The 72089-nt window shown below is 43.1% G+C and overlaps 3 protein-coding genes across 4 annotated transcripts; all 3 read right to left on the reverse strand.

Annotated features, from left to right (window-relative positions):
* Positions 1-5543: 5543 nt before the first annotated feature.
* wee1 (WEE1 G2 checkpoint kinase) lies at positions 5544-21150 on the reverse strand. The gene is made up of 10 exons (XM_083663075.1): positions 20584-21150; positions 17220-17443; positions 16487-16547; positions 13766-13944; positions 10845-11113; positions 10103-10189; positions 9893-9978; positions 9621-9791; positions 8332-8477; positions 5544-7662 (listed from the first exon to the last, which is right to left on the reverse strand). The coding sequence occupies exons 1-10, from the start codon at positions 21112-21114 to the stop codon at positions 7458-7460; spliced, it is 1959 nt and encodes a 652-aa protein (XP_083519201.1). The 5' UTR covers positions 21115-21150; the 3' UTR covers positions 5544-7457.
* Positions 21151-22344: 1194 nt separating this feature from the next.
* On the reverse strand, positions 22345-43724 carry znf143b (zinc finger protein 143b). Of its 2 annotated transcripts, none has more exons than XM_083662855.1 (15): positions 43667-43724; positions 41723-41838; positions 40553-40825; positions 39788-39868; positions 38448-38644; positions 37047-37115; positions 36833-36949; positions 35619-35694; positions 33822-33947; positions 32963-33142; positions 28537-28764; positions 27977-28125; positions 27419-27571; positions 24603-24728; positions 22345-22675 (listed from the first exon to the last, which is right to left on the reverse strand). In XM_083662855.1, the coding sequence occupies exons 2-15, from the start codon at positions 41826-41828 to the stop codon at positions 22592-22594; spliced, it is 1965 nt and encodes a 654-aa protein (XP_083518981.1). In that variant the 5' UTR covers positions 41829-41838; positions 43667-43724; the 3' UTR covers positions 22345-22591. The 2 variants fall into 2 exon arrangements, with proteins under 2 accessions (XP_083518981.1, XP_083518980.1); XM_083662854.1 differs by having other exon boundaries at positions 27395-27571.
* Positions 43725-48084: 4360 nt separating this feature from the next.
* Positions 48085-56098, reverse strand: rlig1 (RNA 5'-phosphate and 3'-OH ligase 1). Its single transcript, XM_083662967.1, has 7 exons — positions 55844-56098; positions 55385-55502; positions 54001-54096; positions 52970-53086; positions 52436-52633; positions 51728-51897; positions 48085-48712 (listed from the first exon to the last, which is right to left on the reverse strand). The coding sequence occupies exons 1-7, from the start codon at positions 55931-55933 to the stop codon at positions 48524-48526; spliced, it is 978 nt and encodes a 325-aa protein (XP_083519093.1). The 5' UTR covers positions 55934-56098; the 3' UTR covers positions 48085-48523.
* Positions 56099-72089: the final 15991 nt, after the last annotated feature.

Consider the following 72089-nt stretch of genomic DNA (forward strand, 5'->3'; position numbering starts at 1 on the left):
AGTGTTGGTAGTAGTGGGACTGGTAGTAGCAGCAGTAGTTATAATTGACGATTGTACAGTACTTAGAAAGGCGGAAAAAACACCTTTTTCAAGGTCAGTATTGAGATTTTGTCAATTTCTCCACAATGGCACCGTGAAAATGACTAATTTCATGAGAGTGTATACCCAGGGGTGTAGTGTACACACAACTGTCAGTCATGGTGTGGGATTATGGAGTTATGCGATTGTACAGTACTTAGAAAGTCGGAAAAAACACTAAATCTGTGTGGTCTAGACTGGAGTCGAATCGTGCTTTTATTTTGAAAAACTAGTCCCGGAAATGCCTGTTTTCCCACCTTGTTGAGAGCATCAACATGATAGTACCAAGCGAAACTCCTGCTACGATCGTTCCATAAGGTTGGACTTTTGTGACATATTCAACAGTCATTCAATACGCTGTTTGTTGTAATGTCGATCTAGTATGGTAAAGTAAATGTGAGAAAGGATCGCTGAATTGTGACACTCCACTTTTTAGCCCGCTCCGAACACCGGTGAAGCAGCAGTACCGTTACAGCATGAATAGACGCGCATCAAAAGCCAAGTGGCGTCTGGCTTGACTGTGGTTTCGCAAACGATGGCTCAGTTGACCGCAGTTCTCCAAGCTAGTAGCCAGCTTAGACAAGCTAATGACCAGCCGATCCAATAGCTGATCCAGTGGGTTGCCAGCCCCTCCAAGCTAGTAGCTAGCCTAGACAAGCTAATGACCAGCCGATCCAATGGGTTGTTAGCCTCTCCAAGCTAATGACCAGCCGATCCAATAGCTGATTCAGTGGGTTGCCAGCCTCTCCAAGCTAGTAGCTAGCCTCTCCAAGCTAATGACCAGCCGATCCAATAGCCGATCCAGTGGACTGCTAGGTAAGACAAATCAATAGTCGGCTTCTCATTTCTCACTGACGGTCTCTCAGTTGCCGGTGCTGACAGATCATTGGCCAGATCCATAGCTGGCTTCGGCAAAGATATAGCCTCCGACGGCTTCTCAGTAGTCTTAAATTTGTCCCTTATGCTGCCCCATATTTTACTGCCCTCCGCAGGTCAAACTAATTCAATCACACTTCATATTCTCTGATACAGTCCTGATTCATGCATAAACTGCAACACTGCTTTAATTATCAACTGGTGGCTCTTATTATGACCAAAGAAAGCTTTAATGGAAAAGGAAGCTACTCCTAGACTTGTCAAACTTTTAAACAAAATTTCCCTTTCTTTTTTATACTTAACACATTCCAGGAAAACTGCTTAACTGTTTCTTGCAATCCACACTCACATAATCCACTATGATGTTTTCCCACAATGTACAAACACTGATTCAACCCACAGTGTCCGATCCTCAGTCTGCAAATCTTAACACTATCCCTTCTGGATCCATAATAATAAAAACTTGTTTTTTTAACCTGAGCTTGTAATGAAAATAAATGTCTCCCCTTCACCTCCTTTTCCCATAACCCCTGCCACTCTCCTTTCACTCCACCCTTGATTTTCTCTCTGAGTTCTACTCTTCCCAGGGAAATATTTACATCTATATCATCCCTTTTCAGGCTTTCTTTGGCTACAGAGTCTGCTGATTCATTTCCCTCTATTCCCACGTGTCCCGGAACCCAGCAAAACTTTACAACACAATCATTCTTCTCAATTCTATATAATAATAACAAAATTTCATTCACTAGATCAGGTCGAGCTTTTGACTTCCCTGCTCTTAAAGCAAACAGAGCAGCAGCGGAATCAGAACATATAATTACCTGCCTTGGTTTTACTTCCTCTACCCACCATAAAGCCCACATTATAGCCCCCAACTCTGTTACAAAGACAGAACTTCCATTTGTGATTCTTTGACCCGATTTTATTCCCAATTTAGGAATACACATCCCAAATCCCGCTTTCCCACTTTCTGGATCCATAGACCCGTCCGTAAAGATTTCCAGAAATCCCACTTCCTTAAGATACTCCTCTATTTTTACTAATATCTCACTTTTATCTTTCTCTTTCAAAAAACTAAACTCGATATCCCAGTCAGCCATTACCCAATAAGGAACTGATCCCCACCGTAAATGTTCTGCAATTCTTACCTGTTCTAAACTCAATTTCCTGGCCCACTGATTTATATTTTGAAAGAAATTTTTGTATTTGGCCTTGCCCCCTGTAACTGCCTCTTGCAAGAGACACCTAGCTGGGAATGTCTGAATGCTACCATTTAGTTTTGCCCAGTACTGCAACCCTAACTTTACCCGTCTCAGACACAAGGGCATTTCTCCCATTTCCACCAGCAGAGCAGGAATTGGAGAAGTCTTAAAAGCCCCACAGCACAGTCTCAATGCCTTAGCCTGAAGAACATCTAACTTACCTAACAATGACTTTGCTGCAGAACCATAGACAAAACACCCATAATCCATCCCAGACCTGATCATTGCCTGATATATTAGGTGCATGGTCTCCCTCTCTGCCCCCCATTCACACCCAGCCAAACTTCTCAGAACAATGACACGCTGTCAGACAGACGCGTCCATGGACATGGTGCGTGTCTGTCTGCCTGGCATGATTTTACGCGCTGCAGCACCACTCAGCGAGAGAAATTGAACATGATGCAGTGTGTGTGTGTGTGTGTGTGTGTGTGTGTGTGTGTGTGTGTGTGTGTGTGTGTGTGTGCATTTGTGTGTGAGAGACACACTGGAAAAGTCATGAATCTTGAATCTTAATTCTAAAACAATTTAATGGCAAAAATCCAAGAGTCAAGTCAAATTTGGTGCGAAAAACAGGTCTGACTTTTTTTGTCAATAGTTCATGGGAAATAATTTGTATAGACACCAATTCTCTGAATCTGAATCTCTTCAAATATAGTTTCCTACTACAGCATGTTATGTTTTCAATAAACTAGATGCTGTAAATAAATGTAAAGTTGTGTTTGCTCTGCTGTACGCCCCTGTCCCTACCTAAACCCTAAATAAAGAAAATTACATGAAAGTTGTACTGAAAGGAAAATATTGAACTGAACAGGTGAATCCACTTTTTTTCTTGTAGCTCGATGGCAGGTCGTTAGCCCAACTTTCCTCACCTGGGGCTAACCCGCTAATAGAGAAGCAGGCTATTTAATACTCTGACTAACCTGACTTCACTCTCCCTCTTCTCCCATTGAATGAGGTGATTCATAGTAGATCAGGTGGCTGCTCCCAGGTCTCAGGGTTCCTGCTGCTGCATTTACTTTTTGCATTCATACTCACGCGCTCACCACACTTCACTCATCCATACACATTGCAGACATGACTGATGCCTAACATTTATCCATACTGATACTTTTGTTTGAGTTTACATTTCAATAAATTACTTTTTTTGCATTTGAACCCATGTGTGGACTCCCTCTTTGTCACTCACTACACCTGGTTTGTGACAAGCCTAGGATACATGCAAAACATTATATATTTAATAAAGCGTACTCATTGTACTACTGGAATGAATACTGCAAAACCTCACGTCATAGTACTCCTTGTACTGGATAATGGAATCCCCACCATAAATGGGAGCTTGGCTGTGTGTCAGTGTGTCCCACTGTGATTGTCCTACTGTGACATCATCCATGATGTCATAAATCCCACTGTGACATCATCAGTGATGTCATAAATCCCTGATCCCACTGTGGGGCTCTGTGTGTCTGTCCCACTGACATCATCCATGTCATAAATCCCACTGTGACATAATCAGTGATGTCATAAATCCCACTGTGACATCATCCGTGATGTCATAAATCCCACTGTGACATCAGTGATGTCATATATCCCTGATCCCACTGTGACATCAGTGATGTCATAAATCCCACTGATGACATCAGTGATGTCATAAATCTGACATCATCAGTGAAGCTGGTCTCATTGGCCGCGCAGCGGCCGAGCTGCGAATGCGAGCTGCAGGACTAGGAATCAAGCGTGCAAGATTCCTAGTATTGTAAAATGCTCAGATCTCAAGTCACTTGGTGTATTCAGCTTATTTCTAAAGAAAAGAAAAGCTGCCAGTTCGATGCTAATTATCTTATATTTCCAATTAAATGTTTTCTTAAAGCAAGTACCGTATACTTTTCTTGATATTAGTTGTGCTTTTTTGACAGTCAAATTGCCATGAATTTTCAAAATGTGAAATTGCATTTCAAACAAGTTTAATTATTTTCAATAGCTTGAAGACTGGAGAGATATGACTAAATTAGTTGAGAGTAGGGCTGGGTTAAAAAAATAGATTCTCCGATTTTTAATCGATTTTCATTTTAATCCTCGATTATCGATTCATATGTCCAGAGATCGATTTTTTTTTTATTGAATTTTTTTTTAATAAACAGGCTAAAATATTATGCTGTGTGTGGTAGTTGAAACATAGTTTCAAGTTGACGTTTAATTATGTTTGTAGTTGAAACAAAAACATAAATACTGTAGGCTACATGAATGGAAATGTTTGATCATTATTAATATCTACTTTTAGAAATTATATAGGCTGAAATCAAATCACTGTGCATAATTGTGAAAGTGTCTTTATTGACAGATGAAAAGGCTGTTATTTACCCTTTGTCACCACCTGGTGAGTAAATATATGTGTAACTAAAACCATTAAAATTGACAACAATCTGCAACTTTTTTTCCCCATGTATCTACTTGGCTGGTCGGGAACCCCTGTGTTACATAACTGGACAGTCATGTAATTCAGGGTACAGCTCAAAAACCACGTTTTGGTATCACTAACCAAATCAATATTGAAAATTGATCGAATCCGAATCGAATCGAATCGAAATTAATCGATTCGCAACCTTGTGAATCAGAATCGAATCGATTCTTGAAATTTGAACCAATACCCAGCTCTAGTTGAGAGTGGGTAACAAGGTTTTTTTTAAAGTCGAACTGTACCTGTTTGTCACGTGCATAATGAGTCCATTTCAGACTGAAAACTCAGTTTTATCAATGAAATCTTGAAAAACGAACTTTTGATGTGAAAAAGTGTGAAAAACTAAAGAAATTAGATTGTTGTGATTTGTTTTGCATACATTATTAAATAGGTGCACTGCATACCCGTCGAACTGTACCTGTTCGTCACGTGCATAATGAGTCCATTTCAGACTGAAAACTCAGTTTTATCAATGAAATCTTGAAAAACGAACTTTTGATGTGAAAAAGTGTGAAAAACTAAAGAAATTAGATTGTTGTGATTTGTTTTGCATACATTATTAAATAGGTGCACTGCATACCCAGGTATTTGAACTAAAAGAAAAGAAAAGTAATTCTTGGGTTCAGCTCGACTTTAAGCCTTGGACTGAACCTTAGCTCAGATATTGTGAACTGACAGAATTATGGACAGTGGAAAAAGGTGACAGTTACCAGGGCAGACATAACAACCACTCAGAAATCATGGTGGTTAATAAAGAAAGATTTCTGTGGTGTGACAAACTTGGGATGATAAAGGTGACTAATTTGCATCCCTGCAGAATTATTTGAGAAGGCATGTTCCCTCTGTGGCATATAATGAGACTGGAAAAGACAAAATGTAGAGGTGCATTTATTAAAATAACATTTTGTACAGGTTAGATTACCAGAACAATTTTCTAACAGTAAACATGAACAGAAAAACAAAATAAGAACATGAGAATCCTTTGAACAGGGATTGTTCTTCTAATGCTACAGGCAGGGTTGGCACTGGCAGCTCAAATAAACATGGCAAAATGAACAAGACTACGGTATGTACCATTTCTAACCTTACAAAGGCTAGATCATTGGATTTGGTACTTCAACAAAACAAATTTATTGTCTCAAATGGGATGATCCATTTTCCACTTCCCACAAATAGATCTGATCTGACAGGGAAGAACAAAACAAAACAAAACGTGAAAATAAGAGCCAACGATTCAACCTGAAAACCCATCAAACTCTGATACAGACCAAATATCAATAGCAGCAGTTCCACTAGTTGCCTCCAAAGTGCTCCATTACAAACAGCAATCGTGTTCTGCACGTGGGAGAAGTTAGCCCTGAAGCCTGTCAGAAAGCCACAATGCAGAACAGAGGAATCACAATACAACTCTTCAAACATGTTTCATTGCATTTTTTTTATTTTGGTTTTTAAGGATGTTGGTTGTTATGGTTAGGGTTAGGCTAGTAAAAAAGAAATGGTTGGGGGTTGGAAATGTTCAGCAGGATGTCCTTCGGCTTCTGGCTTAGTGGGTAAGGTGCATGGCTTCCCATCCGAGGACTGGGGTTCAATTTACTTATTTGAAAACATTTAATTATGTTCCAAAGATTGGCTACTAGGGTTATGCAATGGCAAGTACAACAATTTGGTTAGGGTTAGGGTCAGAGATGGGGACTTGGACTTCAGACACACTTAAGTCACACAGAGTGACTTGAGACTTGACTTGGCCTTGAGCTTTGGGACTTTGTGTGTATTATTAACATTAACTAATAATAATATCAAGTGTCAACTAATCAATGCTGATACTTGTATGCTAATAAAGGAGTGGGGATAATACAGTGACTTGGAATTGAAACTTGACTTGGACTTGCAACTAATGACTTGTGAACATCTCTGGTCAGGGTTTGGCCGTGGTAAAATAAGAAAACCCTAACCTTAACCAATTTTCTTTTACCAGCCCAACCCAGTAACCATAACAACCAACATCATTAAAACAAAAACAAAAATGCAATGAAACATGTTTGTAGAGTTGTATGGCGATTTCTTCTGTTCTGCGTCATGGCTTTCTGACAGAAAGGCTTCAGGGCGAACTTCTCCCCATGTGCGTCAGTTCTCAGACCATCTTGTACCCGGCATCAGGCGTTCGACAGGCAGTAAGGTGCGCATGGCTACGCATAGTACATGTACATACTGTAACCCATACGCATATGTACAGCATAGTACATTCACACTGAAGAGAGCTTTGCTGCGGCTTCGCCGCCAATAAGTCTTTGTCCAAGGAAGTGCGGGAAGACAAATGGAGAGAACGAATGTCTGACGTCTATACAACTTTGAGGAATGACGTCTATACAACTTTGAGGAATGACGTCTATACAACTTTGAGGAATGACGTCTATACAACTTTGAGGAATGACGTCTATACAACTTTGAGGAATGACGTCTATACAACTTTGAGGAATGACGTCTATGCAAATGTGAGGAATGACAGAGTGTAAAGGTACACTAACTACCTTTTGGGAACAACAGTTTTTTTCCGAGAAGTCCATCAGCAACAGGGCTGAACTATGTTGACAACCTGAGTCCATCGAGATGAGTCCGAGTTCAGAGTGTGGCAACAATCTACAGCTTCCACAACTGACTGGGTTCTCTTCAACAGTGTGCATCAATTTTCTTCCAAAAAAACCCCCATCTAGACTGGTTCAACTGGTCTGATCCAAGGTCCACGATCCAGCCGATCTTCTGACCTCCTGTCAGGGCAGCTTATAGTCTCAGTAAATGGTCAGGCTGACCGAGCGGTTCATCTTCTTGCCGATGAGCCTGGAGCTTCTGGGTTTGGACGGAAGGCTGGTGGACTGAAGGGTGGACCGTGTCAGGATCCTGGTGGTGGACAAAACCTTTTCCTCAGTTGCAGCATCCTTCTCCTCAGTTGAAGCGGTCACCAGCTCTAGGGGTTTCTTCAGCTCCCTGTTTTCCCTGGGGAGAAGACAGAAAGGGAGTGGGGGTCAGTTTCCATGAAATCCATTCATCCATCAGATTGCAATCTGATTGCAGAAATGGTTGTCCTCTCAATCCACATAAAGTTGGTGTATGCAGATTGAGAGGACACATTGCATTTACACTTGTGTTCAATGTGTACACAATGCATCCCTGACCACCTCCGGAGGTGGTTTGGCCGATCAGATTGCAATCCTTCTTCAATGCGTTTTGGGGGTGTTTACACCTGGCATTTCAAGTGATAAAACACAATCTGATTGCAATCTGATCACAGAAAACGCATGTTAGCGCCAGGTGTAAATGGCCTCTATGATGTCATCAAGCAGCGCACTAGTTGGCGAAAAGGTGAAATGTTGTTCATCTTTCTATCAAATCTAGGTCAATTTCAGAGTTGAAAGTAGTGTCCTGTCTTATCTGAGGTGAAATGCAAATGAACTAGTCCTCTGGTCAAATGTTTCATCTCCTCTTTAAAGTCACAATGAAATGAAAACTGACCTTTTCACATGGTTAGTGAATTTTCTATGTCAAAACTTGTACAAAAGTGTAATTTTCCTGTATTTGTACATCAAAGTGCCATTACAAAATTCAGACTAAAGAGAGTGTCTACAGGTGTACTGTAGTTTGTGCTGTTGGCGTTGTGTAACTTACTTCTGGAGCAGGGAGATCTCGAACTTGGCAGCCTTCAGCTCCACTCTGAGCTGGTCTGCACTCATCCTGGCAGCGGTCAGGAGGACCGGATGTTTGAGGAGGTCAGAGGTCGAAGGCCGCCTGGACGGGTCAGGGTGGATCATCAGCTGAAGAAGATTCAAACAAAGTTAGTAGCAGAAAACAGTGGATGTGATCAGAAAGACCAACAAGCAGGAAAAGGTATGTCCCATTAGAAATGAAGACAGGCTCTCTGCAGATTTCTGCAAGTTAAAGTGAAGATTTCTTAAGCCACAAAAACAATGCTGATTTATTTTGCACATGATCTGATCTCACACATATCCAAAAGCTGTAAACGGTTTTGCAGGACTTCATTTAGTTTGACAGTTACTGAGAGCTGATTTGGGTTAAGTTGTGGGACAGCGATGTCATTCATGCACAAATGACATCACTGGTCCACAGATCAACTCAAATCAACTCTCAATAACTGTCAAATTAAATGAATCAGAGCCAGACTATCAGATAATATAAGAAGATTATAGAGCCAGACTATCAGATAATATAAGCAGATTATGGCGATTAGATGTCCTTTATCATTCATTCATCCATCCGTTTTGCCACAAACGCTCCTTACAGGACACGTCACTGCACACTCTACTCCCTCTGGTAAACTGCCCTTCACTTGAAACCAGATGCTTGTTTAGGCCTCACTCCCCCCTACCTGACACACCTACTTCAACCCTGATGACGGGAAGCAGAATATGGAGAGCTTTATTTCCATTCAAAGACACTATCACACCTGCAGAATGATGCCTCACATGATGCTCTCTGACCCACCCCGGCCTCTCTTTCTCCCGTTCTCCACAGCTCTGTCCACCCTCTGGTCATAGCCTGGCTCTTAACCCCTCCTGACTACCCCTCTCTTACTGTGCTGCTATGTGTGCTAGCATAATGTGCAGGCATGCTATCTGTACTACTGCATGTGTTCTCTACTGTGTTGTGATTGTCTGTTCATGTGTTTTGTGGCCACATGTGTCTCTGATGCTCTCGTGTTTGTAGCATTGTGTCTCTCTGTGTCTAACCTGTTAGCCAGACTCTTAAATACCAGGGATGCAAACTCACGGAGAGTGAAAAAGGTGACATACCAGGGCTGATACAAAACCACTCAAAATCATTCAGTTAAGTGCCCTATTTTGGGATCAAAAGAGTGACTGTCAGGGTGTCACCTAAAGGTGACTAGTTTGCATCCCTGAAACACTAACATTGACATGAGTCGTGAGCTCTAATAATACCTTGAGGAGACTGAGAAACTGTGGAGAAAGCACTTGTGGGATGACGGGGAGTTTCCCCTGGCGAATCTCGTGCCACTTGTCTCCGTTGGTTGGCAGAGCCTCGGCCCCCGAGGCACTGACCACAGTCAGAGCCAGAGCGAAGATGTCCGCCTTACTCAAGTCGCTGTAGTTCTTTGAAGAAAATTTGTACAATAATGGGGTGTTAATAAAAAAAAAATCACTTCATTTGTCCAAAAATATATATATATTTTTAATTAAATAAGATGACTAACCTCTTGTAAAACTTCATTGGCCAGGTATCTGCTGTCACCCTCCTCTACGTGTGGGTTGCTCGCTCTTGTCACATGACCAAGGTCACCTAGAGAGGAAAAGGAATACAGTCACATGTTAAGCATGTAGCTGACAGTCTTACAGTGAGGCCAACAATAGAACATCACTAGAACACAACAGAAAGGACAAGATTGGCTGTAGTAACGGCTCACCTATTTTGTAGGAAACGCTGGTGGTCAGCTCTTCATCGTCATCATCCTCAGCACATTCATCAGACTTCCGTGAAATAAAGATGTTGCCTAGGAGGATGAAGTCAACATTTAATTAGTCTCTAACCAGGAAAGATGCACATCGTACACATACACTGTGTGTAGATACAAAAACTAAACACACTAAACCCATAGAATTTCTTGTAACTAGGGACGTCAATCGATAACCGTTTAACCGACCGTTTAAACGTTAACCGATTAATGCTATGCTATCAGTTTATCGACAATTTTTTTTTAAACTTTACCCCACGTAATAAAAAAAAGGTTTGTTGCATAAAAGAAAAATAAGCTTTACAATCTACTTCTTAAATAACTCTTGCAGGCGACGTGCTGTGTAATTGTGTTTTGTAGCAGTTAATCTTTGCATAGTCTGCAAATGGCTCTTGCTTTGAATGCGTCTAATGTGCGCATATCGTATCCGTCATCTGGCGGTGCAGCTCTGTACCCTGAGACAGTCCATCCATCGCCTGTTGTGAAACAATTTCCCTGAACTGGCGTGTGTTGTACACAACAAACGTTTTTTTTATTACTTGAGGTAAAGTAAACTTTTTTTAACTGATTCAATGGTTGACATCCCTATCTTTTACCAAACATCCCTTTATTACAGCTACTGTTTTATTCTTGTTAGTTTAACTTTGACAATTCTGCTTTTTTTTTTACTATTATGATATGGCCAAGCACTCACTTGGCTTTATGTCCATGTGCACCAGGGATTTGGAGTGGATGTACTTGAGGCCTCGTGTGACCTGCAGCAGAAGGTTCTTGAGCTCCAGCTCTGCCAGGTAGTGCAGCCGCCTGTGGTTGTCGGCGATGATGTCGGACAGCGTGCCGCCGTTGCAGTACTCGTTCTGGATGAGCATGTGGTCGTCCTCGGCCCACGCATTGTAGTACTTCACCACGTGGGCATCGTGGCCCAGCACCGCGTGAGCGTACACCTCCCGTAAGGCGTTCTGCCTGTGAAGGGTGAGGGGGGGGGGACAGATCATTTTAATTAAGGCATGTCTGAAGCAAGGCACCAAACAACTTGTATTGACCACTGACCAGTCTGTACTAAAACACAGTGGAGAGCATGATGGCTGATATTGACAGCATGTAGAAGAGAGAAGTTAGAGATATGTGAGAAAAACACGCAGCTCAGGGCCATCCAACTTTGGGGGCATGCAACCCTACGTCACGCTCCGCTGGCCAATCTAGACGCCACACACACACACGCACGCACGCACACACACACAGCTCTGCTTCACTCATCTCTTCCATCTGTTCTAGGGCTGCGAAAACTACCGTAATCGATAAAAATAAATTATTAAATTTGTTGGCAACGAATTGCATTATCGATTAGTTTACTACGTTGTGACTTGCGTCTTGTCTGTCGCGCCGCTGCCTACTTCCTGTGTCGCGGACACAGAGACGCGGACTCGGAGACGAGTGCAGGCAGCACCATGGCGCCATCGCGGCGGAGACGGCAAAAACGTTTAAACTAGACTTGATCTAAAGTATGGGAGCACTTTAGTAAATGTAACATTATTCCGCCGAAAAACTCTGCTAGTGCATACGATGGCAAAACAGAATCGATAGTAGTAGTAGTATTTAAAAAAAATAATGGTACAGCTGGATCTTCTAAATCTAAGGCTGGCTTTACACGGGGAAACTTTCAGGCAACTAGTTGCAGGTTGCAAGTTGCATGAAACATCATTTTCATGCAACTTGACATTTACACAAACAATTCAGAAATAATCAAGTCTCATGCGACACTAGGGATGCAACGGTATGAGTTTTTGACGGTATGATAACCTTGGACAAAAATACCACGGTTTCACGGTATCGCGGTATTGCGGACCTTTATGTGTAAAAAATGCCAATGAACAAAATTTATTTTATTTTTAACAGTTTGCTGAATTGTGGACTGAGAAAAAATGTTAATGTAACCTCCAACTGTAATGACAGTTAACTGGCAAGTATGTGTTAATATAGTTTGTTATTATACTATGTTAATATAGTACTGTTCTTACTTATAAATGTAAACAATTTAATCTAATTAATTTGATGTGAAACTAAAACATCATAATAATATCAAATACACGCTTCTCTTTTGTAATGGGTGAACACTGGACACAATTATTGTTTCCTCACACACACACACACACACACACACACACACACACACACACACACACACACACACACACACACAGCCTCTGTCCCTGTTTCTGTCTCTCTCTCTCTCTCTCTCTCTCTCTCACTCACACACACAAAGTTTGTGCATAATTTTCCACTGACAGGTTGGAGGAGTCTTTCGTCATTATCTAATGTTACTTCTCTTCAGTGCAATACGTTTTGATAACGACCTGCTGTACAGCGACGTTCGCTCAGTCAACTAACGTTAACGTTAGTTAGTGGAGAAAGATAGCTGGTGTTAGCTATCTAATTAGCCATGTTAGCTGCCTCAGTAGGTAACGTTAGCATAGAGAGAGCATTTATCAGACGTTTGTTAGCTACTCCTCAAACCTGCGGGTGGAAATAGTTTATGTCCAATGCGATGTATGTTGAAGCAAGACAACGTTTTAATGTAGCTTGAATTTGACAAATAACGACGGGTCGTGCTCACGCAGATCTAAGCCCTGGCCATCCTAGGCTCAATGCGAGACTCATCAGTCATTCTGATGAGTCTCGCGTTAAGGCTATGGCCATCTGTGATTTTACAATAGCCGAAATATTCCCATACAGCCGACGTCGTCTTTTTAGATGGAGGGAAAGTTCAGGGGGGTCCTTCCTTGCGTTCTCCTGCTTTATCACACACACGGTTGTAAACACAGTCAAGGACAGCTCCTCACTACTGTGCGTCTAGGTAGGCATGCAGCAAGGGGGAGGGGCCGCGTAAGCTGCACTCTGCAAGCAACCGGCACGTTGTTTTGGGTTAACAGCTGATACCGTGGAGAAGGTATGACGGCAAATCTTAGTGGTTTTGATACCGTGACTTTTTCAAACCGGGGTATACCTTCAAACCGGAAACCGCTGCATCCCTATGCGACACGGTAGTTTGTTTCACTAAAACAAGCTAGTTGTAATGTTTCATCTGTCATATTGTTTTTCCTTTTCTCTCTACAGTAGATTACTGTATCAAGTGGGGAGTGTCATTCATTCATAGTAACTTCCTTTTCTAGCTGGACATAATAGCAATTTGGACGTGTTGTATCAGGTTTTCTTCTGCCACTGGCTGGCTACTGTCTTTCATTAGGGCTGTCCCGGAGAATAGGAAGAGAGCCATCAGTGCATTATAGCCTATTTATCAGCGTTTTGATTGGCTGTTGCATGAAATTGTTTCACAGAGTTGAGAGTTTTGCAACTGTTGCCGCTGAGTTTCAGACAAGTTTCAAGTGTGTTGCAGAGGGCTTTAGAGCATGCATTGCAATTTAGTTTCACCTCAGTTTCAACCAACTCAAGTTGCGTGAACGTTTCACCGTGTAAAGCCAGCCTTAAGATATTGAATGTTAAACTTCAGATAATACCCCCCCCCCCCAAATTGAGATGAATCATTTTGTAAGATAAAAACTCATAAAGATAATCATTGAAAATGGTGAAGCAGTCCCTTGCAAGTGTATCACTTACTCATCAACCGATCCCACCAGAGGCTTATTGGATCTCTTGATGGCGTAGATGCAGCCGTCCAGTCTTTTCACACACTTGAACACGGCACCAAACTCCCCGCAGCCGATCTTCTCCAGCTCGACGAAATCGGAGGCGTATCTGCTGGACATCATGTTGCATTCCATCATCATGGCGATCCTCTGAAGACAGACAGTGAGACAAGACAATTTTCCCACTGAAAATAAACCCACAAGTAGTTCTGCCAATCACAGGGAAAGTGGAAGACGAATGCAGAAACTGTGGGTACATTAGTGCTGAAAAGAAGCAGGGACTCTTCCGCAGTGCAGTTAGATTGCTTCATTTGCACATAATGATGTTAAGTCTTGTGCCAGTAGAAGAACTTGTTTGCATGTGCCGTCAGCAAGTTTGTAACCAGTATATTGCACAATGTTGTGATTGACTTGCCTGTATATAGTATATTATACACTTAATTAGGGATGCACGATAATTATCGGACCGATAAATTATCGGCCAATATGGCCATTGTGCGTTATTATTTATTATTCCGATAATGGCCTTTTTCCGATAAATTATCCGATAATAATCCTGTTTATTTTTTGCCTCGGAAGCGGAGATTTTTGTTGTCGCACATTCGTGACATCACAGCTGCGACGCAAACATGGCTGCTGCCAGTGTGTAGTGTGTTGCTGTTTTTCAGTTTCACAATGATCAGAAAGCTACTGTAATTTGCAATCCATGTCCCACACAGGTTCCCAGGGGAGGGGAAACCTCTAAGCTGGCATTACGTTAAACCAAAGCTGGCGATGATGCAGCGGATATGTTTGTTGTCTTTGTTAGCGAGTGTTAACGTTAGCATTAGCTCAGTCGTAGCGGGCCTACCCTGCAGGCTCGTCCGCTTGGCAAACTGTGACATTTACAGTCTGTGGCTTGTAATCAAACAGCCCCACAAAATGACTTAATACACAGAGCTTGCGTAAACTTATAGAAACTAATGGAATCCCCTTTACCCGAAATGAAACATCCAGGGATTGTGTATTTAACTCCAAAAAACCACTCGCTAACGTTAAGCTAACCGCGCTAGTTAGCGTTAGCTGCGGGACAGATCCAATAATGAAAACAAAGGAGCAGTCGCGCACATTAGGCTACATAAAAAGCATCAGTCAGTCAACATTACATAGTGCCTTTTATTTAATCTGGTGGCAGCATTCTTCAGTAAAAAGTGAAATGACACAGATGGTTTTATTGGTTTATAGTGCCTGCCCATGGACTGTATATATGCCTGCCCCATTCATTGGGCCCAGGCTACAATTCACTGAGAACTGGAACCAATGCAAAATTTGAACAGATCAGTATGACAATAAGAGTCTAAACTACTATGCCTTTTGTCATTGTGTTTTATCTGCAGACTAAGCAGCTTGGCTTTCCGTTCTATAAAAGCCTTTATTTTTGTATTGACTATAATTGAGTGATACACTTTATTAAACAATCATATTATATCAGAAGTTTTCTTTGTTTTGCGTTCACAGTGATGTTAGTTAGATTTGGTTAGGTCAGAGCTATGCTCACTACATCCATACATCTACCCTAACCCTTTTTTAACCCCAGGTGTGCATAAAATACAGGTTAAAAACAAACAAAAAAAATTATATCTATTTTTATTATAATAATTATCGGTTATATCGTATCGGTTATCGGCCAAGACGAATATATTTATCGGTTATCGTATCGGCTCTAAAAATCCATATCGTGCATCCCTAATGAATGTTCTTATTTTTATTGTGCGTTTCAATTGTAAACACTTTCTGCAAACTATATTTCTTCATAGACCAATCAAGTTTGACACAACACTTTTCCCCCAGAAGTAACAAGTATCTGGTGAACCTCTGTCTCTCCCTCCCCACCTTTCCTGTCTGCCTAACTGTCCTATCTAAATAAAGGAACCTGTCTCTCCCTCCCCACCTTTCCTGTCTGCCTAACTGTCCTATCTAAATAAAGGAACCTGTCTCTCCCTCCCCACCTTTCCTGTCTGCCTAACTGTCCTATCTAAATAAAGGAACCTGTCTCTCCCTCCCCACCTTTCCTGTCTGCCTAACTGTCCTATCTAAATAAAGGAACCTGTCTCTCCCTCCCCACCTTTCCTGTCTGCCTAACTGTCCTATCTAAATAAAGGAACCTGTCTCTCCCTCCCCACCTTTCCTGTCTGCCTAACTGTCCTATCTAAATAAAGGAACCTGTCTCTCCCTCCCCACCTTTCCTGTCTGCCTAACTGTCCTATCTAAATAAAGGCAAAAATGCCCCCGCCCCCAACAAACAAACAAACAAACAAGATAAACAGGATTGTGAAGACCTGCAGGGAAGATAGCTGGGCGTCAACAAAAGCCATTAGAGGACCTCTACAGCTCAGCTGTACAGAGGAAAGCCCTGCTGAGACACACCCCCTCCACCCAGCAGTTTGAGCTGCTCCCCTCAGGGCGGCGCTATAGAGTACCGCTGGCAAGGAAAAAGATCTACAAGGGCTCCTTTAATCCTAATGCAATCAATGTAGTCAATAAACGACAGTAATGCAAACAGGGGAGTGTAGGCTGTGTAGGCTGTGCACACGAGTATTTATGCACTATTGACTGAGTTATGTGATGTCTTGATGTTCCTATTTTTGTAAGTTGAGACCACTGCCAAGTGTCCTGCCTTGGCTGGACAATAAAGTTTATTCTATTAAATTACCTTGCATGGTGGAAGGATTTCCTCCTCCCCCTCGCTGGCATCCATGTCCTCCCCACAGGAGCTGAAAAGAAAAGACAATAGAGGATGTTGGTTTACATTCTGCCCACCAGATGGCAGCACTGGGCTCCTCACAAGCACGTGGCAGACTTCACCAGTAACCACCAGGTCTTGGTTCCTTGCCAAACCCCCTTGCCGCTTTAGCCATGCTTCTAGTCAACGGATTTAACGACACCGATACCACAACAATGCTTTCAATCTGTGTTCATCAGGAACAGAAACAGGTATAGGTACAAAAGACCGCTCTGTACTATGTGTTATTGTGCACTCACTTTGTTCTGTTCCACCATAATGTAATTTATTTGAAAACTTCCGTTATAATTATACACTCATGGGTTAGTTGGTAAAAAACCACAAGGCAAAATTTGGTCAGTAGCTTGTCTACTTTCCCAGACACTTTGGAACAGGGCTCCCCTGAAAAAGAGATCTTGTAATCTCAATGGGACTCGCCTGGTTAAATAAAGCTTTAATGATCAAATAAACAAATAAATAAATAAATAAAGTGTGATCTGGAGGTCCTATTTTACAAAGTTGGTTGCTAAAGTAAAAAATAAATTAGTGGCACGTGTTTTTTTTTGATCAACCCCTCTGTGGCACAAATAGAAAAGGCCCTCTCCTGCCCTAGAACACAACTACATTGGGGTCGACTTAAACGGAAACATTTTGAGAGACATACTCGTTCCAGTGTGAGCGCTTCCTGTTGCTCCTCTGCTGTGTGGCCGACTGGATGAGGATGGACTCTGGGGTGAAGATGTTGAAGTTGACCTGGTTGACCGGGGTCTGCTGTCTGCTGCCCGTGCTGTCTGTGACTGCTTTTCCTGACGCTTCCACATTCTTGAACAGGGCGCCTCTCCTGTTAGCGGATCCCAGGCCGGGGCCTCTGGCTCTGGACAGCAAACTCTGCAAAAAGATGGATCCGATTATCAACCCATTGATTTATGTTCAAACACTATATTGAGTATGTTAAGGAAAAGAACCTTGAGGTGAACCATCTCGTTTTCAAGGGGGTCATTAACACAAATATACAGAAAAGACAATACATAAAACAATGGAAATGCACTCACATAAGAAGCTCATACAGGTACCATGATGGAAATAAGTGTTTACACTTTTTCATGTCATCTGTTGGATGTTGTTATTCCTTATCCAAAATAAAATCAATCAATCACTCTCCCAGGCCTAGCCACTCCCCTACCCAATAATCCCCAAAAGATAGCATAATACACAGTACAAAAAAATACATACTGTAAATGTACACATTAGGGGTGTCACTGTGCACACGGATAACCGGATACTAAATCATATCAGTTTAGAAAAATCAATAACAGAGTACACGTCTTTTTTCACCTTTTAAATGAAGTTTTGACAATGATTTTACTGTGTTTTGGACTTGCAGTCATTCGTTTCTCATCAAAAAATAAACTGTTTAGAGGTGATAATGCTGCCTGTAAGCTACAGATGATAACTTTAACGTTACACTAAAGTGTTCACACACTGGAAAATACGTTTGACCAATGAAATCCTTTGTTTACAGCTGTCATACCTCCATGAGCTTGCGGGTAGCTGCTAAAATAAGGGGACCCCTGGCTCAAGTGCTGCTGTATCCTAAATTAGGATATGATTAATGGGTTAATCACCAATTAATTAATCAGTAGAAGTCAGCACAGTCAAATAAAGTAAAGGTTTAAAAATGCTTGGGGGGGGGGGGGGGGACTATTTAGTGTGGAGGTGATTTCAAAATCCAACCCATGACTAACAATATATGATGGAATGTTTTGAAATTGAAATATCTTAGAGTGAAGTAGAGTTTTGCTGAAAAAGGCACTGATGCTGTGTGGTACTGTATAAGGAGGGGGGGAAACTACTGTACATGTCCAGACACAAAACTCAGCCAATGAGTCATTTGGCTGGCTGGCTATGAGTGAGTTATGCAACAGGCTATTTAAATGGACTACTATATTTAACTGAAGTAGGCTACACGCGTTTTTCAAATTAAAGGGACAAACTGTTATGTAAAGGCTGAAAAAGGCACTGATGCTGTATGGTACAGTATAAGTTCCACATGGCTGGCTATGAGTGAGTTATGCAACAGGCTATTTAAATGGGTCACTGGGGTGTTATTTAACTGAAGTAGGCTACAAGCGTTTTTCAAATTAAAGGGACAAACTGTTATGTAAAGGCTGAAAAAGGCAGTGATGCTGTATGGTACAGTATAAGTTCCACATGGCTGGCTATGAGTGAGTTATGCAACAGGCTATTTAAATGGGTCACTGGGGCGTTATTTAACTGAAGTAGGCTACAAGCGTTTTTCAAATTAAAGGGACAAACTGTTATGTAAAGGCTGAAAAATGCAGTGATGCTGTATGGTACAGTATAGGGGGGGGGAAACTACTGCGTTATGCAATAGGCTATTTAAATGCCATTGGCTGGCTGGCTATGAGTACGTTATGCAATAGGCTATTTAAATGGGTCACTGGGGTGGGGCGTTATTTACTCAAGTAGGCTACACGCGTTTTTCAAATTAAAGGGACAAACTGTTATGTAAAGGCTGAAAAAGGCAGTGATGCTGTATGGTACAGTATAGGGGGGGGGAAACTACTGCGTTATGCAATAGGCTATTTAAATGCTGGTTTGTCAGCATTGTTCCTGTCCCAAATCCAATGGCTCACAATATTTATATTGTTTATATTATTTGAAATTATAAGGAATTTATAGCTAGCGGATTGTCTTTTAGCAGACGCGTTGGAGAAAAGCGTATGAATAGTAGTGAGAATAGAATAGAACTGAGAATAGTAGTCGTACTAGGCTAATAGTGGATACAATAGTAATTTTACTCTAGTCCTTGCTTTAGTGGAGTCTTTCTTTGAAAGGTGTAATGTTAACAGCAGCAGATATCTATCGAAGTAGAACATGTGGTCCGACTCCATTCCATACAATAGTAGTGTAAACACATCACATTAAATGCCCTATTTTGAGATCAAACAGGTGACTGTCACCTAAAGGTGACTAGTTTCCATCCCTGCTTTCAATAAACTTGCCTCTTGCTTTGACCAATTGGGAAAACGTCAATGGATTTGTGCTTAGCTCAGCTAGTACTCATTTTCCTGTAAAGGAAATTAATGGGTGAATCACCAAGTAATTAATGAGTAGAAGGCAGCAGAGTTAAATAAAGTAAAGGTTTAAAAATGATTTGGGGGGAGGGGACTATTTAGTGTGGAGGTGATTTCAAAATCCAACCAATAACTAACAATATGATGGAATGTGTTGAAAATGAAATGTCTTAGAGTGAAGTAGTGTTTTGCTGAAAAAGGCACTGATGCTGTGTGGTACTGTATAAGTACCACATGGCTGGCTATGAGTGAGTTATGCAACAGGCTATTTAAATGTGTCTTTGTGTTTCAAATTAAAGGGACAAACTGTTATGTAAAAGGCAGAAAAGCACTGATGCTGTGTGGTACAGTATAAGGAGGGGGGGAGACTAATGTACATGCCCAGACACAAAACTCCAGTTCAATGAGTCATTTGTCTGGCTGGCTATGAGTGCGTTATGCAATAGGCTATTTAAATGGGAAACTGGGGTTATTTAACTTAAGTAGGCTACACACGTTTCCAAATTCAAAATTAAAGGGGGACGAACTGTTATGAAACCGATGCCGGTGCCTGGTTTCTCAGCATTGTTCCTGTCCCAAATCCAATGGTTCCCAATATTTACAAGGACCAGATCCGCAAAGAAGTTGAAATTATAAGGAATTTATAGCTAGCGGATTGTCATTTAGCAGACGCGTTGGAGAAAAGCGTCTGAATAGTAGTGAGAATAGAATAGAACTGAGAATAGTAGTAGTACTAGGCTAGTAGTGGATACAATAGTAATTTTGCTTTAGTGGAGTCTTTCTTTGAAAGGTGTAACGTTAACAGCAGTAGATAGCTATCGAAGTAGACAATAGTCATGTAAACATCTCAATCACTCAAGTTGTGAATCAGAGGGGTTTATAGACTTACATTCATTCGTGTAACGTTCATGTATATCAGCAAATACAAACCTTAGGTGTATGCGGTGTGTCAAAAAGACGGAGTTTTCTTAAAGTTTTATGGGGAGGTGTGTCGGGGCAGTCTGGGATCGGGGAGCTGGACGCCTCGCCCGGGTCGTCCCCAGCGTAGGACCGCTCCGGTGAGGAGCCGCTGTACAGCCGTGAGCTCTTCCTCGGCGACGGCGAGCAAATGGCGAAAGTCACGCTGTTATTAGGGGACTGTCGAGACAGGGATCCGAAGCTCTCCTCGTCCCAAAGCGCTGCGTCTTCGTCCCCGGTGCGATTCAGCGGACTGCTGCCCTCCTCCAGCCGTTTATCGGCACCGCCGTCCCGTCTCGCATGCATGTCGATCGGGGAGTGGGAGTCCAGCTCCGTGAATCCAGACTCTGCCCCGGTGCTGTTGTTGACGTCCTCGATGGGCTCGTCCTCCTCACCGTCGCTCAGTGTTGAAAATTGTAGTTTCTGGCGAATGGTTGCCTTCAATGCGTTGGAGAATGCCGCCTTGGAGGACGGTGATCCGTAGCGAATACTGAAAATCGACATTTTCTTCCCTGGTTGAAAAGCACCGACTTTCTGCCACGGAAAGATCACGCGGTTTGGCCGCTAACGTTACTATTAAATTAACGTAACGTTAGTTGGCGTTGCTTGGAAAAACCCCATACAACCTCTCTAACTAGCTTGGGATGTCGGTATTGTCTTTTCTGATCAAGCGTTCGAAGGTCAAATCGTTAAAACTTTGCCAACATGCTGACGTTAGAGAAGCTAACGTTAGCTAAGCAGCTAGCATGCTAACCTGAAACACACCCATCCAACGCTGAAAAATGGCACCGCTTGTTTTCTGTTTGAACAATGTATGAAAATGAACCTGAAATCAATAGGAATCCGTTGGAATAAGGTCCCGTCGAGTATCGATGTGCGTCAATAGCTTCCCGGTGGCATTCCGATACAGAAAGACGTCTTCCAACAGGCAAATCCAGGCTGTGTTTACAATAATGTCGGAAGGAAGGAGGCTCGGTAAAACTGGTGGCTCTTCCTCAACGCGCGTGGCGAAAGAGGACTTCCCGCGACCGTTGGGTCATGTGATCCTCCGCGGCCAATCAGGGCGCCCGTTGACAGTTTGAAAGGTAGGCGTTCCAGAAAGGCTCCTGGGGGCGTTACGTCATCGATGATAGGGAAGAAATCGGCGCGAACGGACTTCTTTCATCTCTGTTGTTGTTCTTGGAGTCAAACTGCAGAGAAGGCTTCCATTATAGACACAACGATCAAAGGCTCAGTACAACCATGACGACAACCGACTGAAGTCATTCCTTACGACGCAAAAATATAACCACTGATGTAATGATAAATTAAGTGGTAAGCCAAGGGCAATTTTAATGACATTAAGTAGAAATGTATGAAAAAGTATGGATTATAGCAATAGGGTGTGCAAAAAGTACTGAGACAAAAAAAACATTGCAAACAAATGTGAAGAACATGACCTTCATAAATATTTGATTAAAAAAATGAATAATAAGTATATCAACCTGTGTAAGTCAGTGCATATTTAAGGACCAAAAAAATGCTTTTCTTGACATATGTGTAATTTGCTGCTGCAGCTGCACTGGGATCATTCAAATCAATGTAATCTCTTAAACATTTGTACCAATTCTCAATGCTGTTGGTTTGCTCAAAAATGCAGCCAACAAAAAGTAACAGGAACTCAGGGATTGAAAATCAGGTACAGTCAAAATGAATCACACAAACTTGTTTTTATTAGAAATAGCATTAGCTGTACATTGCTGTGTGCACTGTGCACCATAAACATTACAAAGCATTCCCCCCCTCTCCAATCTGTTCGGATGAGGGACAAAATAGCATGACAGCGGAAGTCCAGTTTATCAAAATCCTATGTACACGTAAAAGCTAAGTTAATTTGTGAAAGAAAAACAAATATGGAGGAAGACATATTTTATCTCTTTGATATAGTCCAATTAGGATGGTTTTGATCCTGTCATTGTCCATGATCTGGTTAGTTTTGCCGTCAATCATCCAAGCCTGGCGACTCTCCTTGCTGTATTCTTGATGCTATTCTGATGGCTTCCTCCAACGATGGCTGATCACTGAGCTGGAGGGGAGGAGGGGAGGAGGGGGGAGGGGGGGCACAACAGAAACAATCAATCACTACTATTGTCATGTGACACTGCAAGCATGAAATCAACCAATGATTAAATCCATTTACTGCCACCCCTTCAAAAAGACACCTCTTGCTGCTTGGTTTCACATGACTGTCACAGGGTGCTAAAAGGTGAACAGAGGACATTTGCATTGTCATTTGCATGACAGAGTGAGCAGAAGGGGGTAAATGAAGACCGCGTGTCTGTTTGCCTTTAACACTTTGGGTTAAATAAAGGCTGGTTTGTCTTAAGACATGGAAACTTTGATGCAATATGAAGTCCCAGGGTTTTGAAGCCTGAATGACAAACTGTAAAAAAAAAAAAAAAAGTAATTGTATTTTTATTAATTATATTATAAGAAAAAAGTCATTATTAATCAAGTAATTATTTTTTATATATATAACAAAGATGCAAATTTAAATGGCATATTCCAAAAAAGATGAAAGGGTAGCACATCTCAATGTCCAAAGTCAAGGAGGACAAAATACATTGACTTCTTTATTTGCCTGACATCACACACAAAATGCTTAGGCGTTAAACCCGTTTGCCATTACACAATAAAAAAAGAATAATCCTTTCGGAGAGATGTCAAGTTAACAGTCAGGCAGTAAAAAGCACAGCTGTAAATGATGTTACTCTTTTCTTTCCTTGTTGGGGGGGAGAATATGCTAATGTAGAGGTCAGGGGTCATTCTATTGAGACAGACTGGTGTTGGTCAACGTGGATTTGGATGACGTGTAAACCCATTTTCCTGTAGCCGTAAACGTGCCTGCAGGACGACACCTAAGTCAACACCACAAACAGGAGGGTTCTAATGGCCGTTAAGGCCTTTAACATACGTCAAACCCCTTGCAGAATGCGCCGAGGGGTGCGCCGCGGCTGGCGAGCCTGCGTGCAGCTCCTCCAAAATGTGACCGCGTGAGCATAATATAATATAGATGGGGAGATAGCAGGAGAGTGAAAGCTATTACCAAGTATATGCACTAAATTCTTTCCTTGGACTAACTTCTAGTCATTGAAATCCTAGTGAAATCACACAATTGTACTCATTTTGCTGGGGACTCCCCTGTGACCCCTCGTCAAGCTGACGTTCGAGTATACAGGACCAGCTGCCGCCGGCAAGGCTCCAAGTCGAGGCGGACGCAGACGTATATTTCAGCCTTTAGTGCGCCCAGCTACTCCTACGCCCCCCACCCCGAGCCCCCCACCTACCCATCATTTTCACCTGAGCGTTTCAGCAAATAGCTTAACAGGGTGGGGGACTGCAGAGGGATTATCAAGGGGAGAAAAAGGCTTGGGAGCAATTCAACTCCTGTTAGTATCATATAAACAACCGGGCATTTAGAGTGTTTTTAAGCAAAACATGGGGAGAGCCGTGAGTCTAGCACCATGTTTCCTCCGACACACGCGCGTTTACATGTCACAGAGGTAGTTTCACCGGTTCCCTTCCACCCCAACCAGGCGCCCCGACCGACCAGCGGAGGTGCTAGTGCAGCGACCAGAACACATATCCTCAATCCGGCTTCCCACCCTCAGGCACAGCCATTCATGCCTCTATAGACGCCCGACCAAGCCGGAGGTAACACGGAGGTGTGAACCTGCGACCCCTCGAGTTGGTAGCTAGGGAATCTACCGAAAACACGGGATTAATACAGAAATGCGGCAGGTTCTAAACACAATCATTGAACCTCAATTTATAGGGACGTGTAATGCTCGATTGGCCAATTTTGTTGTGTATCAAAAATTGTGACACCACATGTGTGGTACCTCACTCTTCCATTTCACATAGTTTCCGCATGTAGATGACACGTACACAAGCAGGAGTCCTATGACTTACTTCACTGAATGAAACCCACAACATGGTGTTCGTCTACCAACCTGCACAGCGATGTGAGTGCCGTTAGAAGTGGCCAATAAGGTGACAGGATGAATGTCGTGGTCTTGGCTGTAGCCGGCCTCCTCCACAGTTTGGAAAGAGGCCATGTCGGGTGTCATGATGGCCACCTGAGGGAGACAGAGACACCCAACTCAATCCAGGCTTTGCACTAGGCTCACAAATCACCTAGCAATCCAACAACCAGTTGGTGCCATCGTGGAGGTCCAGTGGAGAACTAGCTGCACACAATTTAGGGCTAAATATCCAACAACCAGGCTAGAAATGGAGATAGCTGAAAAGGATTATTGTGGTGCGGGTGTTGGTCAGTTCAGTAACGATTGAAACAAAAGTTCAAGGTCTGATTATAACCACTTATACCATGGTCTGGGTGAATACTCGATTCTGATTGGCTGCAAGGTGTCCATTAAAAAGTGATATTGTACAGTGATAATGGACACCTAGCTAAATGGTCTGTTCACCGTTCATATCAATGCGCCATAGTTTCATCAGTGTTATCAGGAGAGCTGTTTGAGCTCTATACCCCCGTTAAGGGTTAACACATTAAGTGCCAGAGACGGACTAATTCGTCTTACATAATCCAGCGCTTAAGTGCCAAGGACGGACTAACTCGTCTTACATAAAGATTTTTTTTTTTTGACAGTGGGACATCAATCAACCCCTTTTACATCTTCGAGATAAGTATTTGCAGCAAGAGCATGTGTGTAATCTATTTTACCGACCACTAAGTGGCGACAGAGACCGAGAGAAGTCACAGCCACGGGACCCAAAAGCCACAAAAGCAGCCGCCTCGCCCGGACACACACACACAGAACGGACAGAGATCCCTTCCCCCCAGAGCCGCGCAGCAACGCGCGAACACACACACACACACACACACACACACACACACACACACACACACACACACACACACCGCGGAAGCAAGCCATTCAAGGAAATGGCGACGCGATTTTACAGTAATCCATATCCATTTCAGACTCGTCTTGCCCGACAGGCAAGCAGGCAGGCAGGCACGCAGACAGACAGGCAGGCAGCACAACGCGCTTCTGACACGCCCGCTGAAGCCAGGAGGAAGGAGGAGAAGACACACGGAGGGAGGAGTTTGAATGAGAGGGGTGTTTCCTGTTGTTATGGAGGAAATTACTGTTCAAAACTATTGTTTAGAATGTCTGACGGTCTTACTGATGCCAAAAATGAATGGTTAAAGTGACTGTTTCACAAAAAGCCATTTATCTCTGAATAAATTTCCAGACGCTGAAACCATGCTGTACTCAACGGCTAATATCTACATAACTACTAACTCTGCAAACTAACTCTTTTAGACAGAGAAAGCACACATTCTATTAGTTATTTTTAGATGATTGATGTTCATGAATTCTTAACAGAAAATAATCCTCGGCTGTTCTAAAATGAGCCAGAATCGTCAAAAACACCCCTGGCACAACTTACCTACAGGAATGAAAACATGGCTGGCACCCAATGTGTTAATATGACAATTTTGGATGTTGAGAAAAAAATTGACTCGGTCAAAGTAAGTATTTAAATCACCCCTGTGTGCTCAGTTTATCAAAAATAACTCTTATTTACAATTTTGATTTTCGTTTCGGAGATTTTTAACCTCGCGTCACCAGGCTCTTCTCGGCGACAAAGAGGATATTTCCCTCGGCTCGTGCACGAGCGGGGGCGAGCCCTTAGAGAGAGAGAGAGAGAGAGAGAGAGAGAGAGAGAGAGAGAGAGAGAGAGAGAGAGAGAGAGAGAGAGAGAGAGAGAGAGAGAGAGAGAGAGAGAGAGAGAGAGATGCATGCAGTGCGAGCCCCCGCTGCACTTTTCACTTCCTGAAAGTCTTCGCTCTTAAATGTTAATATACTTGGCCAATACGTATCTATCATACAAAATAAAGCAAGCAGCCAAACGGTAATGTCTTCATTTAATGTAGAACGCAAAACATCGTTAAACCTGCATTCCTGTGATGAAGTTAACGTTTGAGTCGGCTTTAAAACGGAGATTGGTGGAGGTGGGAGGGACTATTTTATTTCGTGGAAGACTGATTTACAGTATGAATAACAGACATTTAGCCATTTAGATTGCTTTATTTATTACACATGGAAATATAAATGACTGGTCTTATTGTTTTGTTGGCAAGTGACCATGGTATAAGCGGGTTAATGCCCTTCGAGGTGTACATTATCACTTTTTAAGGGACTTCGCGGAGGCAAACCATCCTCGGCTTCGCCTCGGACGGTTCACGCCTCCGCGTCGTCCCTTAAAAAGTGATAATGTACACCTCGTCGGGCATTAACCCTTACATATAAAATAGAGTAAGTGGGCTCTGTTTGTTTGTTTGTTTGTTTCACTTTTTGTCCCACTGATGATGTCACAATGTCTATGAAATCATCAGTGATGTCACTGTAATTGTGATGTCACAATGTCTATGACATCATCAATGAAGTCACTGATGATGTCATCATCATCATCATCAGTATATACAGTAAATGGATGCTGGGGCTCTGTCTGTCTGTTTCTCTGTCCCACTGTGATGTCATAAATCCCACTGTGACATCATAGTGATGTCATAAATCCCACGGTGACATCATCAGTGAGGTCATAAATCCCAGTGATGTCATAAATCCCACTGTGACATCATCAGTGATGCCATAAATCCTATATCCTGAAAAAAACAACCCATTGTTGCCCAATAGCTGTGGACCTCCAATATGGCCGCCAGATGGTGCGTTACATTACAACATCAAATCACATCCTTTCTACAGCTTACTTGGAACGTGTGCAGCGGCTTTACCTGCCCATCTGAGCCGTCTGTCGTCACCATGGTAACGTGGTGACCCCCATGCGTTGTCAGCTCGTGTGCTGGGATGGTTATGGTTGTGCCCTCTTGGGTTACCATGGTGATGGTGCCGCCCATAGCTTGCAAGTCTGCTTCAGAGATATTGACCTGGTGTAGTTGACAACACAGAAAGAACATACTGTACTGCTACTTCTACAATGGATCTTTTCACACTTTTCTCTCACCAGCTGTGTGCTGCCAACACTAAGCTCGTTCACCATCCAGACAGCGGAGAAAGAGACGTTTAAACGCTACCAGTTTGTGTAGAGCAGCATGACAGGCAGCCAATCAGGAGCCTGTTTGACACCGAGCCATCATTTTGCTGTGATTTGATTTGCTCACCGTTAGAGAGCGCAGGTGCAAAGTTTGAGATTAGGTCAAGAGAGAAGAAGACTGTGCTGTAAATAACAGGAATTAAATAAGTTCTCGCTCAGTGTGGTGGGTGAACTTCATTGACATGATATCATTTGGACGCTGGGTTAATTTATTCACCACATGACTGCCTTGCATTACCTGCTGTTGAGTTCCGTCCTCCTGCGTAACCAAGGCGATATGATGCTGTCCCAGGATCTCAGCGCTCTCCATAGGAAGCTGCTCCGAGCCCGAGTCCTCCGCCTCCACCACCGCTGGGGTGTAGGTCACGTTAGGGTCGTCGATGGCATCTGAAGCAAACGGAGAAGATTTGAAAGTTATTGTGTTTGTCAATACAGCACATCTGTATTTGACATCATGATCAACATTTAATGAGGTATTCACAGCATAGGCTGGGGATACCTTTTTCCATTGATTTACATTCTGTATATTTTCATAGTATACATACTTTTCCCTTGTCTAGAAATGTTATGCTGTCATTTTTCCATACCTGTAATTAAATTAAATGGGGGTGGTCGTGTCAAATTTAATAAACCAATTAAAAAAAAAAATCTTTGTGGTATCGTATTATTTGCTGTTGCAACAAGCCACTTTCCCCACAAATATCAAGTTTCATGTCACCTCATCCATCTCATAAGCCTTTATTGAAAACTACTTTTCAAGGACATTTGAAACAACTTCCATGTTTCAATGACACGGACCTGTGGGGGGTTCAAAGTAGGCCTCCTGCTCCTCCTCGATGGGCTCCGTGTCGTTGTGCGCCGTGCGTTTGTGCATGGCCAGCGTGGAGATCTGCTTGTAGGTTTTGCCACAGTGGTTGCAGTTGTAGGGCTTGCAGGGCGTGTGGACCACATGGTGCTTGTAAAGGCTGGAGTACTCTGTGAAGCGCTTCTCACACCCAGGCACAGTGCACACATAAGGTTTCTCTCCTGGAGAAGGGAAAGCAAGCAGGGAGGCAAAGTAGTCCATGATCAATGCATTTGACACACTAGCCCTGTTCGGAATCGGTCCCTATGACAGAAATAGTGGACTATTTAGTGTGTCGCCATTTGTTTTTATAGTGTCCGAATTCTAAACTGTTCATTTGATTCACTATTTAGTCCACTATAAAATACACAATGCACAGCGATTTCTAGTGAACAGCGAATGTACCCTACATTTTCGCCGGTATACCACAATGCAATGCGGTTGTCTTTACCGACGGAGAAGAAGAAAGTTGTTACCTCACGAGCTAAGAAGCTTGTGAGCTACTTGACCAGCAAACTGCTATTAGGAGACAGCACCATAGTTGACAAAACCACACATGCACGTAATTAGAATTTCAACGATTTATTTAGGATTTAGCAGTCAAAACATGCAACATCAATACTACCTCACCTGAGGACATCTCAATCTGCTCGTGAGCTCAGTTGTTTATGTGATAGTGGGCGCGGATTGCTTGTGTCACACGAATACCTGACGCATCTGGTAACGCAATGATCTCCAGGAAAACAATCTGTGTAGTGTCCCAAACTCATTTTGATCATTCCCCATATAGTTTACTATATGATCAACACTATATGGGAATAGTGAGTGAGTGAATGAGGGAACGATTCCGAACGCGGCTATTGACTGTGACCCGAGAACTAATAGGTGCTTCATTTGAGGCTTGAGGTGGCGGCACAGTGGTTAGTAGACTCACAGCTCCTACCTGCTCACTCATTATAAACTGTTAGTAGACTCTCAGCTCCTACCTGCTCACTCATTATAAGCTGTTAGTAGACTCACAGCTCCTACCTGCTCACTCATTATAAGCTGTTAGTAGACTCACAGCTCCTACCTGCTCACTCATTATAAGCTGTTAGTAGACTCACAACTCCTACCTGCTCACTCATTATAAACTGTTAGTAGACTCTCAGCTCCTACCTGCTCACTCATTATAAGCTGTTAGTAGACTCACAGCTCCTACCTGCTCACTCATTATAAGCTGTTAGTAGACTCACAGCTCCTACCTGCTCACTCATTATAAGCTGTTAGTAGACTCACAGCTCCTACCTGCTCACTCATTATAAGCTGTTAGTAGACTCTCAGCTCCTACCTGCTCACTCATTATAAGCTGTTAGACTCTCAGGTCCTACCTGCTCACTCATTATAAGCTGTTAGTAGACTCTCAGCTCCTACCTGCTCACTCATTATAAGCTGTTAGTAGACTCACAGCTCCTACCTGCTCACTCATTATAAGCTGTTAGTAGACTCACAGCTCCTACCTGCTCACTCATTATAAGCTGTTAGTAGACTCAGCTCCTACCTGCTCACTCATTATAAGCTGTTAGTAGACTCACAGCTCCTACCTGCTCACTCATTATAAGCTGTTAGTAGACTCTCAGCTCCTACCTGCTCACTCATTATAAGCTGTTAGTAGACTCTCAGCTCCTACCTGCTCACTCATTATAAGCTGTTAGTAGACTCTCAGCTCCTACCTGCTCACTCATTATAAGCTGTTAGTAGACTCACAGCTCCTACCTGCTCACTCATTATAAGCTGTTAGTAGACTCTCAGCTCCTACCTGCTCACTCATTATAAGCTGTTAGTAGACTCTCAGCTCCTACCTGCTCACTCATTATAAGCTGTTAGTAGACTCTCAGCTCCTACCTGCTCACTCATTATAAGCTGTTAGTAGACTCACAGCTCCTACCTGCTCACTCATTATAAGCTGTTAGTAGACTCACAGCTCCTACCTGCTCACTCATTATAAGCTGTGAGTAGACTCACAGCTCCTACCTGCTCACTCATAATAAGCTGTTAGTAGACTCACAACTCCTACCTGCTCACTCATAATAAGCTGTTAGTAGACTCACAGCTCCTACCTGCTCACTCATTATAAACTGTTAGTAGACTCTCAGCTCCTACCTGCTCACTCATTATAAGCTGTTAAGACTCACAGCTCCTACCTGCTCACTCATTATAAGCTGTTAGTAGACTCTCAGCTCCTACCTGCTCACTCATTATAAGCTGTTAGTAGACTCACAGCTCCTACCTGCTCACTCATTATAAGCTGTTAGACTCACAGCTCCTACCTGCTTACTCATTATAAGCTGTTAGTAGACTCACAGCTCCTACCTGCTTACTCATTATAAGCTGTTAGTAGACTCACAGCTCCTACCTGCTCACTCATTATAAGCTGTTAGTAGACTCACAGCTCCTACCTGCTCACTCATTATAAGCTGTTAGTAGACTCACAGCTCCTACCTGCTCACTCATTATAAGCTGTTAGTAGACTCAGCTCCTACCTGCTCACTCATTATAAGCTGTTAGTAGACTCAGCTCCTACCTGCTCACTCATTATAAGCTGTTAGTAGACTCACAGCTCCTACCTGCTCACTCATTATAAGCTGTTAGACTCACAGCTCCTACCTGCTCACTCATTATAAGCTGTTAGTAGACTCACAGCTCCTACCTGCTCACTCATTATAAGCTGTTAGACTCTCAGCTCCTACCTGCTCACTCATTATAAGCTGTTAGTAGACTCACAGCTCCTACCTGCTCACTCATTATAAGCTGTTAGTAGACTCACAGCTCCTACATGCTCACTCATTATAAGCTGTTAGTAGACTCTCAGCTCCTACCTGCTCACTCATTATAAGCTGTTAGTAGACTCACAGCTCCTACCTGCTCACTCATTATAAGCTGTTAGTAGACTCACAGCTCCTACCTGCTCACTCATTATAAGCTGTTAGTAGACTCACAGCTCCTACATGCTCACTCATTATAAGCTGTTAGTAGACTCACAGCTCCTACCTGCTCACTCATTATAAGCTGTTAGTAGACTCAGCTCCTACCTGCTCACTCATTATAAGCTGTTAGTAGACTCAGCTCCTACCTGCTCACTCATTATAAGCTGTTAGTAGACTCACAGCTCCTACCTGCTCACTCATTATAAGCTGTTAGTAGACTCTCAGCTCCTACCTGCTCACTCATTATAAGCTGTTAGTAGACTCACAGCTCCTACCTGCTCACTCATTATAAGCTGTTAGTAGACTCACAGCTCCTACCTGCTCACTCATTATAAGCTGTTAGTAGACTCACAGCTCCTACCTGCTCACTCATTATAAGCTGTTAGACTCTCAGCTCCTACCTGCTCACTCATTATAAGCTGTTAGTAGACTCAGCTCCTACCTGCTCACTCATTATAAGCTGTTAGTAGACTCACAGCTCCTACCTGCTCAATCATTATAAGCTGTTAGTAGACTCAGCTCCTACCTGCTCAATCATTATAAGCTGTTAGTAGACTCTCAGCTCCTACCTGCTTAGACTCTCAGCTCCTACCTGCTCACTCATTATAAGCTGTTAGTAGACTCACAGCTCCTACCTGCTCACTCATTATAAGCTGTTAGTAGACTCTCAGCTCCTACCTGCTCACTCATTATAAGCCGTTAGTAGACTCTCAGCTCCTACCTGCTCACTCATTATAAGCTGTTAGTAGACTCTCAGCTCCTACCTGCTCACTCATTATAAGCCGTTAGCAGACTCAGCTCCTACCTGCTCACTCATTATAAGCCGTTAGTAGACTCGCAGCTCCTACCTGCTCACTCATTATAAGCTGTTAGTAGACTCTCAGCTCCTACCTGCTCACTCATTATAAGCTGTTAGTAGACTCTCAGCTCCTACCTGCTCAATCATTATAAGCTGTTAGTAGACTCAGCTCCTACCTGCTCAATCATTATAAGCTGTTAGTAGACTCAGCTCCTACCTGCTCAATCATTATAAGCTGTTAGTAGACTCAGCTCCTACCTGCTCAATCATTATAAACTGTTAGTAGACTCTCAGCTCCTACCTGCTCACTCATTATAAGCCGTTAGTAGACTCACAGCTCCTACCTGCTCACTCATTATAAGCTGTTAGTAGACTCACAGCTCCTACCTGCTCACTCATTATAAGCGGTTAGTAGACTCACAGCTCCTACCTGCTCACTCATTATAAGCTGTTAGTAGACTCACAGCTCCTACCTGCTCACTCATTATAAGCTGTTAGTAGACTCACAGCTCCTACCTGCTCACTCATTATAAGCCGTTAGACTCTCAGCTCCTACCTGCTCACTCATAAGTTGTTGAGTACCAGTTAATGGTTACACTGTGATTAAAATCTTACCGGTGTGAATCCTCATGTGGTTCTTGTAGTTGGTGGCACTGGCAAAGGAGCGTCCGCAGCTGGGCTCCGAGCAGTAATACGGCCGCTCTCCGGTGTGCGTTCGGATGTGAACCTTGCGGATGTTGGAGGTTGTGAAGGACCGGCCGCAGCCATCGACAGGGCATTTAAAAGGCTTCTCTCCTGCGAGCAAGAGACGAAACAAACAAGAGAGAAAAGTCAGCCCTTACGGGGTTGGTTCTTACAACTTCTCCAGGAATAAATCTCCATTCTATTCCGAGACTTCTGGCTTTGATGATTTTGGCTGCACAGCATTGTCATATGGGCAATATTACGCTTTAGCAGAGGATTGATTATACTTCACGAAAAAACCAATACGTGAAATGACCAATGACTTTACAATGGCTGTTGAGTCCTGATATAGAGTACATGTGAGTATTGAACAGCAGTTTCCCCTCCCCTATACCTAGACCTTTTCTCAAACTTTTGAGTCCAAGACAAATGCATTAATTAACAATAAACAAAGTATACATACTTTTCCAAATATGGTAGAGTTGCTTAGGAACCCTGCATTTGAATAGAAGAATATAGAGACCCTTCCTGAAGCTATTTAGCCTGAGGAAAATCAGTCTGACTCATTAAGACATTAGCAGTCTTGTTATGTTGGGACTTAAGACCCAGCAGAAACAAAGCAGTCTCACAAACCATAGTTAAACTAGTTTATAATATAACAAACATAAAAGATCACTCAGTGAGTTCCTTGTGTCAGAATCAGAATCAGAATCAGAATCAGAATCAGAATCAGAATCAGAATCAGAATCAGAAAGATTCTGTGTCAGAAAGATTGTGTGTTGCAGGGCACCTGTATGTGTACGCGTGTGCTTCTGGAGGTCTCCGGACGTTTTGAAGCACTTGCGGCAGTTCATCTCCTGACACCTGTATGGCTTCTCTCCAGTGTGTGTGCGAGAGTGACTCTTCAGGCCGTACCCTGCAAACGCCACAAAAACACAGAGCCCAGATTCAGCTACGCCATTGACCAATTATCTGATCTTAAAGGGACAGCTCACCCTAAAATCCAAAATATATTTTTTCCCTCTCACCTGTAGTGCTATTTATCCATCTAGATTGTTTTTGGATAGTTGCCTGTGTTTTGGAGATATTGGCCATAGAGATGTCTGCCTTCTCTCCAATACAGGAATGGAACTGGATGGCACTCGGCTTGTGGTGCTCAAAGCGCCCAAAAAACAAATTTGAAAAATTCAAGAGCAATATCTCTTTCCAGAAATCATCGCCCGGTTACTCAAGATAATCCACAGACTTGTTGTGAACAGTTTCATGTAGGAAATATTTTCTTTCGACCAAACTACACTTACTAGCTGCTAGCTAGTTCCTACATGAAACTAGCAGCAGCGAGAGCAGCAGCTAGCTAGCGGGTGTAGTTCGGTCTAAAATAGAAAATAGTTCCTACATAAAACAGTTCACAACAAGGTCTGTGGATTATCTTGAGTAACTGGGTCATGATTTCTGGAAAGAGACATTGCTGTTGAGTTTTTCCAATTCAATTTTTTTGTCGCTTTGAGCACCACAAGCCGAGTGCCATCCAGTTCCATTGTATTGGAGAGAAGGCAGAAATCTATACGGCTGATATCTCCAAAACCCAGACATCGAACAGAAAACAATCTAGATGGACACGGGTGAGAGGAAAAATATCTATTTTGGAATTTAGGGTGAGCTGTCCCTTTAATGTGATTAAAACAATACAAACAAACAAGTGTAGCAGTTGTCATGGAAACGCAAGGCCCATGCACATCTGGAACAACACCATTAAAGAGAACTATAACAATACATTGTTGGTCAAGCATTCAAACTACAATGATCAGTTCCTCAGCAGACAAAGTACCGCTGTAATGCTACCGCCTCCTTCTTTCTTACAACTTTCATTTGATTGGTTGAAATGTGTTATTGTTCTATCTGCATCCAAAAAAAAGCGATCTACGACTAAAGCAAAAATAAAATGATTAATTATTCTGGATATTTTATGGTTATCATTCAAGTTACATAGGAATATTTACCATTTACTTAGGATGATTTCAAACTTTGTATACCGGTAGTTATATTTCTTGTTGTTGATGAGAACGGGCCTTTAGTCTCATTATCTTAATCAGAATACGGTCAGGAATGATGTAAGCATAACCCAGTTAACACACCCAGATTTATATTTAGTGACACTTGAGCCTTGATTTCATTCAGTTCTGTGTCAAACAGGCCCCTACTGTTATTCTGCATCTTCTGCTTTCAGTCAACACTGATCATTATGCCTTTACTTCAAGTGCATTAAAGTGAACAAAGAACACCAAAACTACAATCAGAAAATGTTCCGAACATACTTTATCTGATATGGAGGTGACCATCATCTGCACATCCCTCTTATTTAAAGAGTTATATTACAGAAATCAATGTAAATGGGTTAAACTATGGGAAATACGTGATCATTTGAAATGTCCACATGCTTTAATTAATCAATCCCTTTTGTTTTTATTGTTGTCAGTAACTTGAGTATTGAGTGCAGGTAAATGTAACTCATAAGATGGTTGGTAAGCAGAGACTGTTGTACAGGATGAGAACAGTGAAAGCCCCGCCCCCTACTGCGGCTCCTTACCTGTGGCAAACTTCTTCCCACAGCCAGGGTATTCACAGACGTAGGGTTTGTCTCCAGTGTGGGAGCGCTCGTGGACCTGTGTGTCGCAGAATGGAATTTAACAATGAGCCCAACGCAAACACAAATAATGCCTCCGGCCTGGCTATCGCCGGCGGAGGCATAACAAACAACAAGCAGCTGACACTGCTGTGGGAAGACTGTGAGGGGAATCACGTCTTTAGAGGAGAGGTTTGAAATACAAAAGGGAAAATAACAGACGCAATATGAAACAATCCAGACTTGAGTAGGCGCATCGCTCGCACATTTAGACATTATCTTCAGCGTTCGGCTCACGGCTCGTGCTCTTATCCACTGCAGCTTCAAATAAGGCCAATAGGCTTCAGTTCCCACAGCGCCACCATTGCGATGCAGACGTGCTAAAATACCTTCTGACGTAACACAAGAGTGACAAGAAGCATCGCAGCACCAACCAAAACAATGACGCTAATTCACATCGTTGTAGATTTGCCATCACTTAAATGGAAAAAAATAAATAAAAAATCTTTTGCAAATATCACAGAAATTCCAAACTGCAGCTGGACAAACATCAGGTGATGTTCTTGTCCAGACAGAGTGACTTTAATTGAGACCTTTCCCCAAAACGTATTAACGAGTTGCTAAGTTTAAAAGAAGAGAGTTTTAGTATGCCATAATCTAATGTTGTTTTCACAGGCTTTTATAATACTTTTCATTTGATGACAAGCTTTGATTTGATGAGAATGAGTAAGGTCAAATTTAATGATATTCAAAACTGGCACAAAATATCCGTATGTATGTATGTATGTATGTATGTATGTATGTATATATATATATATATATATATATATATATATATATAGATAGATATATATAGATAGATATAGATATAGATATAGATATATAGATATATATATATAGATATATATGTGTGTGTGTATATGTGTGCGCGCACGCACACACACACACACACACACACACACACACACACACACACACACACACACACATGCGTGTGTGTATAGTATATAGCTATTGCCCTTCAAAAACCCATGTTGGCCAAACCCTAGTGAGGACCGCAAGAGTCAGAGCCATAGTGCCTTTCACTCACTCACTCACTCACTGACTCACTCACTCACTCACTCACTCACTGACTCACTCACTCACTCACTCTCTCTCTCTCTCTCTCTCTCTCTTGCCTTCAGATGATGGGCGGTGGTGTAGAGTTTACCGCAGCCGTCGTGGTCGCAGCGGAAAGATTTCTCTCCCACGTGCGAGACCCTCGCTGGCCGGCTGTCTTGACCCTGCACCACAATCTGAAGAGGACAAAAAAAACAATTAGAGCCCACCAGCAAGCCTGTGAAGTGGACAGAGGGTCTCAGTCAGCAGCAATTAAAGGACAGGACACTCTACCCGCATGTGGATGCCATTGTCTGCTTCCACTCTGCCGTAGGACCCCAAGGGATTCTCCACATTCTCCACCTGACAGGGAAGAAACAGCCCTGTGTTAAACAGCTGTGTGTTAGACTGCTGTGTGTTAGACTGCTGGATTAGCAACACTCACAAGGGAAAGACAAGAAGAGAACACAGGCTTTGTCGCTACATCTGCAAAAAAAAAAAACGTTTCACATGATAAACACTTCAAAATTAAATCCATACAAAAGATAAATATCAAGGCAGTCTATATCAGTGGTTCTCAAATGGGGGTCCGTGGCACTTTGCAAGGGGGTCCGCGAAAAGTTTTCAGGAAAATAAAAATATAAACTTTTTTATTTTGCAAAAGCTTCATAGGTCAACGAAAATAGTTTATGCTTTAAATCTAAAATGGTTCATGGATTACATTCTAATCTGACAAACCTATCCATTTAAAAGTCAAGCATGTTACCGTGGAAACAATTAAGCTTAGCCCAAAATCACAAATCAGAATGAGGGGGTCCCCGGTATATTTTCTATCTTGTAAGGGGTCCTTGGCTGAAAAACATTTGAGAACCTCTGGTCTATATTATCGTCACCAAATGCTGACCAACATATTGTGCCTATATTGCATACATTTCATTCCTTGCTAAACACCTTTGTGATTCTAGAATGTTAAAGACCTACAACGAAATCCCGGTGGAGAAAGACAGTCCTTTTCCACAGCAAAATAATAAGATCAGGCAAACAATAGAATAGAAGAGAGAATAGGAATACTCTAGCACAGGACAAGTTTGCCAAACTAGTGTAATTCAGTGCCTTAAGTAGCTAAATTAGTAGTATGCAAGGTTATTATAGCTAACTAAAACTAAACTAAAAACTAAAACTAGGTGGGGCATTTTTGAAATAAAAATAAAAACTAGACTTTAGGGGGGGTACAATTTTGTACACGATTGTGTACTTACAAACCTAACTCAAATATAATATATATATATATATATATATATATATATATATATATATACAGAAAATGTTTTTAGTTTTAGTCAATTTGATCACATTTGTCAACAACAAGCATCAGGATGAATTGGTGCATAATTTTATTGAGATTTTATTGAGACTAGACTGTCTACACATGATGTGTTGTGTTTGTATTGTAATAACTATTCTCACCTTCTTAAACCTGGCAAATACCCCTATATTATAATAATAAAAAGTAAATAAAACTAATAGTGAAACTACAAAAAACCTAGCTGAAACTAAAAATGTGTAAACTATAAAAAAACTAAACTGAAACGAGCAAACCCACTCTGGGAAAACTATAAAGTGAAATGAAAACTATAAATAAAAGTAAGAACCAATGGAAAATGCGAAACCATAATAACCGTGGTAGTACGATACCTTGGTCGTGTACTGCTCCAGCACACTGATGGTCTCGGCGTCGATGGCGGCAGCCTCCGCCTGCAGGTTTGCGATGGTGCCGTCGGCCTGGATGGCGAGGATGGTGTTGGCCTGGGGCATGTGCACCGTGTGCTGGATGTAGGCTGTGCTGCCATCCTCCAGCTGCACCTCCTGCAGGCCACCCTGCTCGTACGTCTCTGAGGAGAGGAGAGGAGAGGAGAGGAAGGGACAGGAGAGGAGAGGAAGGGAGAGGAGAGAAGAGGAGAGGAGAGGAGAGAAAGGAGCAGAGGAGAGGAGAGGAGAGGAGAGGAGAGGAGAGGAGAGGAGAGGAGAGGAGAGGAGAGACCAGAGGAGAGGAGGGAGAGGAGAGGAGAGGAGAGGAGAGGAGGGAGAGGAGGGAGAGGAGAGGAGAGGAGAGGAGAGGAGAGGAGAGGAGAGGAGAGGAGAGGAGAGGAGAGGAGAGGAGAGGAGAGGAGAGCAGAGGAGAGGAGAGGAGAGGAGAGAAATGGAACCAGGCGACTGGGCTCAGTTCCAAAACGAAACCCCAAACGGTTGTTTGCTCTGGAGGAAAGCGAAGCGGCAACCTCCCGTCTTGGAAAAATTAAGCCACCGCGCAAGTAGCAAAAAACTGCAGTTCCTCGAATGGCCACTTGCGGCTGGCTCCAAAAGGGAGTCATTCCCCATAGACCCCCCCCCCCCTTCCCCCATGTTAAAATGCCCGACTTTACAGCAGAAATAAACATGTTAATTACAGTCTGGTCCAAAAAAGGGTTTCACCGTAAATCACCATGGCTGCAAAAAGAAGTCATATTGTATACAAGTCAACGGGAAAATGACTCGACTTCTCCCTTGATTAATGACCTCAGTAAACACTTTACTAATGAGTTGATTGATGGTCTCAATCACTAGTTTCAAGTCTTCTTCAACACATCATGATGTTCAATTTGTAAATCATGGTCCCATTTAGAGTCAAACAGATGATAAAACAGACTATGCTTTGGGGCGTGATTGACAGGTCGCCTGTCCAGTGATCGCACAGCTTAAAGCGCTTTGGGAAATAATAGCGTGATCCTCCCACGTGCTCCCGCTTTCCACCACGCAGGGTCTTCTTCAGGGCGTGTTAGGAAAGATCCCCTAACATCTCCTGAAGAAGACCCTGCGTGGTCGAAACCGGTCGGCGTTGATGATTTTAACTTTTGATATCCTCGACTCTGTGTGAGAGTGCCTGAAGAAAGCTGCTGCTTTTTCATCTGGACTAACAGTTTGTACCTTCTTTGGCTGTGTGGATGTAGGCTGTTGTTTGTACCTTTGGGTGTGTGGATGTAGGCTGTTGTTTGTACCTTTGGGTGTGTGGATGTAGGCTGTTGTTCCATCCTCCAGCTGGACTGCCTGGCCGTCTTCAAGCTGTAAACTGTCACTTCCTACAACACAAAAAATCAATCATTACTGTTGTGACTTCTGACCTCACCAAACTTATCCCACAGGCAGTCTTTCCCATACTGTAAATTATCTCTGCTTTGCTTGACTTTCTGAAGATTTCTATTTGGACTTGCAGTCCTATTAGTCTGCATTTTGTTCAATTATAGCAATACAGGTAACTTAGGGCTGGGCAATATATCAATATTATTTTGGTACTGTGATATGAGACTAGATATCGTCTTATATTTTGGATATCGTAATATCGTCATTTTGCACAAGTGTTGTCTTTTCCTGGTTTTAAAGTCTGCGTTAAAGTGATGTAATTTTCTCAACTTACCAGCCTGTTCTAGCTGTTCTAACATTTGCATTTACCCACTTTACCGATGATTATTTATCAAAAATGTCATTGTGTTAATATTTTGTGAAAGCACCAAGTTACAACTGAACATTTAGCCCACAAAATACTGCGATAGACCTGTATTTGCCATTCAACCTAAAAATACTGAGATATGATTTTTGGTCCATATAGTCCAGCCTACTATTAATTTGTGGCATACCACAAACCCTTACTACTGTAGGTGGCAAACAGGGTACTAGCAGTATCCACTCTCATATTGCCATGTACAGTATGGGAATGTGTTCACTTCTCTCTCTGTCCTGAGAGACTGCAGGGACTTGGTGTTTACCTCCTTTAGTCATGGACACATGCTGCACGTAGGCAGCAGAGCCGTCCTCCAGCTGGATAACCTGTCCGTCCATGATCTGTCCGTCCATGATCTGTCCGTCCATGATGTGTGCATCCATGATCTGTCCATCCATGATCTGTCCTTCCATGATCTGCCCGTCCATGATCTGCCCGTCAGAGAATTTGGAGTCGTGCTGGATGTACGCCGTGGACCCGTCCGCCAGCGTGACCGCCTGTAGGCTCACCGTGTCCATGCTCTCCATCTGATCACCATCTGCGTCAAATCACACGTTATATCAGCGATCAGCTGACACCCACAGCACACTGCAACATCATATTTTAGGGATGCACTGGGCCACTTTGTACGTTGGCGGCTCCAAATGAGGTCACCGTTTCAAAACAAGCGTGAATTCGCAATAGCTGCGACCAGATATGCAAACTTTTTGTGGACCAACCGACAGAGCGACCTATAGAGCTGCTTGCTGGTCGCAGCTAAAAAAAATTTTGAACTTCAATACTCAGAAATCATGTGATGTGATGTTGGTCAATTGCTTACAGCACTCATGTTTACCAACTCTGACCATAGTCTAGAGCAGAATTTCATTTGGGCAAATATAGCAAATCTACAGCATCTCAACTGTGGGAGATGGAACACACTTTTGCTGCACCACTTGAAATTCAAGATGATAAAATGGGTATATTTTTACATAAAAATCCTGTCTACTGTCGCTTTAGATATATATATTTTTAGAGACTGGTTTGATTCAATCTCTTCCTATTAAAGTCCCTGGCAGTCCTTTCTCACGTCACCATTGTTCAATCATGAAGGGTGAAGAAGGCTTTCCTCTCGCGTTTCCTCTATTTACTCAGCGGTAGTGCAGGAGGAATATTATCACCTATGTTGAAGAAAACATGAACTGAACAGTATAATTTCACCAAATGTCCACCAAAAACTGATTTGTAGAGTTATGATATTGTAAAGAGAAAGTATTCAAAGAAAACTCCTGTAGTGCTGCAACCTGCACTAGAACTTTGACTTTACAAGAAGCAGGGTGAGGATGAGGATGAGGATGAGGAACAGGAACAGATGTGTGGTACCAAAAAAAAAACTACTACCAAGCACCACTGCTGCAGAAGATCACAGAGGAGCCATGAGGTTTGGGGAGCTCACCTGCCACCGTCACAGCCTCGGCCAGGCAGAGCGTGACCGGCTGCCCATCTGCATCGTGAAACTCTGCCATCCCCTGGGAGTCCCGGTTGATCTGGGCCAAGAGCATGCTTTAGCTGCTGCAGAAACACACGCAGAGCCAACTTCAAACAAGGATTTGTGTAAAATGTGAACACAGACACGAACACCAAGGATGCAGATATCTTGCATGCCAGTGCCTTAAATTTCTGACACACACACACACACACACACACTTCCATGATGGGGTGTACAATTTGTACAAACGTACTCTTCAATTTTGACAAATGGCATATTATGACAAATCCAAGAACATTTTCACTGATGACATCACAATCATCACACACATTGCCGCCACAGACACCTAAGCAATGTGCCACTAAAGCCTGGATTATGCTTGACGCTTTGGCCGGCCGCACGGAAATGAGAGACACGGAATCCGACAAGGAAACGTGTGGAGCTTGTATACTCTGTGTGGGTTTCTGCAGGCGGAATTGAGCGCGAGTTTTGAAAACTCCACTTTGTCCGCCCGTCCGCGTCCGCGTAGTTACAAAATTCGGCGTGCGCACGGCCGGTCGAAAACCGTCCGCACGGAGCCTTGCGGAGGGGCGTGTCTGCTGATTTGACGTCACTTATCCGCACGGACACTCGCTGATGCGGAAAGCATAATGAGACCTTTATACTCCCACCACAGCCTCAGTCAGGAAAGTTACATCACTGATGACATCACAATTGCTCAAGTGGCATCCCTGATGACATCATCACTGATGACATCACAATCACGAGACACATTGCTGCTACAGACAAACACCTCTTCGCCAATAATTATAACTACAAAGAAAGAAAGAAGATTTACAACAGTGGTTCTCAACGTGGGGTCCGAGGACCACCAGGGCTCCTTGAGGGGGTTCCAGGGGGTCCCCAGCAAATGGATGAAATTGATTGTTCAACTTCAGCACTGTTTCATTTAGAAAAAAAACAATTAGATAATGTGTAGAGTAGAGGAATGACTGTTTTAGTCATAGTTTCACTGTTATCTCTCTACCTACAATATGATAGTCATGGAATTCTGGACAAAATCACATGTAACAATAAAATAATATTCTCAGCTTGGGGTCAGACAGTCTCATCAAACGGGGGTCTGTGTCTCTATTTGTGGACTAAATTAGAGGTCCATGATATGAAGGTGGTTAAAGGACTACTGATTTAAATATTTACGTTTGAAGTGTGATGTTGTGTTCCTCTGTGGCTCATCATTTACGCTAAATCAACTAGTACTAACGCTACTTGTTTTGGCGCTTATAGTTTTGAGCTGCAGGTTAGCTAGCTAGGATGTAGCCTAACTATGACTTGCAACAAATCTATAATGAGCTATAGATCAGTGTTGCGGGTAGGCTCCTGCAGGTTCGCACGCCGTGTGGATCCTGATGCTAGCTGGCTTAATGACATTAAGTTTGGTCGGCAAAACATTTGACAGCAGCTGAAGTCGCATGTCAAAAGTGAGCCATCATGCTAACAGTTTGCTAAACCATGGGAGCTAGTATGATTCGCAGACTTTTCCGCGGCTATTAGCAGCAAACTGTTTGTGAAGATTGCCCGGATTTATAACAATAACAAAGTATCTCCACTTTGGCATGTAGGAGGTAAACTGCCTCCCTGTGACAGCTAACGTTAGTAAGACAGTTAGCTTCCAGTGGTGCACATAACGTTACAGCTAACTGGCAGCAGCGCAGTTAGGCAACAAGAACGGAGAATCCATGAGCTAATTAATGTTAACATAAGCATTAACACTCTACGGATGTCAGTTTTATTATAGTGGAATAGTATTTTCCGTTCTTCCTTTGAATCGCCGCAGTAGCCTGTCATCCCCTCTCCCAGAGATGGCTGTGGAATAATGCACACTGGGTAAAAACCAATTTATATACTAACCTCCAAAAATTTCCAACAATTCCTCCTGTTCGACCACCATGCACCAGTGCAGGAAACGTCCGCACCCGGGAACATGTATGACCAAAACAATGATTTTGGAACTGGTCGGCCTACTCGGAAAGATGGCGTCTGATTGGCTACAGTTGTGGCAACATTAAATTGTCCGCGCACCCATTGGTGCAATAGCATGTTCATCATTTACAGCGCACGGCTATGGTCTCTATTATTCAGATTCCCGGGCCCCTGACAGACGCCATTCCGCGTCGGGTTTCGTATTGTCTTGGGCTTTTTGACTACAAATGTGCCATAGCGTCCTAGAAAAATATATGGTTTCTATTGACGCATAATCGACAACACAACAGTTACCCGACGCTGTGGTTTTAATGCCACTACACGCCACGGGGATAATTGTTTTGTAAACGTAAACAATGCGGTGTGGTGGAAATTGTCGGCATCCATGTTGAAAACAAGGTCGTGTGGGAAAAAATAGGGGTATGTGGGCAATGCAGTGAATAGAGGAGAGGAGGCTGACACCTACAGCAAGGAGAGACTACACATACTGGCTGGCCTCTACTAAACACTAGACAGGCCCACAATCTATTTCACATACCAACAATAAGACAGGCGTAGGCTATAAGTGATTACAAAGAATGGCAGAGCTCTTGATGCAACTTGAATCAGCTCTGTAGGCTACATGAGCTTTTTCAGGCCTAAAGCCATGTTTTGCAGAATGGACAAAACGTTTCAAATTAGCACACACAGTATAATTAGCTAATAAAGTGAAGCCTACATTGTTGCCAATCTGAAAATAAAGGGGAATTCAAAGCCTATTAGGGAATTTTCCCCGTCAGTGGAGATGATCGTGGATTACAGGAGGAACACAGACACACACCCACACCCCAATATCACCCTGGGTGACTCCCCGGTCAACACTGAGGAGTCCTTCCGCTTCCTGGGAACCATCATCAGCCAGGACCTGAAATGGGAGCTGAGCATCAGAGCTCTCACCAAGAAGGCACAGTAGACTAGAGGATGTACTTTGTGCAGCAGCTAAAGAAATTCAAAGTGCCAAGGCAACAAGGGTGTGCACTTCTACACCTCCATCGTTGAGTCCATCCTCATCACCTTCTGGTACACTGAACTGCCACTCTCAAGGACATCAGCAGTACATCATCCGCTGTGCTGAGAAGGTGATCAGATGCAACCTGCCATCCCTTCAGGACCTGCACACCGCCAGGATGCCGAAGCGGTCTCGTAAAATAGCGATGTGACGTTCGCGAACGATCCGAATCTATTGAACGGCTCTTTGCTATGAACGAAGGGAACCGAGTCCTACTTGAGAGCCGTTCGTTTTAATGTTGTGCCCAAATTTCACTGCCTGCCGCTCCCTAGCACACACACAGGTTAGACCTCCTCCCTCCCTCTGCTAGTCCGCTGAGCAGGGAGCATGGGGCAGGGAGGATAGGTCGGCTGCCCTCGTTAATTGCTACCGGCGCATGCTGTAGCTGGCCTGGGTGGGCGGACTCAGCTTAATATCAAAACGGGCTACGCCGCGGAGTGCATCTGCCGACTTTCTTAGTAGTGAAGTGTTGCATGAATTGCATTCAAGGAAAGCCAACTTTCAGCTTAGTCCGTAAATTCACTGACTAAATAAGCAGATGATATGGTGTCACCTTGTGTAATGTTTACAATGCAGATCATTGACATTAGGTCTGGAAATACTGTATGAGTAATTTAATGCTGCTGCAGTCCACTGATGCAAAATGAAATAGTGGTGGGTTTAATCAAATCTGATCCAAATCATACCATATCATTATATTAGTGATTTCTCAGAGAAACAGTAGTGCGCGCCTGATAAAAAAGAAAAAAGAACAAAAAGGAACGAGGAGCCGCTATTTTGAACGGAGCCATAAGATCCGGCTCCCTTCAAAGAGCCGTAATTCCCATCACTACTCGTAAATCATGGCTGACCCCTCCCACCTGGGACACTAATGGGCTGAAACGGGAAGGTGACGACGGTTCAAAGGTCATGAACTCCGACGGTACGCCACCAGTGCTCGGATTTTCTCTGCCAAACTTGGAGGAGCCTCAGCAGCCCGACCTCAAAAATCCAAGATGGCTATAATATTTATACCCTGGGGACCTGTCTTTTTGGGGTATTTTCATTGTAATCATGAGCCCAAAATATAAATTCAGATTTTGTTCTAACCTGCACCACGCTCTTTAACACTCCTATTTGTGTATATATTGTATTATATTAGACTGCACTTGCAATGTTGTGATTTTGTCTTTTAGATATTTTGCTTCCTTTTCTCATTGAATATTGATATGACCGCTATGCTGCACACTTAGACTAAGACAAATTCCTCGTTTGTAATCTTGCATATTGTGGCAATCAAAGTGATTCTGATTTGTTAACCTAAATGTTTACAGGGTTCCCACACCACCTTCAACATCAAATTCAAGGACTTTTAAGACCTACAGTTTGAGTCATGGACCAAGGTTAATTACCAACACAGAATTCTTATAATGAAGACAGAAGCTCGCAGTCACAGACAATTAAAGAGAGAAGCTTGAATGTGTGAACACTTCTCAACTATGCTGTTAGTCCCAATTACAAATGACACAAACCCACCGACTGCAGCACTTGTTCCAAACTATTTTGTTTTCACTTATCGAAAGCGGAGCGAAATTTAACAGTGGTGGCCTCGTAATTCTCTATACAGGAAAAAAACACATAAATTCAGCACTTTCAATGACCAATGTCTATTTTCAAAAACTTGTAATGCCTTGATTTCTTTTTTTCTAATTCACAAACTTTCACTTATTTCAAGGAGCCGTGGGAACCCTGTATTTATAATATTAGCTATGATTTTATTACCAGATACTGACTGGTCTTCAAAAAATAAATGTTGCCCTAGTCATGTGAGATCCATAGTTCAGTCCTGACGAAATGTAATCCCCCCCCATGGGCCTTTTTCACCAGCAGCCATTTTGTGTCTAAAAGGCAGGAAGTAACACAGGTGCAACTGCAAGCAAACATTAATGAGGCATTCCAACTTCCCATCCATTTAGGTGTTTCCGGTGCCGGGGCCATCGTTTTGCTTGCACCTGTGTTACTTGCTGCTTTTTAGACACAAAATGGCTGAGGTGAAAAGGCCTTTAAAGGAGAATTTCGGTTTTTTACACCACGGTCCTCATTTCCAGGTTAAAATATGATGTTTTACTCACCGAAATAGTTTGGCTTCATTCGGATGCCCACGGAAGATTTTGAGCTCCGAGTAGTCTCCTCAAACAGGCTATAACGAGAGCCTGCGGCCAGCGTGGGGCATGATGGACGGGAGTGCACGCGCTCTCTAAATGAGACTTTTATATAATTATTTAGCTAATAGCTAGAAGCTAAGCTAACAACAACACAGCAGTCAGCGTTGATCTGCCCCGGATGGGGTTACAGTGCGTATCTTCCCCCTTCTGTGGTTTCTCTGAAGAAGGTTTCACAGAGGGGGAAGATGGGCACTGTAACCCCATCCGGGGCAGATCAACGCTGACTGCTGTGTTGTTGTTAGCTTAGCTTCTAGCTATTAGCTAAATAATTATATTTACAACCATAATGAACCGTGATCTGACAGAAAAAGTGTCATTTAGAGAGCGCGTGCACTCCCGTCCATCATGCCCCACGCTGGCCGCAGCTCTCGTTATAGCCTGTTTGAGGAGACTACTCGGAGCTCAAAATCTTCCGTGGGCATCCGAATGAAGCCAAACTATTTCGGTGAGTAAAACATCATATTTTAACCTGGAAATGAGGACCGTGGTGTAAAAAACCGAAATTCTCCTTTAATTGCACATTTTAGAGTGGCATGTTATTGTGACCAGGCCAAGGCACACCTGTACAATAATCATGCTGTTTCATCAGCATCTGGATATGTCACACCTGGGTGGATGGATTGTCTCAAGTAGTGAAGAAGCGTTTACACGGATTTAAATATTTGTGAAGAAGATTTGAGAGAAATCCGCCTTGTGTGCAGAGACAGTTTTAGATCTTTTATTTCAACTGGTGAAAAATGGGTGCAAAACAAGTGTTGCATTTATATTTTTGTTCAGTATATAATAATATCAATCTTGCATAGTTTTCCTATAAAGGGGTTATTTTTGTGTTTTCACTTAAAAAATCCCCTTAAAGCTGCAATCAGTAATATTTGAAGCCTGATGACTTTATAATGGTTTAACTAGTAATAGGGATAATATTCCATAATAGTAGAATATCCTACTAGCAACCTACTACTGCAATGTCAACACACTTAAAACCCAGATATTTACACATCATACATTTATTCTTGACATAGCAATATAAAGAGTCATAACTTTTATATTTACAATATATTTTATGCAACATGTTTTTAATTTATTTACACCATGCAATTGGTCACTCAGTTTACACTCAACAGCCTTCACAGCCTGTAATACACTCCATTCTTCCTATTTGGTGCTGCAGAGCGGTCTGAGACCGTCCTGTAATCAAAAGGTCAAAGGTTTGAGCCCCTCAGCAGCCATGTGTCCTTGAGCAAGAGCGTGAACCTGTACCTGCTCACTCACTGTAAGTCCTTCTGGATAACAGCCTCAGATAGTCGATATATACACGCCAGCACTTCACAGTGGTCTACAAGTCTAACTGTTGAACGGAAGGATTAAGTGCTTTTAACTTAAGAACCGTAAATAATTTCACTGGAATTATTAGTGGCCATATCAATCAGCCATTGGCAAACTTAAGAGGATTGGCAAACCAACAAATCCGAATGTAAACGCATTAGCAACAGTACAGTATGGAGGTTAGGAAAAGGAATGTGTCATCTACTGGGTTTACGGGTCGAACAGGACGTCCCGCAGCCGGCTGAAGCGCTGTCCGTTCAGTCTGGAGAAGGATGTGAACAAGTCCCTGCTGTCCAGGTCGTACTCGTCCACCGTCCCGTCCATGTGAACCACCACCGGCCTGGAGCCCAGGAGGGTCTCCCCCTCAGGCCACCTCAGCCCCAGGTGGTGACGATGGACCTGACGATACGACACACACACACACACACACACACACACACACACACACACACACACACACACACACACACACACACACACACACACACACACACACACACACACACACACACACAACTTATTAAAATATTTGACTTAGAACCTTATTGAAAGCCTCTACATCAGCGGTTCCCAATCCCAACCTTTTCCAACTCATGGCCCACTTGAAAATCTGTCAAATGTTCATGGTCCACATCCGAGCATAAACAGTATAGAGCTAAATGATGCGTTCTTAGAGCACTTTTTATTTTAACGATAAAAGGAGCTGTCCATCAGCACCACACAGAAATCTGAAACTAGAAGTGAGGGGCTGTCTGCAATCGGCTAATTAACAAATCATTGATTATTATCAATTAACACGTTGAGTGCCATAGCCGAGATATCTCGTCTTACATAATCCAACGGTTAAGTGCCATAGACGAGCTATCTCGTCTTACATAAACATTTATTTTTTTTGACGGTGGGACATCAATCAACTGCTTTTACGTCTTCTATATCACTATCGGAGGAAGAGAATGTGTATAATCTATTTTACCGACCACTAAGTGGCGACAGTTCTCTCCAGACAGAGACAGAGAGAAAGCCACAGCCACGGGACCCGTGGACCAAAAGCAGCCGCCTCCCGCGGAAATGGCTTGGCGATTTTACAGTCAGAAACGAACGAGCCTCATTCTCATACTGTAGGCGGGGACGCTTCGCGCTGCTGCGGTGGGGGGTTCCAGAAATGGACTGGGTGAGCAGCATAAAGCCTAGAGTCGCACGGGGCTTCATCGGGGCTATCAAACCCAAGAGACAGTGAGACCTATCCACACTCGCTGCCAGGGAGAGAGGCTGCTCTAACTCGCTGCTCAAACTCCCAGCAGCAGAGCACTCCGCAGCACAGACGGAGGGAGGAGTTTGGAGACACACACACACTCTCTCTCTCTCTCTCGAGAGAGAGAGAGAGAGAGAGAGAGAGAGAGAGAGAGAGAGAGAGAGAGAGAGAGAGAGAGAGAGAGAGAGAGAGAGAGAGAGAGAGAGAGAGAGAGAGAGAGAGAGCGCACAGAGTGGGAGACAAGGGCACCCATAATCACAGGCACGTGAGGTGGTTCTAAAAATCCATTTATCTCCAAACTCTCTGAAAATCTCTGAAACCATGCTGTACTCAACGGCTAATATCTACATAACTACTAACTCTGCAAACTACTAACTCTTTTAGACAGAGAAAGCACACATTCTATTAGTTATTTTTAGATGATTGGTGTTCACGAATTCTTAACAGAAAATAATCCTCGGCTCTTGTAAAATGAGCCAGAATCCTCAAAAAAAAACCTGGCACAACTTACCTACAGGATTGAAAAAATGGCTGGCACTCAATGTGTTAAATAACTATCATTCAACATTCTCATACAAAATAATAACAAAATCATAATCCACAAAGATCGTAAGGATTTTTGCAAATGATTTGGCGACCCAATTCCCAGCCCACCAGGTGGCCCCACGGGTTGTAAATGGCTGCTCTACATGTAGAATATTTAGCAATATCAGTATATCAATCTCAAATTAATTATGCTTTTTATCCAAAAGAAAACAGCACAACATAAAAATAAACCACACTACATCCTATAATAAGAATGCCAAGTGTCTGAGCAGAATTGTGTCCGGCCACAGCTATGCCATTTTAGGTGTGATCACGCTGAATCTTTCCCCAAGTGGAATGCCGGGATCAGACTACAGGATATTTGGCTTTTGAGAAACTGCATGACTGCCTGTAGGTTGTAAAAAAAAAAATCTAAAATTAAACTGCCTAAATATAAAACATTAAAAGGTATTATGTACAGTTAAATAAAGCATCTACAGTGTTAGAAGAAAATGTAGGGGGGGAGTAATAATTATTTAAAAAAAAAAGTGAAAGAAGAAAAAGCAGTCTCTTTGTGTCATGTGCTATTTCTCCAACGAGAAATCAGCCAAGTCACACAGAAGTTGTTTTAATTTGAGTTGGTCTTACACCTTCATTCTACCTATTCGGAAAGGTCTGAACAAGTCTTAAATGTGACTTAGTGAAACAGCCAGTGTGACTTAGTGAATGTGACTTAGTGAAACAGCCAGTGTGGGAGCGTCTGACCTTAACTTAGTGAAACAGCCAGTGTGGGAGCGTCTGACCTTAACACTTTGAGTGCCACGGCCCTTGGGCAAAAGGTGCTGTACTGTGCCACATAGGCCGCAATGCATTTTAATATAGCCATATCATTTTTTGTGTTCCTCTTATATGGAAAACCAATAGCCGCAGAGCGAGTGGGGGAGTGACGTGTCGGCAAAACTCTGAATGGTGAAATAAGTTTGCTTGTTTATCCGTTCACCTGCATCGCGGTTTAGCACTTTTTACAGACTGGCTTCATTTGATGTGTCCGGGCTTGCCTTCGCTGTCGGCAACGTAAGCAAAATACTTCCACTTTCGCTTCATGCATTTGCCCTGTCGGGCTGTGACTGAAGGAGGAGGACGGACTGTGGCCAGAGAGCGAGCAGAGAGGAGAGGGGAAAATCAGCACAGCACACCCACACATGAAGCTGACATAGGCTACTGCTCTTATTATCACAAGATCATTTCGCCAGTTTGCTTTAATGTGCGCGAATGATTAGATTATGCCCGCTGGAACATTAAGCAACGTGTGTACACCTCGCCCATGAGAGTGTCGCGGAAAATGACTGCACCCGTTTCTCACTAGTATCCGCTAAAGCGCATACCGCTCTTCTGACAGGCTGGAAAGTGGTGAAATCTCCGCGACGACGGGGTCGCGCTTATACCGGCACGGCGCCTTTCTCACATGCAGGCATTAGACCACGTACCGGTCATTTTGCGGTACAAAGCGCATGTGGGAAAAGGGCTTTAGTGAAACAGCCAGTGTGGGAGGGAGCGTCTGACCTTAACTTAGTGAAACAGCCAGTGTGACTTAGTGAATGTGACTTAGTGAAACAGCCAGTGTGGGAGCGTCTGACCTTAACCAGAGTGCCGTTGTTGCAGTGCCAGACGATGCCCTCCACCCGGCCCTCTGGCCTCTCCTGCAGCCAGGCATGCAGCTGCTGGAAGTGGGCCAGCGGAGGCTTTCTGATCCGCACACTGCCGTGTGACACCAGAGCATGGACAGGCTGCTTCTTACTCCCCAGGCCTGTTGAGGTGGGGAGGGGAGGGGGTGAAACCACGTGTCATTTTTATTTTCTCATACATTTTTTTCTTCAATATTTTATTTTCCAATTTTTTCACAACACAAAAAACAAAAACGAACAAACGCAGACAGGAAAAGAAAAGAAAGAAAAGGCATACATATATGATCAATATTCCAATAAGACAACGTGGTGCTAGTGCTACCAGCGTGTGAGGTGCTTATGTGCTTGTAAGGGCTAATGTACACCAGCTCCAGAACAGATGAGGTACGGCTGCGAACAGACCCACTAATGTAATCTCTCAGACGTATGCGGGATCTGACAAAAATAGAACAGGTGCATCGTTTTGCGATGTAGTTGGATCCTACACCCATCCTGACAGTGAGTACGGGTCAGGAAACCTCACCCCATTGAAAGAGTTCGCTTATTTGTGTAAGATAACCTGTCTGTTGCTGGCAAAGCTTTAAAATACGTGGAACGTAAAAAAAAAAAAAAAGGCAATGAATGAACAGACATGATGGGAAAAAGTGCTATCATATTTACCATACGGGTTCCCATTGATGTTGGTTCCGATGAGCTCCAGCGTTTGCTCCAGCAGTTCAGCCAGAGGGACCGCGGTGATTTCCAACATGTCGTCATCCTCGGCGCTCGGCCTCAGAACCAGAGCCAGGCCGGCGTCGTACTCCACCACCGAGGAGTGCCAACAGTACTGCTTGTTTTCTCTCTCCACTGGGACCCAGCCTACATGGGGCACAAGGACCAGTCAGTAGAGAACAGAATGCTGGGTGAAGCTATTAACATGTAACAACAACGCAAAGCCTACTGTAAAAGTGTTACAAATATGTTTGGTTTTGGTCACTTTTGTATTAAGCCCATTTATGCCTGCAGAATATACTGCGATAATTATGGTATGGGGAATTATTTAGCCAACCCCCACCCGCCCCCCAATCTCATTGTGACTTCAAACCTAAACTAAACCTCATCAGAGAGACCTTTGGCAAAACCCTAACCTAGAGAATATGATGTAGTCTTTATTTTCCTCAATGGTTAAACCAGAATGTGCAAACTTGGAAGCACCTGGAATGTGTCCGTGTTCATCAGGAAGCGGGTTGCCGTTGTGATGTCTGACCCGGTGGGCTGGGATCCAGGCCTCTGGCACCGCCTTAAAATCCCCCTCTACGTTCCACGTGAACCCTGATGAACCACAATCACAACAGGAACAGAAAAAACATTAAAAAAAAAAGATCCTGGAAACGTATCTCAAAACCTGTCATCCACCTACAAATAAATCATTATGATGATTATGTGAGAGAGGTTTTAAGCACATCCATAACAGCATGTACTTTCATAAATCACGCCAAAATACATTACAGCTCTTTAATTTACCACCCCGGAGACCAGGGTTCAATTCCCGTCAGCAGCGGTACTTCTGGCTTGGTCAGAGGTTTCTACAGCACAATTGGCCGTGTTTGTGGGTGGGAAGCCGTTTGGGTATGACTGAGCTCTGGTCGCTGCACGCGCACTGGTCGGTCGGGGCACCTGCTCGTGGGGATGGGGAACTGGAATATCGTGATCATCCCACGCGCTATGTACTGCCGGTGAAACTCCTCGCTGTCAGGTGAAAAGAAGCGGCTGGCGACCGCACATGTGTCGGAGGAAGCGTGTGCTAGTCTACGGCTACACACACACACACACACACACACACACACACACACACACACACACACACACACACACACACACACACACACACACACACACACACACACACACACACACACACACACACACACACACACACACACACACACACACACACACACACAGCGGTAGTAGCTCAGGAGGTAGAGCGGGTCGTCCACTAATCACTTTGGATAAAAGAGGTCGGTGGTTCGATTCCCGGCTCTTCCAGTCTGCATGCCGAAGTGTCCTTGGGCAAGATACTGAACCCCAAATTGCTCCCGTTGGTGTGCCAGCACCCTGCGTGGTAGCCTGCCGCCAGCATCGGTGTGTGAATGGGTGAATGTACCTACTGACTGTAAAGCGCTTTGGATAAAAGCGCTATATAAATGCAGGCCATTTTTTTTACCATTGACACACAGAAGTACCTTTACAGCTCTTGTGTGAATGCTGGTACTTTTTGAACCTCTTGTCCGCGTGTTTGTTGGGCTTCCTGTCCAGGCGAGCCCACAGGTACGGCTGCCCTATAGAGCAAAGACAAACTATCAGTCAGTTTAGCAAGCAACTACAGGAAAAGAATTCAGACTCATTTCATTATTATAAGACTACAGGTTGCCAAAATGGGCTGAAGGGGACACCCTCGGGGCAGTGAGAGAATTCCACAATGATAGTGTGTACGGATGACTATTTTGCTCATGGGGTTCAATCCCCAACTACAATATATAATTATGTTAGTCGTATCTTACGACAGCATGTTTTTAGATGGTGTTCCACAGGACTACAGTTTTTTTTTTTAAGATGTTTTTATTGAACCAAGAATGGCAATTTTTCAATTTCCATTCATAACAAAACAATACAAACAGAAAAAACAGACAGAGAAAAAACAACAACAACAACAACAAAGAAAATACAGAGGGTATCCCCCCTCCCCCCTCCCGGTATGGTAGACATTTCGCTCTCTTTCAAATATAAAATAAAAGTAAAGTCAACTACAGGAGGTAATATTCAATCAAATCAAAACCAATAAACAAATGTATGTGGAGTGGACATAATGAAGGTGATATTAGAACCTTATGAAGCCAGTACCAGTCAACTATCCAAGAGGGTGTAATGAAGGTAATGAGGCCAGAAAGGAGCCCCATGTTTTTTTACAAGTTGCCGGGCTTCCTTCTCACACTGTACACAGGACTACAGTTTAATTTAAATCTAATTATATATATTAAGAAGCAGGGGCGGACTGGGATCATAATTCAGGCCGGGCATTAGATACCAAGCAGGCCAGGCCGATACGGGCCGACGCGCGTGCCGGCGTCCAAAGGGCGCAGACGGAAAATTTGGGGCGTTTGAAGCTCAATTTGGGCCGTTTGAAGCCCAATTTGGGCCGTTTGAAGCCAGATTTGGGTCGTTTAAAGCCAGATTTGGGCTGTTTGAAGCCCGATTTGGGCCGTTTGAAGCCCAATTTGGGCCGTTTGAAGCCCAATTTGGGCCAAGTCCAATTTTACAATGAGATGCACCCACTTTAAACCTGAATAAAGTAATAAAACCACTAGTAAACCAGTAGGCGGCGCCTGGCCTGCTGTTCAGTGAGTGGCCTGGCCTGGCTTGCAAAAAAAAAAAAAAAAAAAAAAAAAAAAAAAAAAAAAATTTTGGCAGGCCAGGCCAGGCCAGGCCACCGGGCATTTGCCCGACGTGCCCGATTATGCAGTCCGCCACTGTTAAGAAGTTCTAAACGGTGACACCAATATCAATGTCAGTAGTATACAGGGGTGAAGTGCCTTGCTCAAGAAAGAGAGCACTTTAGATGCTACTCACCTTTATAAAGTGTAACGTAACAGCATGTGCCATCCAGTTTCTCTGTGGCCAGTGCACAGGCAACATTAGATTCCAGAGCGACAGGATTCACATTTTCAGTGGCGACAACCTGAAATTGCTGGAGATAAAGAAGGAAATTGAATCCTACTGTAAGTTCATGTGGAAAACTGCTGAATGTATGCTTTGAATGCCATGCGCACATAGGTCTGCAATAACATCGACGGCAATATATCGTGATATTTCCCCGCACAATACAGTATTAATATACTGTCTGTAATATACTGAAATACAGTATATTTCAGAAAATAAATTGCACAGCCGTACGGGGCGTATCAGAAATTAGCATGCGACGCTGCTATTCATTTAACTGTTAACATAATAGATAAGATAGTTTGTTATTCATCTTGTTCGTCAGATTCATGTCATTATCATGGCTGCTGCTGTGCTGTGAGCACCAACCTGGCAGTCTCGCTTTCTGGACGGTTCTTCTTTCACCTCCGTCAGGAACAGACACGGTATCTTCTGCTGAACAGAGCCCAGGCGTCGCATGTTTTCGTCTATTTGACTTGTGTCTAACTTAGCGACGGCCAGTGGTTCATGACAAATACAAGGAACCGTGTTTAGGTTAGCAACCGTGGCTCCATGGCATCATGTGTAGTGTAGTGGCGAGGCAGTACAGTCAATGGGCAGTAGTCAACGCAAACAAAACGACCCTTTTGCATTTTGCCTGCTGCTCGCTGCGATTGTGTGCGCATGCGCAGAGCGCAGTGCATTTCAGACAAAGAACGTACCTTGATAAGAAGTCGCACATAGAATAGATCACTCATCCATTGCAACGTCATCAGCACGCAGCAGCAGAGCTACGCCTCCGCCATCTTGGCCCCTACCCATGTTTTCTAGCCGGCTGGATGATTACATTATCATTCCAGCAGAGGGGGGTAGAGTAAAGCAAACAAATGTCCAATGTTTCTTGCTGCATGTTTTGTCCAATCTACTTAAGATGAACTCAACCTTATGAACCTTAAATAAAGAAGTAGAAATTGAAATAAAAAATACAGTCAAAAGAGACAGGTGAATGCTTAAAAAATATGCCAATTGAGAAGTTACTTGAAGCTGCTAGATACAGCAAGCTCCATAACATGTATTATTTAGAGCGTGAAACACTTTGATGTTTTGGCTGTGCCTATGGTTAGGCTCGTGCATATGGTTGGGCTGTAAGTAGTCTATAGCTGTGCATATGGTTAGGCTGTAAGTACTAGTCTATAGCAGTGGGGTCCCCAGCAAAAAAGTGAATAATTAATTTTCACTTTAATTCCATTCATAGGTAACACATTGATAGAATGTATGACTATTTTGGTCATTGGTTTCATACACTTTCTGTAATAAAACATCTAAAAGCAAACATCTTATCAGATGGGGGACCCTATAGACAAAATATTATCAGATGGGGGTCCGTGGTCTAATTTGTGTCAGCTTTGGGGTCCTTGACATGAAAAAGTTTGAAGTTTGAGGAAAAACTGCTTTATAGATTGTGTGTGAAATTTCTGTGACAACTGAGGGTTTGGTTTCTCTGCCAGCAGTTGTGGACAAGGCAGTGCAAAGACCCCCAAACTCTTCCCTGAATCCCCCACAGCCTTGATCTTCCTAAGAGAGGGGGGGGGGGGGAGTTGGAGAGAGAGAGTTGGAGAGAGAGAGGCAACAACAGACAGGCAGGAAGACGTTATTTCCCTCCTTAACCCCCCCCCCCTCTCTCTCTCTCTGAGGGATCTTTGCTGAGGACTTGAAGCCAACATACAGGCTTTGTTGTATTGTCAAATAAATGGTGCCTGGATTAGTCACAAATTAGTTCACAATTACTTGCATGAAATAGTTCCCCCTAATATGACTCTCCAGTGAATAGAGATTAAAAGATTTCTGTTGGCTTCCTCTGAGGATATTGACGTGACTTTAGATGAATGAGATGCGGAATTGCATTTGCCTAACTGTCCTGCGTACGTCAGCTCACTCCGATGTCATACCTGGTTTTGTGCAATTAAACCAGATGCTAGGACAGACCATTGAGGGACAGACAGGGGTTCCCAAACTTTCCCATGCAAAGACCCCCCAAATACCATTAGACTTTGGCCGCAGCCCCCCTATTGCAAGATGTCTTTAAAAACCCATTGACAATGCTATTGAAAATGTCAAAAATCACTTCCATAACCTCAGAATATATTTTCTTAATTTTAGTGGATTATTTTTTGTGGATCGTGACCAACTTTCAAAAGTAAAACAAAACAAAACAACTTGATGAGGTCAAGATTAGCCTGTTTAGAGCCTATTGTACTCCCCTTTATACTGCCCCCCTGTGGGTCAAGTTTAAGCAGGCTAGCATTCAAAAGCTTCAGGTTGCTTATAATGACTGCATGAGGATTCTGCTCAGAAAGCCACGGTGTTGCAGTGCTTGTGAAATGTTTTGTGGTGCAGGAGTCTACACTTTTCATGCCCTGCTGAGAAATCTGACCTACAAGTTTGTTTATCTGTCGTCTTAAAGTGTCTCAGAACTTGATTATCATGCTGCTGTCTCAACCTGGTCTCAGTGCTATTAAGTACTGCATTTGGCCACCTTGGTACAACTCTTTAAAGTAATGTATTGGGGTATGTATGTATGTATGTATATGTTATGATTTTATGTATTGTCTGTTTTTATACTGGACCTTGTGTCTGTTAATAAAGTGATGATGATGAAAACAAAAAACAGAAAGCTAAGTAGCTAAAAACAGGGTGTAAATGACATCTTTTCAAGTAAACATGGAATCTCAGGGCTTGACTTGGATTAATGCCAGACTTTAACGCTTGAAAGTTGGTCACCGTCGATTGTTTGGGAGAATGCTGCAGCGGTAGCCTGATATTCAAACTGCATCGTCAATTCATAAACTCATTCACAACTGTGGAGTGGGCGTGGCTTCGAAGGTCTGGAGCCAGACTACTTGCAATGGTGTTTTTGCTGTGAAACTCCAGGGACTGTTTTGTGGACTAAAAAACTACGGCTGTCCTTCCATTGGCATGGGGGGTGAGTAGATAATGACTGAATTTTCATTTTTGGGTGAACTTATCCTTTAATGATCAAAGATCTTGATCTACTATGAAGTCACCTAATGCAAAAAGCTAACAAGTGAATAGTAAAATATGTTGTCCCTCACCAGTGATGTAGATCCACTCTTGGGTCAGTCCCATTCATTGTCAATGCTGCCCCCTAGCGGCACAAAGTCAACATTACAGAGTAACGAACTCAAAACGAACCGACTACCAACCCATACCCCCCCCCCCCCCCCCCCCCGCAACAACAACAATCTAACTTCACAGAGGCTTGAACTTGAAAGTTGTTGTATCTAGTTTTTATCGCCTTGAGTCCTGGAAACACAAATACTGGTTAGGATTTCCTTCAGCTAATCTCTGTATTCCATCATTCCCACTGTGTGAAGTTCAGATCATTCATTCAGACCAGCTACCATCAGCTAGCAGTCTTTTTCTGTGTTGCTTTCAGCATCCCTATAGTCCCCACAGCACATTTTCACTTTCCCTGCACTGGCCCTGCATTATGGTCTGTTTTTGCTGATACTTCACCAGTGTTGGGCAAGTTACTTTCAAAATGTAATATACTACATATTACTAGTTACTTTAATTTGAAAGTAATACGTTACTTTACAATTTTACTGTCTGTGTAGAGTAACTTGTTACTTATTACACTACTTTTGCATTACTTTCACCAAGATAACAGCAGCAGCAGAATGACATCACCGCCCCAGAACCATCCCGAAAAATAATTTCAACCGTCTTGAAGTCATCGTAATTGGTCCAAGATTGTACATGTTACCATTCTCCTTTGTTATTGTCATGTATAGTGGTTATTTGCATAAGAACACACAATTTGATTAGGAACTGATTGTATCTTTATTTAAATATGTGCTTTGATGGGGGGAAATGTAACTCAATTTGTAACTTGTGTTACTTGAGAAAGTAACTGGTATGATATTACTGAAATCCTATTTGTAATCAGTTATATTACTGAGTTACTGCTAAAAGTAATATATTACATGTAATATGTTACTTTTGTAATGAGTTACCCCCAACACTGTACTTCACACCCCATAAGCCTGTTTTGACATTTGTTTTTTTTACATTTAATTAACAATCAATCTTAAATGTCAATGTGTAGCCATTAAATAAAGGATTTGTTTTCTTGGGGGAATGCATGCCTTTATTTTTCTATGTATGTGACTGGCAAGGAATATTGTTACAGTGACTCAACAATGACTTGACTCTGTGCTGCTGACATTTGTGTCTTTTCAAAGTAAACTCACACAGCTTGTATTGTTTTGGAACAAACACTTCCTGCTCACAGAGATTGGCATCGCAAGACGTTCTGTTCTCAAGCCAAAGGCAGCAAATAATAGCAAAATAACAAAGCAGTAGGCTATTATTACTACAGTATTTTGCACCGTGATATATTACCGCTTCACTCGACTATTTTCTGTTGGATCTCTGCTGCAATGAGTCGATTGTGAACATGTGACATTATCACAAGCTGCTGTAAGCTATAGCTACCGCAGACCTGCTGATGTCGGTGCAGTTTGAAATTCTATTTAATGGATAGCCCCCTTGAGATGAACCATCTCGTTCTCAAGGGGGTTCCTCAGATAGAGGTTGATAAAAGCCATAAATTACTAAGCAAAAAAATGCAACAAAGAAAGAGCTTGTCTTGTCTTTCATAAAAAAGATGACAGATTGCATTTTGTGACAAAATGTCTTCCTCCCTCTTCCTGCAGCCACCTGTCTACTGTACAGTGTGTGGGTAATTCAAACAAGATATTTGAGGGCCCACACCATAACTCCCAGTAACAATTATCATTTTTGTCCCTGGCTCACAGTACGTGGTTCTGTGTGGTTCTGTGTGGTTCTGTACAGGTCAGATGAGGCCCCTGGTGCTTGTGGTGGGCGCGGGTATAAATAGCATCCTGCTGAATCCTGTCGCTGTGTTTGTTTTCTTTGTTTTCTCTTCTCTTTCAGCAGCTGCATGGCTCCACACAGCTGGAGGTAGGCCATGTGCTGCCTGATGGGTAGACCTGTGAACCAGGGAGGCAGCAGGCACCATGGCTGCCTCAGGAGAGACATGATCATTGTGCAAGATGTTGTCCTTGGGGGTTCATATATTGGGTGGGATGACACTACTCAGGCTGCGCTGTTAGTCAGATTATTTGCTGACTCCCGTGGGAATCGCACACTAAACAGAAATGAGGTGACAAACAAAACAAACGTGCATTGATGAAAATATGTACAGAAAGAAGAGGCACAATTTATTCAAAACCTCCAAAGTAAATAAACAAACAATCAACAAATCAAGATCACAAGTAAAGCCTACATCTGGAATGTATGATCAAATCTAAACGACAACAGAACACAACATGCTGGAACGAACGAACAAAGACAGAACATTTTAAATAGTTGACTTGGACACACTTCACTTGGTTCACTTCTCGTTCTATTGTTGGAGCATTTTGCCCGCCGACACGCCCCCCCCCCCACCCCAAACAAACACACACACACACACACACACACACACACACACACACACACACACAAACAAACAGCAGAAGTGATCCGGGCCTCCAGCTGGACACTTCCTGACCTTCAGCTCGTCTCGCCTCGTCAGGACTTTGTGTTGTTGATGCTGGGGAGCATCCAGAGTGCTGCCCACTCAAAGCCAACAGGGGAGAGGAAGTCAAACACACACACACGCACGCACACACACACACACACACACACACACACACACACACACACACACACACACACACACACACACACACACACACACACACACACACACACACACACACACACACACAGAGTTAGCCAGAGGTGAACAATATGATCAGTTCTCTTAACACATTCACTGCCAACAACGTGTAAACACGTTTTCAGAATCCAGCTGTTGACTGCCAACAACACGTCCTTGGCATCGATTTTTTTTTTTTAACGGGGGGTTGTGCATCTAACCCTTTTACATATCTTATATAAGTATTGGACGTGTACAACGTGTACAACCCATTCCACCGACCCACTAAGTGGCGACAAGGAAGTAGGAAGGCAAGCAAAAAGCAGTGTGATCCATTTCCATTCTCATGAAAATGGATTGGCGGAGGCGCTTTCGTTTTCGCGTTGATTGCTGGCGGTGCGGGATTGCAAACTTGCATCGTGGATTGCGGATGGAGCACACTTTGAGGCACGCAGCGTAAATATGACCAGAGTCGCAGGGGCTTCATCGGAGCTCTCGGCCAGGGCTCCGGGAGGCGGGCGAGTCCAGCCGGGCTTCCTCGGGGAGCGGCCACGCAGACAGGCACAGCCAGGCACAGCGGCAGCGGGGCAGTGAGGCTGGTGACAAGCAGCAGGCCATTTTGCCTTGCAAAATAGCACCAAATTGGAAACAGCCATAAAAGGCTTTTAGAATGGGATTTTCAACCCATTCTTTTTTGTTTCTTTTTCGCTCTAATTTAGAGTAATTTAATTTCTATTCAGAAATTTATTTGAGAGGTCGAGAGTATGAGAAAGTGAATTTGCACAGGTAGGAAAGTGCTTGTTACACGGCGCTGCAGCCAAGAAGAACGCCCACGGAGGGAGGAGTTGAAGCAACTCTCCCTCTCTCTCTCTCCCTCTCTCTCTCTCTCTCGCTCTCTCTCTCTCCCTCCCTCCCTCTCTCTCTCTCTCTCTCTCTCTCCCTCTCCCCCTCTCACTAGGATTAAACCTAGTGCGTCTCCCTCCCGAGAGGGAGGGAGAGAGAGAGAGAGGGAGGGAGAGCGAGAGGGAGGGAGAGAGAGAGAGAGAGAGAGAGGGAGGGAGAGCGAGAGGGAGGGAGAGAGAGAGAGAGAGCGAGAGGGGGAGGGAGAGAGAGAGAGAGAGAGCCAAAAATGAATGGTTAAAGTGACTGTTCTATCCAATTTCACAAAAAGCCGTTTATCTCTGAATATTTTTTCTGACGCTAAAACCATGCTGTATTCAACTGCTAATGCTTACATAACTACTAACTCTACAAACTAACTCTTTTAGACAGAGAAAGTACACATTCTATTAGTACTTTTGAGATATTGTATGTTCACAAAGTCCAAGCTGAAACGAATCCTCGGCTCTTGTAAAATGAGCCAGAATCCTCAAAAAACGGCTTGGCAGAAGCTACCTACAGCAAAAAAAAACGGCTGGCAGTCAATGTGTTAAATTCGGGGTGTTTTGGATAAACTGACAACTGATTATCGTTTCTTTGGGATATCTGGCACTCATGACCAAGCAGGAATTCAATTTAAGGCACTGGCAAGTATAACATAATGCCAACATCAGGGAATAAGGGCCTTTACTCTGCAATATGTATTCAATTTTTTCCATGGTGATTCAAGTAAAACACATGGAAAACCTGGAACATGGGGGGGGGGGGGTTGATTTTTTTTTTCTTTAAATCCGCTGTTTTTCTTTCAACGTTTTGGTACGAGTGAAATGTTATGCGGTCTCTCCTGTTTCTAAATATATCTGAACTGTTTGGTTTGAACAAGTAAAACTTTTTTATAAGCATTTTATGAAATGTCTATGGGGAAATAAATGGCGGATAAAAATCTCTGGTACAGTGCTGAAGCAGGAAGTGATGTTCACTTTAGCTCTCTATAGTTTAAAAACAGCATATTTCAGCCTGACAGGTATATGTGTTTGCAGCAGCATCACATTAAAGATATTTAGCTGTGGTAGAGTAGAATATCATGCAGTATTACATGCATAATCACTCACTACAGAGAGGAATACAACATCAAAACTGCTCTGAAAGAAATACATTTCACATTTTCCAAACATTCACCATGAGCTGCCCAGCAGGCTATGAGAACATTTAGCCGCTGTCTAGCAGTGTTGGGCAAGTTACTTTCAAAGTGTAATATACTACATATGACTATACTTTCATTTGAAAGTAATACGTTGCTTTACAATATTACTCTCTGTGTAGAATAACTCGTTACTTATAACACTACTTTTGCATTACTTTCACCAAAACAACTGCAGTAGCAGAATGACATCGCCGCCCCGGAACCATGCTGAAAAATAATTTAAACCGTCTCGAAGTCAGTGTAAACTGTCAAAAACTCTAAATGATATCCTTTTCCTTTGTTATTGTAATCTATAGTGGTTATTTGCATAACAACACAATTTGATTAGGAAATTATTGCAACTTTATTTAAATATGTGCTTTGATTTAAAAAAAAGTAACTCAATTTGTAACTTAAGTGTTACTTGACAAAGTAACTGGTATAATATTACTGAAATCCTTTACTTTTGTAATGAGTTACCCCCACACTGCTATCTAGCCAGAAGCTAGCAGCTACTGTCCACTGTTTTTGGGTTCCTTGCCTCTTAAGAACTTTGACTTCACTGACTTCATTTGCAGTCCTTTCAAAATGGTTTAGCTTCAGTTGTGCAATGAAAACAGACGCTCTCTGCATGGAGTAAATAGTGCACTTTTCTTGCACTACAGCCTATTTTCACATTCATATTTAGCAAGCTGAGTGTGATAAGAAGCCGAGTGTGAAGAACATCAAAATAGCCATGCTCTTCCTCACCTCACACTCCACTCTTACCTTTGGAAAGTATTGTTTTGGATCTGGAAATTCCTGGTCAGCAGAGTGCTAAAAACAACACAGGTGATCTCTTCTCTCTCCAAGAGGGGAATTCAGAATAATAACAGGTGTTGTCAGACAGGTCTGGATGGAGAAGGTGTGAGGATGTTGTCATCAGCATGCTGCGACATGTCTCCAGGTAAGGAGTCTCCATGGTTCTTGATGAGTGAGTCACAAGCTGCTGTCTGCCATGTTGGAGTTATTTACCTTAATATAATGACTGACTGAGGAAACCCACCAACAACATGTTTACAGCACCAGCTGCTCCCATGGAGTCATATTTACTGACATAATAGTTTAGTGTATGGGAAAACTATGGCTACTCCCATATCTCCCATATCCAATCCCATATCATCATAAAAGGGAGGAAGTGGGCTCTGTGTCTGTTTCAATGTTTGTCCTACATTTATGATGTCATCAGTGATGGTGATGTCATCAGTGATGGTCACTCGAGCAATTGTGATGTCACTGATGATGTCACAATGTCTACGACATGCGAAGTTGAGCAATTGTGCGCTGAGTGACGTCACTCGAGCACTCCATGATGTGATCAGTGATGCTCACTCGAGCAATTGTTATGTCATCAGTGATGCGAAGTTGACTACTAATAGCCTAATATAGGTATTAATAGCCTATTATTGAGGTGTGTGTAACACAAAGGAATGTCATGCAAAATTCATATTGGCGCAGGGTCTGATGTGTGTGCAGAGGCAGAATAGCCTAATTAAAACGTATACAGAGGCTTATTGAGCGTATAAAGTGGTTAGAGACTTTGATCTCATAATCAGTGCGGTTAAATTGTCTGACTAATAAGGCAACGCATGTCTTGGAGAGCAAAAATCAGCACATTTTCATTCAATCATCTGTCCAAATCCAAATACTGTCGGCCAGCAGGCAGGCAGGCTCCTCTCTACTTATGGCACTCTCCTTTAATAGGCTCTTTTGCTGCCTTCGAGTGCTGTCGGAAATATGTGTAACAATTTGTTTTTAATAAATTCAAAAGTCATACTTTTGCAAAATTACATTTGTTGGCTGTGCAGCCCACCACACAGCAGCTTTTAGCCATGTTTAATTTGAGGAAAATTACGCTGGTGTATAGGTTGAGTCGTCATAAACGCTGGGGTAGCTGGCTGGGGGCGTGGTCAGGGTGGGGTAAATCTCCCCATTCAGCATAGTTAGCATTTAGCTGCTAGCCCAGCCCAGGCAGACACAATCGGGGATTTAACCCCCACAGTAAACGCACATCTGAACAGACGTCTATGTACCTGCTCTAGATTCCCCAATCCTGTAGTGTAGAGCCACAGCACCGTCCTTTGGTGAGTCAGCCCATTGAGATGAGCCTATATGGGGAGTTTTACCCCACCCGCGGGCGTGGCCTATTTCATGCACCTTGTTCCGTGTCATCCGGCTATGGGCGGAAGACACCCATGACATCCGCTGGGAACCAAAGTGCAGCTGTGCTCCTGCTCAATCCTCCTGTTCTGTTCAGAAAACATGGGCGATGCGAGTATCTAGCTAGCCAAAAAGCAAAACACACACACACACACACACACACACACACACACACACACACACACACACGCACACACACAACTAAAACTAAATAATGGCATCGGGGGAACGAAAACACTGATGCACACAAAGCGGAAGATCCAGCGGAAGACGGGGCGGGCCTACCTGCCTGTAGTAATGCGGACCAGGCTCTCTCTCTCTCCTTTGAGAGAGCCTGGTGACGCGAGGTTACTATGTGGCACCAGGTGAGCCACTGGGAAATGCCCCAAAGAATGAATGTTTTAGCTTCAATGTTATTTATCTAGGCCTACCTAACAGTATGCATGTTTTAGCTTCAATGTTATTTATCTAGGCCTACCTAACAGTATGCATGTTTTAGCTTCAATGTTATTTATCTAGGCCTACCTAACAGTATGCATGTTTTAGCTTCAATGTTATTTATCTAGGCCTACCTAACAGTATGCATGCATACAAATATTCTCAGAGCTGGGTCCCAGAGACAAAATCTCATCAAATGGGGGTATTTGGCTCTCCAGGCAAGTGGCTACTGACTGACTTGTGGTTACTGTTGCCAGATACAGAAACCTTTTGCTTGAATTGACGCCCTCATTCAAGAGTATCTGTCGGCACCCTGCAAGACCACTTCAAGGTACGCCCACATTTCAAGTAAAGGTATTTTTTATTATTTTTATTATTTACCACTGTGATGGTCGGAATTCGGAGCTGAGGACTGGTCCCTGAAGGCAGCACTGGCCCTAGCGGTGGATCAGTGAGCTGGAGCCTCGGCATGGAGAGAGGAGAGGGAGGAGATGAAATAGGACTGGAGAGCGGATCATGGCGGCGCCTCTCGGCCGGGACAACCTACCTGAACACTGCTCCTACGGTGTCTGCGAGGACGGCAGGGTCTTCTTCATCAAGTGAGTCGGTTATCACAAGCTTTTAAAATGAACGGTCGTGTCGAGCGCGGCTCTCCCGGTTTGGTTGCAGCAGTGTTCCCTCTCTGCGGAGCATGTAACAGGTGTTTTCCGTATGTGTCTGGCTGTGTGTGTGTGTGTGCGTGTGTGCGTGTGTGTGTGTGTGTGTGTGTGTGTGTGCGTGTGTGCGTGCGTGCGTGCGTGTGTGTGTGTGTGCGTGTGTGGTGGCAGCGATGAAACGCGGACCACTACCTGGCTGCACCCCCGCTCCAGTGAGCCGGTCAATTCCGGACACATGATCCGCTCAGGTAGGCTCTGCTCCCGGCTGATGCATGTGCTCATGTCGGTCATTTGTTTTGTTTCATTTTCACTCGTGCTGCAAGTTACTGTTGACTTTATACTGTTTTCTTTGCTGCCGCGGAGCGCTTGTTTACAATTTGGGCCCAGCCTGGGGGGGTGGAGACAAGAAGGAGGAGAAGAAGAAAACTTTCAGGTGACAAGTTACCTGTCTCATTTGACCTTTCAGACCTTCCTCGGGGATGGGAGGAAGGCTTTACGAATGACGGGGCCTGCTACTTCATAAAGTGAGTGCCATTTTTTATTTAGACTATTTTTTTGTTTTTGTTTTTTGTTTTTTTTTGTTATTATTGTTGTTGTTATTGTTGTTGTTATTTAGGGCTGGACAAATATCAATCAACAACAATATTGTAGGGATGGCTATTGGTGCTTTCACAACATATTTACATAATGAGTTTTTTGATATAATGACCAAGTAAGTGGGTAAAGGCAAATAGTAGAACGGCTAACAGTCTGGTAAGTTCAGAAAAGTAGCCTACATCACTTTACTGCAATGCACCCTTTTGAACCAGATAAAAACAACACTTTTGCCATGTCACCATATTGCGATATCCAAAATTTAAGACGATAACGTAGTTTCATCACAATATCGATCGTAATATGGATGTATTGCCAAGCCCTAATCTATTGTTCATATCTGTTATACAGTCACACGTTACACATTGCACATGGAAGCTAACATGAAGCTAAATATGGCTGCCTCTTAATTCCTCACTGATTATGGAGTGTGTGGATTTACAGTCGGGGGTTCTGACTGGGACTAACTAACCTGTGACCCTCTGATGGCCGCACTGTTTTCATTTACTGCCTTCTAATCTGTATAGCAAATGTCAAGTTTGTATTCCTTAGAGATGGTGCCCCGCTATATTCTTTCTTTTGGCATTTTCACTGGCTTTTGCTCTAGTTGTTTCTCGCAGGGGTGTTCATTCAGTTAAGGGGCAATCAACACTTGGATGCTCTTACGCTCTTAAATATCAATGTATTCCAGGAGTTGTTTTATGAGGAGGGTAAATGTTGTACGGTAGTTGACTTTTTTTGCTGTACCCACTTTCCCTCAACCTGCCATGTCTAGAATTCACTGAGTGATTTTCCCCCACATTTCCCAGAATGTCCTTCGACAACTTCCAGAGGACTGGTGTGAACTTGTTGTGTTCAGCTGTGGGTTAGTTTTAGGCTGTAAGTGCAGGTCGAGAGAGTGATGTAGCTTTGTGAGAGCAAGAGAGCCAGAGTTTTTTCAGTTGGGAAAATGTGAGTGTCACTCCTCATTCCATCATGTCTTGTGACTGCATTGCATGCTGGTCTATTTTCTGCTTCTGCAGGTGGAGAAAATGGTTTCTTTGCCTCTAGAAAGAAGCCATCACTCTTTGATTCTGATAGAGACACTGCATGAAATAGGCCACGCCCATCACGGGAGAAAGCTCTCCGTTCACTTCCATACACAAGTGTAATTATCCTTGAATTAAACATAGCTAAAAGCTGTTGTGTGGTGGGCTGCGTAGACAACAAATGTAAAAAAGAATCGCCAATTAAAGTTTTTTGTGCTCCCGAGCAAAACAAGGAAGCCATTGAGAATTGGCGAGAAGAAAAATGTGGATCTAGCTGTCAAGGAAGTAAGTTGGAGTGTTTATGTTCCGTATATATGATCTTTGTGTGCAACACGTGACATAGCGCCAGGATTGGGGCGCCGTTTTTGTTTTCCCCCGTTTTGGGCGTGGTTTCTGAATGACGACGCGCTCCGCAGTGTCTCTATGTATTTAGTTGACAGTTGAGACCAAAGCCTTTGTACTATTCATGTTTTAGATCGCTGAAACATTTTCTGCTATCAAACCCCACGGCTGTGCTGGAAATATCTTGATGGCTTTGGTCAGTTATCTGTGAGGATAAGAACAATACACCATGAAATGCAAGGTACATCGCCAATGGCTGCTGTCTACATGCTCAAGTGTTTTAAGGTGTCTGAGTTTTGTTTTGGCGTGAAAATGGCGTGCATGTGGATTTGTGGAACTCTTTGGTGGGAAGTTGATGTCTCTGGTTATTCAATAACGTCCCCTGGCAGGTTAGTTTGTCCAGTCTGCAGGTTGTTCTCAGCTGTCGTTTAGACTTCCTGTAGTCTGTGCCCTGGAATTTAGTGTTTTATGACTCCTCCACGTTGACCTAATTGTGCTGAGGGATTGACAGATTAAAGTGACGTTGTAGATAACACAGGGCAAGGGTCTGTTCTCTTCTTGTTGATGGTAATTACCTACTTGGGTACAAACAAAGAGTATTTTTTCAGGTAGAGCTTGAGTGATATGTAGATTTAGGGTAAATGCCATTTGAACGGAGGCTTATTGCAAAATATCATGTGTAGGTGTGTAAAATCATTGGAAGTTCACACATCTGTATATCAGGCCTGATGTAGTAGGGCTGTGAATCTTCACTGGCCTCACGATTCGATTCGATTACGATTCATCTGTCAACGATTCGATTCGATTCGATTAAACGATGCATCACGATGCATCGCGATGCATCTTAAATCGATGCATCACTTTTTCCGCAATACATGATTTATTTTTTCTCACTTTCTTTTTTCTCACTGTGTGGCTACTTTTAAAATAAAAGTGCATTTGGAATTGCATTGTATTATGATCCATAATTAAAATAAACAACTGCATGTACTTACATTCTATTTTATTTGATTATAAGGCGGGCGAGCCTAGGAATCAATTTCTAGTTTCTAAAAATGACCCTGATGCTGAAAAGTATGATATTTAGCAATTACTGTTTATTGTTTTCAGTTAAAGAACTGTTTTTTTAATGCATAAGTTAATTTAGTCTACACTGTTGTCTTTCTGTCCGTGCAGTGTACCTCAAACCCACCTGCAGTGTGCTAGAGTTTTAATTAGCCATCAAGTTGTCATCAGTAGCCAGTTGTCATCTGTCCTACAGAGACTTACTGTATGTCACCATTTTGAGAGAGTATAACTAGCCTACATGACATATTTTCTTATTTAGCAAAACTGTTTCACTGGGCTTATTAAAGAAGACCGAGGAGACGGACCATCTCCAGATAGATAAACTTCACTAAATACTACAAAGCTAAACTAGAGGGTTAGCGAGGACTTCAGGTTAAACCTGGTGTTTCCCATGTCATGATGAAGGTGGGCAGCGTACACCATGGTAACTGAGGCTGCAGAGCTAACCTGCTCCGGAGCAGCTTAGGTTGAGGATCTTACACGTATTAAAAGTCTCTGCATCCTTAACAAATCAACTCCTCAAAAATAACCTGAAAACAAGCTTTATTGCCAAAATGAATTTCATTTACAAACCAGATATGAATGCAAACATTGCATTAAAATCATGCGCGTAGCCATGGGTGCGCCTGGGTGTGCAAATGCCACCCACACAGGCAGCTGGCGCACCCAAACCGAAAGGGGGAAAAATTAAGTTGTGTTTGTTCATTCAGACCAATAGCGTTTTTGGAGCTGCCAACATCTTTCTGCAATTCATTCTCTATGTAAGGACGCGCTAGACGTGCTCCTCTTGAACGCACCTGGCGTTTCAGCGCTGGTGGCGTCTGTTGGAGCGCTGTGGGCGTTTACGTTTTAAGCTGAAAAAGTTGAACATTGAGGAAAAGCGCCCTGATCGTCTTTTTCACTCTTCCATACTGTAGCCTACCTTTTCTCCTCCCGAGGGATTTTCAACCTCTGTTGCTGCCAGAATTAGCAATAATCTGGCTTTCATGTTGACAGTGAACAACATCAAACAGACAAAACCAGCTGGCTACCGGCCGTGTGGTCGTTGTGTTCTGATCTGTACTGCACACGACTACAGGGGGAAAACAAACGGAGCACAAAAAAACACTCCGTGTGCTGTGTTTTGTGCACAATGGAAGCGCTCTCAACATGATTTTCATAGCGTTCTGACTGAAAAAAGCACTTGGGTGGTGGACAGTGGAGAGACACAGTGGAGAGACAGACGATGATGAAGATTATGCAGCCGAAACAATGACGTTAATAACAGCGCAGCCAAAAACACACTGATGGTTTGTGCAGCAGCAGTCAGAGGACACTGAGAACGCTACAGATCTCTCTGCAGTAGACGAACCTGCATGCCAACCAAACTTGCGTTCTTTCCCGACTAGAACACTCACTGGAAAAAGTAGGTGAGACTTTTTTGAGATACCAAAGTGGTTTTACATGTTGCCAAAAAATACAATTTAATTGACTGCTTCTACCTGCTAATAATGAGTGCGAAAAGGAGCAAACATTGATGGTTATGGTCATATAGTCCTATCTTAATTTTCCTCTAAATCTGGTTTGAAAAGACCCAAAAAAAAATTGGTGGCGGGCTTGCGGCCATCACCAAATGGTCCGCCCCCTGGCATTCCCTGGCTTTCTGTGGCACACCCAATGAGCCAAGTCTGGCTACGCTAGTGATTCAAATGTGTTTGAGACTTGTAATAAAAAGAAGTGTAAGGAGGGCTGTTAGCAGGACAACAGTGTTTAGAGGCTGGCAGAAGCACTTAGTTTTCCCTGATGAATTGTTGCTATAATAAATGTTTGCAGTGTTAACAGGCTATTTTCCCACTCTGGCTATAAAACAGGATGGGGCTTCTACACAAATTCACAAATAGCAGATAGTCCATCAGTTGACTGGAGTGATTAATAATGGATGACATTAGTGTTGCAGATTAAGCGCGATGAAATGCCTTCATAGGATTCCCGAGAGATCGATGCAATAGGTTTCAGCCATATTCCCAAACAGGAGGCGGGGCTTGTGAATGGAAAACCTTTTGACAGCCTCAGTGTGTTTTTACAGTACAATTACTGTCTGAATGAAAAGTATCTCTGCTGTGCCTTAAGGACAAGGCACTGATAAGCCTACTTACTTATGCATTCATTGCACTATTGTGCAGTTTTCCTCCTGTAGTCCCTCTGTCGTAGCCTTGGCCCCAGATTTAGATACATTTTCACTGTTAGTATGTTTCTATTGCTCACATCTATTTGTTATAACAGTTAGGGTTCCTTCTTGAGAGAAGAACATAAAAGCTACACTGTAGTAATCATTCTTTCCCACAGTTCTCTCACTATTATGTAATGTGTTGAAATAGTCTGCAATATGTTTACATAACCCCACAATTATGTATAGCCTGCTTTTATTCTTACCTGCCACCACAGAGCCCATTTTAGCCAGTTTTACATCATAGTTGCTCGAGTGACATCACTGATGACATCACGGCAATTGCTCGAGTGA

This window comes from Poromitra crassiceps (assembly GCF_964638095.1).
Source record: "Poromitra crassiceps genome assembly, chromosome: 30".
Lineage (NCBI taxonomy): Eukaryota > Metazoa > Chordata > Actinopteri > Beryciformes > Melamphaidae > Poromitra > Poromitra crassiceps.

What these genes read in the sequence shown, in the direction of transcription:
- rlig1 (XM_083662967.1), bottom strand. Translation starts at nt 55,933, where the DNA reads ATGCGACGCCTGGGCTCTGTTCAGCAGAAGATACCGTGTCTGTTCCTG. An exon ending in CCAGAAAGCGAGACTGCCAG is followed by an intron (nt 55,503 to 55,843) that starts GTTGGTGCTCAC and finishes CTTTATCTCCAG; the next exon opens with CAATTTCAGGTTGTCGCCAC. An exon ending in CATCAATGGGAACCCGTATG is followed by an intron (nt 51,898 to 52,435) that starts GTAAATATGATA and finishes CCACCTCAACAG; the next exon opens with GCCTGGGGAGTAAGAAGCAG.
- znf143b (XM_083662854.1), bottom strand. Translation starts at nt 41,828, where the DNA reads ATGCTCTTGGCCCAGATCAACCGGGACTCCCAGGGGATGGCAGAGTTT. An exon ending in TGTGTCCATGACTAAAGGAG is followed by an intron (nt 39,869 to 40,552) that starts GTAAACACCAAG and finishes TTTGTGTTGTAG; the next exon opens with GAAGTGACAGTTTACAGCTT. An exon ending in CTACTTTGAACCCCCCACAG is followed by an intron (nt 28,126 to 28,536) that starts GTCCGTGTCATT and finishes CGTTTGCTTCAG; the next exon opens with ATGCCATCGACGACCCTAAC.
- wee1 (XM_083663075.1), bottom strand. Translation starts at nt 21,114, where the DNA reads ATGTCGATTTTCAGTATTCGCTACGGATCACCGTCCTCCAAGGCGGCA. An exon ending in CTGGTGGGATCGGTTGATGA is followed by an intron (nt 11,114 to 13,765) that starts GTAAGTGATACA and finishes CACCCTTCACAG; the next exon opens with GCAGAACGCCTTACGGGAGG. An exon ending in GAGATCTCCCTGCTCCAGAA is followed by an intron (nt 7,663 to 8,331) that starts GTAAGTTACACA and finishes TCTTCTCCCCAG; the next exon opens with GGAAAACAGGGAGCTGAAGA.